The sequence below is a fragment of the Dasypus novemcinctus genome, chromosome 13 (assembly GCF_030445035.2).
Source record: "Dasypus novemcinctus isolate mDasNov1 chromosome 13, mDasNov1.1.hap2, whole genome shotgun sequence".
Lineage (NCBI taxonomy): Eukaryota > Metazoa > Chordata > Mammalia > Cingulata > Dasypodidae > Dasypus > Dasypus novemcinctus.
The window spans coordinates 26434331-26506419 of NC_080685.1; the positions used below are offsets into that span (position 1 = coordinate 26434331).

Sequence of the window (72089 nt, forward strand, 5' to 3'; positions counted from 1 at the left end):
TAGCAATAAAGAGACATCATAAGGAGGCTGTTACAGGGTCTGGCAGGGTGGGAGACGTCTAGAAGCCGATTAGGGGAATATTTTGCGAAGCGTGGGAATTTCGGTTTTGGACTCTGTTATCGGCGTTTCCAGCTGGAGCCCCACCCCGGGGCCTGTCTACTGATCTGCATCATTAAATTGGCTGCAGTGTAGAGGCGCCCCCAGGTGGCTGTTCCGGGGGTTTACAGGGTGGGAGCTGTCCTGAAGCCGAATTGGTGATACATCCACAGAATAGACCCCAGTGAGTGAGTGAATTGCGGAGTTCAGAAACATAAGATAGAGTTTGCGGAAGTGACTTCACCCATAGGGCTGGCACCCAGCTGCGGGGATCCCTGAAGGCTGTGTTGCACTGCGGTGCTCTCAGGCTCCCTGTTAACCAGATTTGAGGTTGCCAGGTCTGAGTCCCCTAAATCCGGGTGGCCCACACCCCAGAGACTCACACCTCTTGAGTCTTCAATATCTCAGACTTTCCTTCGCTGAATCCATCATGCCCTGAGGTCCATCTGAGGTCCTTGAATGTCCTAGCCCTCAACGTTTGCATTTTCTCTTTTTTCTTTTGTTTTGTTTGTATTTTTATTTTATTTTAATTTTTATTTTTTTAAATGTCCTGATTACTAACATTACATTATCTCCTAGTCTTTTCTCTCAGCATATCCCCCAAGTCTTTTTTTTTTTTTTCTTCAGTTATTCAGGGGGATTTTTGTTGTTATTGTTGTTGTGGTCGTTGCAGTTGTGGTTGTTCTATATCTTTTTTTCTTTTCCCTACTAGTTCCCCTCCCTTTACCAAACCCCTTTTTCTTTCTTCCTGTCCTCTCTCTTTTTTTTTCTTTCTTCTCTCTCTTGTCCCTCATTTTCTTCTTATTTTATTTTATCTTAATTATACAATAGGTGCTGCAGGGAACACCTCACATTTGCTGGGTTTCCTGATCCTCCATTTCCTCATTTCAGTGTGAATTGATTTTGGCTACCTACACTATCCCCTTTCCCTACATCTTGATATCCCCCATCATCTACTATCTCTCCTATATCCCACCTCCCTTTCTTTGATCCCCAAAGTGTCTAACTCTTAATTTCTAATACATTTGTTTTGTTTTCTGTCTTTTATCCACTCTTGAAACTATTGCGTTTCTTTTCTCTTTCCCTCTCACACAAAAACAATAGCTTTTTAATTCATACCATATTCCTCCCATATTCAGTTGACTACCTCATTATAAGTACTTTACCTACTGCTATAACTCTACACAACTTACATGAATCTAATATCCGTCCTCCCAGATCTCATATTGTTGCTCTGTTAACATTTATCACCAATACTACTTCACACTTTTTCCTTGCTTACACAATTGCCTTTCCCTGGCCCTAATACTTTCCTTTAAAGTGAACTCAACCAGCAATAAGAAATTAGAATGAGAAGAACAAAGTGACAAAGAGAAGATATAACACTTATGCAAAAACAACAGCTAATTAATCTCCAAGACTAGACAAAGAAGCTAAGGAACTGATTAAGCCCGTCAGGATAAAATGATGACCAGACAGCAACAAAAATCTACAAAGCAAACCAATAATCAGGAAAACATGGCTGAATCCAATGAACAAACTAAAAACCAGGAAGGGGAGCAGAACTTCGCACAAGTAATTAAAGATTTCAGAACATTTATCACAGACAAATTTAATGAAGTAAAGGAAGAGGTTAACAACATGAAGACAACACTTGGAGAGGAAATTGCAGACATACACAAAAAGATAACAGATATGATGGGAATGAATACCACAGTTCAAGAAATCAAAAATACACTTGCAGCAAATATCAGCAGACTAGAAGAGGCAGAGCAGAGAATTAGTGATGTGGAAGACAGTACATCGGAAATCAAACAGATAGTAGAATTGGACGATAAAAAGATAGAAAAAATCCAGCTAGGACTTAGGGACCTGAATGACAATGCAAAACGCTCAAACATATGACAAGGGCGCCTCTAAATACATGAGGCAAACACTGGAAAAACTAAGTGAAAGAATAGATGCATCTACAATTACAGTGGGAGATTTCAATACACCACTATCAACTCTGGACAGAACATCTCAAAAAAGAATCACTAAAGAAACAAAATATTTGAACAGTATATTAGAGGAGCTGGATCTAATAGACATATATAGAACATTGCACCCAAATACAGCAGGATATACATTTTTCTCAAGTGCACAAGGATCATTCTCCAAGAGAGACCATATGCTAGGCCACAAAGAAAGGCTTAATGAATTCAGAAAGATTGAAATCATACAAAATAATATCTCTGACCACAGTGGAGTAAACCTGGAAATCTGCAATGGCCAGAGGGCCAGATTCCACACCAAGATATGGAAATTAAACAGCACACTCTTAGAAATACAGTGGGTCAAAGAGGAAATCTCAAAAGAAATCAATGACTACCTTGAAACAAATAAAAATGATAACACAACATACCAAAATTTATGGGATGCAGCAAAAGCAGTACTGAGAGGGAAATTTATAGCCATAAATTCATATATCAGAAAAGAAGAAAGAGCAAAAATTGAAGAACTAACTGCGCATTTGGAGGAATTAGAAAAAAACAACAAAGTAATCCAACAGGAAGAAGAAGGAAGGAAATAACAAAGATAAGAGCAGAACTAAATGAAATAGAAAATAAGAAAGCACTCGAAAAGATAAACAAGACCAAGAGCTGGTTTTCTGAGAAGATCAACAAAATTGACAAACCTTTAGCGAGACTAACAAAGAAAAAAAGAGAGAAGATGCAAATACACAAAATACGAAATGAGAAAGGAGATATCACCACTGACCCCACAGAAATAAAGACTATCATAAGAGGATACTTTGAAAAACTATATTCCAACAAAAATGACAATTCAGAGGAAATGGACAAATTCCTAGAAACACAGAAGCAGCCCATATTGATGAAAGAAGAAATTGATGATCTCAACAAACCAATCACAATTAAAGAGATAGAATCAGTCATTAAAAACCTCCCAACTAGGCGTCTTCGGGACATGGAGCTGCCCTGGATGGTGCTTCAGAGGTAATCACCGGACATTGTAAATCCTCACAGGGCCCACTTGATGGAATAGAGGAGAGTATGGGCCATGATGTGAACCAATGTATATGAGGTGCAGAGGTGCCCAAAGATGTACTTACCAAATCCAATGGATGTGTCATGATGATGGGAACGAGTGTTGTTGGGGGGGGGGGAGAGGGGGGGTGGGGGGGTGGGGTTGAATGGGACCTCACATATATATTTTTAATGTAATATTATTACAAAGTCAATAAAAAATTAAAAAATTTAAAAAAAAACAAAAACAAAAAACCTCCCAACTAAGAAGAGCCCAGGGCCAGACGGCTTCACAGGTGAATTCTACAAAACATTCTGGAAAGAACTAACACTGATCCTGCTGAAACTACTCCAAAAAATCAAAACAGAAGGAACATTGCCTAACTCCTTCTATGATGCCAACATTACCCTAGTACCAAAGCCATACAAAGACACCACAAGAAAGGAAAATTACAGACCAATTTCTCTAATGAACCTAGATGCAAAAATACTTAACAAAATACTTGCTAATTGTATTCAACAACACATTAAATGAATTATACATCACGACCAAGTGGGATTCATTCCAGGTATGCAAGGATGGTTCAACATAAGAAAATCAATCAATGTAATACACCATATAAACAGATTGAAGGAAAAAAACCACATGATTATATCTATAGATGCAGAAAAAGCATTTGACAAAACACAGCACCCTTTCTTGATAAAAAGACTGCAAAAGATTGGAATACAAGGAAATTTTTTGAACATGATAAAGAGTATATACGAAAAACCTACAGCCAACATTGTTTACAATGGAGAAATCCTAAAATCCTTCCCTCTAAAATCAGGAACAAGACAAGGATGCCCACTGTCTACCCTTCTATTTAACATTGTCTTAGAAGTACTTGTTCGAGCACTGAGGCAAGAACCAGATATAAAAGGCATTCAAATTGGAAAGGAAGAAGTCAAAATTTCATTATTGCAGATGACATGATCCTACACATAGAAAACCCTGAGAGGTCTATAACAAAGCTTCTAGAACTCATAAATGAGTTTAGTAAAGTCGCAGATTATAAGATCAATGCGCAAAAATCAGTAGCATTTTTGTACACCAATAATGAGCAAGCTCAGGAGGAAATCAAGAAACAAATACCATTTACAATAGTCAATAAAAAAATCAAATACCTAGGAAAAAATTTAACTAAAGATGAAAAAAACTTATACACAGAGAACTACACAACACTGTTCAAGGAAATCAAAGAAGACCTAAATAAATGGAAGAATATCCCCTCTTAATGGATAGGAAGAATAAATATTATTAAGATGTCTATCCTACCAAAACTGATCTACACATTCAATGCAATCCCAATAAAAATCAACACAGCATTCTTTAAGGAACTAGAAAAACTAACTATGAAATTTATTTGGAAAGGAAAGAGGGCCCGAATAGCCGAAGACATCTTGAAAAAGAAAAAGGAAATTGGATGAATCATACTACCTGACTTCAAAACATACTACAAAGCTACAGTAGTGAAAACAGCATGGTATTGGCACAAGAGGAAGCACACAGACCAATGAAACTGAATTGAGAGTTCTGATATAGATCCTCATATATATAGTCATATAATATTCGATAAAGCCACCAAACCCTCTCAACTGGGAGAGAATGGCCTATTCAACAATGGTGCCTGGAGAACTGGATATCCATATGTAGAAGAATGAAAGAGGATTACCATCTCACACCTTATACAAAGATCAATTCAAGATGGATCAAAGACCTAAATATAGGAGCCAAGACCATAAAGACCTTGGAAAGCAATGTAGGGAAACATCTACAGGACCTTGTAATAGGAAATGGCTTCATGAATATCACACCAAAAGCATGAGCAGCAAAAGAACAAATAGATAAATGGGACTTCCTCAAAATTAAAGCCTTCTGCACCTCAAAGGAGTTTGTCAAGAAAGTAAAAAGGGAACCCACACAATGGGAGAAAATATTTGGCAACCATATATCTGATAAGAGACTTATAACTTGCATATAGAAAGAACTCCTATATCTTGAAAATAAAAAGATAAACAACCCATTTAAAAAATGGGAAAAAGATTTAAACAGACACTTCTCCAAAGAAGAAATACAAATGGCTAAAAAGCACATGAAAAAATGCTCCAAATCTCTAGCTATCAGGGAAATGCAAATCAAAACTACAATGAGATACCATCTTACTCCCATAAGATTGGCAGCTATGAAAAAAAACAGAAGAATACAAATGCTGGAGAGGATGTGAAGAAAGGGGAACACTCATCCACTGCTGGTGGGAATGCAGAAGGATCCAACCATTCTGGAGGGCAGTTTGGCTGTTTCTCAAAAAACTAACCATAGATTTGCCATATGACCCAACAATACCACTTCTGGGTATATACCCAGGAGAACTGAAAACAAGGACACAAACCGATATATGTACAGCAATGTTCATAGCAGCATTATTCACTATTGCCAAAAGTTGGAATCAACCCAAATGCCCATCAACAGACGAGTGGATCAATAAAATGTGGTATATACATGCAATGGAATACTACTCGGCTGTAAGAACAAATACACTACAAACACATGTGATAACATGGATGAATCTTGAGAACCTTATGTTGAGTGAAGCAACCCAGGCATTGAAGGACAAATACTACATGACCTCAATGATATGAAATAAGCAAGCTGCCTCAGAGAGCTAGAGACTGGAAGATAGGCTTACAGGAAATCAGGGGGTGGAGGAAGGATGTGAGTCGACGTCTGCATGGGTGGAATCTATGATGAGCTGGCGGTAAGTATGAGCACAAAGGAGATAAAATGGGGGCAAGGGGTTGCCTTTGGGTGGGGCTTTGCGGGTTTGAGGGGGGCTCGGGATGGGCAGATGGGTAATATTGCCCAAAAATTGAGGGGAGGGAGGGGCAACATACGAACATAGGAGAGTGTCAGGTGTTGGTTGAGAGCAAAATGCTGAGAAAATCATATCAAAATATAATTAGGAGGGTTACCTGTTTAGGATGCTTGGAGGGGATGGTCTGATGCGGGACGGTCTCCTGGGGAATGTCTGAATGCTCATTTTGCCAGGGTGGGTTGTACCATTGGGTAGAGACCCAAGTAGTGAGAGTGGGGGTGGACCCACATCCTGGGGAGGACTAATGCCATCAAATAGAGGGAACTGTATCTCTTGAGAGAAAGGGTGGCTCCCAGGGCATTAGGGCAGTTGAGCAAGTCAGGCTCTGAACATTGTTGCAAGTATCTCTGGAAGTGGCTCCTCGGGAAATGGAGATTGGCTGTCGCTGTGGGCCCCAAGGGGAGGGGAAAATGAATGTTGAATGGATGGAACCGAGGTAAATGTGGGGGCAAGAGAGGAGTTTCGCGAGAGTACACAAGGATGAATATAAAACATGTAATATTACACCAAAAACATATAGGGGACGACAGATTAATAATGTAAGCCATAATGTAAAACATAGGATAACTAAAAAATTTAGAAAACTGTATATCCTAAAGTATGGACCACAATGTAAGCACAGATGTCACCTTGTTTGAAAGCTATTGTCTCAGAGTCTGTACATCAGTTTCAGTAAATATGATATGAATAAGTTAAACGATTATCACTGTGGAAGGGAAAAGGTTTTATGGTGGATGTGTAGGAGCACTGTATATTGTATATATGAATTACTGTGATCTGGGGCTCCTGTGAAGAGAAGCTCAATAATTAGGAAAAAAGAAAAGAAAAAAATAGGATGTAGAATTTTTCCAAATCAATAAGTATTCTATATCTAACCTTTAAACTCATCGCTATATTCCATTTTACTAGTAAGGGAACTTGACATTATATTGGGCTTCACTTTTCAGGAAGTTTTGAATCATAGAGTGGTTCAACAATGGGAGCAGAGGAATACTGGTATGGGATGTTATTGACAGGGGACATATGGTTGACAGGGAGTTATACAGGGCATGTGTCCAGGGTGCATGGAAATGTTTGGCTATACTCATAGTGGAAACAATTAAAAACAACAGCTGGGTGGGGGTACTGGGTTCCTGGCTGGGGGGGCTCAGTCAAGGTCCCTAGGGGAGCAATGGCACTCCCCCAGGTGCAATGGCAAGGACCAGGAAGGAATGAGGGTCCAACAGTGACCCCCTGATACTAATGACTATGCTTGTGAGCCTATATACCTGAAATAAGAACAAGGCCTAGAGCAGCACTGTGCCTGGGAGTTCCCTCCTGACAGCCTCCATGTTACTCAAATGTGGCCAGTCTCAAAGCCAAACTCAGCATGTAAATACAATGCCTTCCCCCCAGCATGGGACATGACACCCAGGGATGAGCCTCCCTGGCACCAAGGGATCACTACCAAGTACTAGCTGATGGCGTAACTAGAAAATGACCTTGAATTAAAAGTTCAATGCAGATCAGCAGAATATCCCTGTCTACATATAAAAACAGGAGTTAAAATGCTGTTTGACCTAAAGTAAGGGGGAAATGGAAAGGACAAATGAGTTTATATGGCTATGAGTCTCTAAAAAAGAGTCTGGAGGTTGTCAGAAGGATTGCCCTTATGCACACCTGAGCAGAGTCTCAGAGATAGATAAAGTAGATACAACCCCAGATATTGGCCTTTTGAGGGCTAAAGAGACCCACAGGTTCTATGGTCATGGCAGATGGAGTTCACTGCCATGTCAGTTGGCCCTTCTTTGAAGCTGGTGTTTCTGCGTGATGGAGCTGGACACAGATGGGATCTCTTTTCACAAGACTTTCATGCTACTTTACTGGAATTGTAGTTGGTGCTGGGGTTTAAGATATATCTAGGGGATTTGAATCTCTGGACTGACAATATGATAGCCAGGCCCTGAGCCTCAACAGACTTCAGCTCCTACATTCTGATTTATTGGACTTACCCACTCAGCTAACATGGAGTTGAAGAATGTCAACCACCACACCATGGAGCCTAGAGTGCCTACAACTGAAAGCGGGAGGATTGCATCCAGTATCCATGTGGAATCTAAGCCCCCTCTTGACATAGATGTGGAATGGACACATCCAAGCCAAGGTCCACAGGAAGGAGGAATACAGTAAGGATTAGAGTGGACTTAATGATATTCTATTCATGAACTATTGTGGTTGATAATCAAGAAAATGTGGCATTGGTGTGGAAAAAGTGGCCATGGTGGCTGCTGGGTGCGGGGAATGGGAGGAAGAGATGAGATGTGGAGGCATTTTCAGGACTTGGAGTTGTCCTGGGTAGTGCTGCAGGGACAATTGCCGGACATTGTATGTCTTCCCATGGCCCACTGGATGGAACTTGGGAGAGTGTGGGCTATGGTGTGGACCATTGGCCATGGGGTGCAGCGATGCCCAGAGATGTACTCGATGCAATGGATGTGTCATGATGATGGGGGAGAGTGTTACTGTGGGGGGAGTGGTGGGGTGGAGGCGGTGGGGGTGAATGGGGACCTCATATTTTTTGAATGTAATATTTTTTAAAAAATGAATAAATAAAATAAAATTTTAAAAAAATGGTGCTTTGTTTGAGTACAAGACAAGCTTGAATTAACACATATTTCCCACATTCCAGGTAAGCTTGAGTTAATATATTTAGCTTGCATCCTTCCTGAATATTCAAAGTCGATTGAGCCTATATCACTTAATTGGTTTTCTGGGACTGGAGTGGTTGGCATGGTTACAAAAGGCAGGGCTGCAGTTCTTATTGTTTTACACACACAGTCCAGTTTATTCATGAAGAAATATACAGCCCTTACACAGAGCCCATATTAGCACCAAGTCTGAGAAATTGGGGCATTTATCCAGCACTCTGGTCCCTCATTGGTTGCTCCTGGGGGCCTTACTTCCCTGGCACTTCTGGCCTGCCCTGAGCTCCTCAAAGATTGCCATCAGGCCGGGACACACAGGAAGCTGTTGGTGTGTGTGGGCACAGTCTGTAGGTGATCCCCAGCGTGGGCCGAGGGGAAGTGGACAGGGCACTGACAGCATCTGCTAAGGGTCTGACCTTTGTTCTAAGAACAAATGGAATCCACTGTAGGGTTTTCAGGAATGCATTTTAGAAAGGTCACTTTTTAATGGAGCTCATGGATTGGAGTGGGGCAAACTGAAGTTGATTTGGGGCTATTTTAATAAAATTTCCTTTCTGCTTAAACAAGCATGAATGAATTTCATTGTTTGCAGGCAAGAATCCTGAACGGTCGTCTTTTTAATTGGTGGGTAGGGGTAGCGTGGGGAAGGAAAAAGATGAGTGTAGTTTTTGTGTTGAGTTTGCTAGACATGTGCAGCATCCAAGTAGGGCTGTCAATATATTCACGGAAATTAAATGGTGGAAGGGAGTATGATAAATGACATCCCTCAGGGATAGAGTTAATGTGTGAAGAAGAAAAGAGGGCCTGGGCAATATCCTTGAAAAAGACCATCATAAAAGGTATGGAAGAGGGAGATGAGATGCTGAGAAGGAGAATAAGAATAAGCCTGACGGGAAGCGGACTTGGCCCAGTGGTTAGGGCGTCCATCTACCACATGGGAGGTCTGCGGTTCAAACCCTGGGCCTCCTTGACCCGTGTGGAGCTGGCCCATGCGCAGTGCTGATGTGCGCAGGGAGTGCCGTGCCACGCAGGGGTGTCCCTGCGTAGGGGAGCCCCACACGCAAGGAGTGCGCCCCGTAAGGAGAGCCGCCCAGTGGGAAAGAAGTGCGGCCTGCCCAGGAATGGCGCCGCACACATGGACACAACAAGATGACGCAACAAAAAGAAACACAGATTCCTGTGCCACTGACAACAACAGAAGCAGACAAAAACACGCAGCAAATAGACACAGAGAACAAACAACTGTGGCGGGAAGAGGGGAGAGAAATAAATAAATAATCTTAAAAAAAAAAAAGAATAAGCCTGAGAGGCAGGAAGAAAATCAGAAGATGAAACTGATTGAATTGTGTCCCCCAAAAAGAAATGTTCAAGTCCTAAGCCCCGATCCTGTGGATGTGAACTCATTTGGAAATAGGATCTTTGAAAACATTATTAGACATTATTAAGATGAGGGCAAACTAGCTAGGGTGGGCCCTTCATCCAATATGACTGGTGTCCTTATAAGCAGAGAAAATGTGGACATAGTCACTAACAGACAGAGACAAAGAGACAGAGAGAAAGCTGGTCACGTGATGGAGGCAGAGATTGAGTTATGCTGCCACAAGCCAAGGAATGCCATAGATTTCTATCCACCCACCAGGACCCACCTTCTTTAGAAGCCAGGGGAGAGGTATGGAATGGATTCTCCCCTTTGAGAAGAGGCATGACCCTGCTGACACCTTGATTTTGGACTTCAAGCCTCCAGAACCATAGTAAATTTCTGTTGTTCAAACCAACAAGTCTGTGGTCCTTTGTTATAGCCGCTCTGGCAAACTAAGTCAGAGACCTTATATATATATATATAAGGCAAGAGTGTTTTATACAAGGGAACGTCCACCAAGAGTCCTGCTGAAAGGTCAGATGAAGGACTAAAAATTGCCCATTGGAGGAAGGATTTCAGTACTTTCTGTGAAAGCAGTTTTAGTGGACGGTTGCAGGCATGATACAGACAAAAAAAGAACAGGGAGATAATGAGAAAATGGGTGAGGTCATATCTTTTAAAAATTTGAAGATATGGATTTGAAGGAGTTCTTTTTTTCCTAGTGAGAGAAACAAGGCATATATAAATGGTGATGGGAATGAGTGAATGAACTAGTAGTGATAGTGATGGAGAGAAGATACAGAGGAGAGCAGGTGACTGATGAAGGGAAATCTCTTAGAAGGCAGGGAGGGGATGAACCTCAGAGGGGAGAGGGAGGTTCAGTCCATTTTAATAGGGAAAAGGCAGGAAAGGACGAGTGTAGGATATATATTATATCATTGAATCCTCACAAAAATCTTTGGGGTAGATATAGTTTTCCCCAATTTTCAAGTGATGCCTGGAAACCCATAAAAATTAGGTTACTTGCCCCACATTACACAGTAGAACCTAGGTCTTCTGACCTCAAGATCAATGCTTGCTATGAACACAATTGATTTAAGGCTCATTAAGTTAAATTTTAAAAATTTAAAAGTAAAAAATAAAATTAAAAATTCAATTTTAAAAATAAAAAAAAATTAAGTTGTGCTAATAATATAGCCTGTACATGTATATGTGTGTATTCAAACTTACATAATTCTGTATCTAAGTTTGCCTAGTTTCCCAAAAGCCAATTAAGTGATATAAACTCTATCAGCTTTGTGTACTCAGGAAGGATGTAAACTGGATGTGTAGTCGCGCTTACATCCAGATGGAATGTGGGTGGTATGTTAATTCAAGCTTACTTGGTATCCAAACAAACCCTAAGAAACTAACCAAGAAAGTCCTCTTTATGCCGAAAGTGCCGCATGACCCCCCGGTCTAAATCCTCTGCATAAAAAGAGCCTGGAAATCTTACTTAGGGCTTGATTTTTTGGACAGGAGTCTGCCGGGTGTGCCCGGTTGTACTAAGTCTTTCTTCTCAGAAAATTCCTGCATCCCAGCCTTCAATATGTGGTCACCGACTTCACTCTGCGGCCACTACGTTTCAGGGGGCTCTTCCGGCATCGCTGCGAAGGCCAGAGATCTGAGGAAGTCGGGAGGGCCCAGGTGATCCCTAGCCCAGGGCGCCCCTGGACCCCTTTAGTCCAGAAAGAGGTTTTGGGCTCCATCAGAGCCCTCCCAGAAGAAACTGGAGGCGCCAAAAAGTCTAAAGGAAATCCTGAGAACGGAAAGAGGAGAACTCTGCTCGCCAGATGGGTAATTCCCCTGCAGGCATAGTGTAGGAAAAGCCTAACTGTAAACGTTAGAAGGCGGGCCTGATTGACTCCCGAGAGGACCCTAGTACTCCCCAAAAGTTTGGGGGGAAGCCGCCTTCTCTAGGTCTGAAAAGGAAAAAAACAAAACAAAACAAACGGTTGGCTGTGTGCGTGTGACTGCGGAAACCAAGTAGGACGCAGAAACAGACTCCTGCGGGGCAAGAGCAGAGTCCTAACCCACAGTTCTGTGGGGACCTCATCTGGTCAAGAGCAGTGAAGGCACCCCCGGGGCTCTTCATCCGAGTTGGGGGTTTACACCGACCTGCTGTTTGGTTTTGGTAAACTGCAAATTAAAGGTTTGGCGGTAGTGCGAGCTTTTGTAGGTTGAAGTCCCACTCCCTTGTCGCTATCCCAGGGCTTCCAGCTGGGATGCGTCCTGAAGAATTGGTCTTGATTTGGAGGCTCTTGGTTACAAAAAAGGTGGATTGGTTTTTGTAAAAAAGTTTGTTCCGAATATAAATTGAGTGACAGAAAAGTTTGGCCAGAAATAAGCCTTTAAATTTTAATGCTGGGTTGCAATTGAGCTTGTTTTGTAGACAGGAAGGGTAGGCAGAGTCCTGTTAGAGGTTCCCCTCATGAGCCCCCTCCCATAGCTTGTGTGTCTGAAAGCACGACACTTCCCCAGGGGTTGTGAATTAATTCTGTGTGAGTCCCCTCAGCTACAGTTGAAAATCTTAAAAGTTATAAAAATAAAAAATGGGAAATGATGGAAAGCTTGGAAACAACCATACCAAAGAGTAAGAATTAGGGGTCAAATTAATGAACTCTATGTTTCTCCCTGTGTGCATACCTCTTCGGTGCTTGTCTATTTGTTCAGTACCAGTATATCTTTTCTTTTTTTAAAAAGATTAATCTTTTATTTATTTCTCTCCCCTTCCTGACCCCCCAGTTGTCTGCTCTCTGTGTCCATTCTCTGTGTGTTCTTCTGTGTCTCCTTAGATTCTTGTCAGCGGCACTGGGAACCTGTGTCTCTTTTTGTTGCATCATCTTGCTGCGTCAGCTCTCCGTGTGTTCAGCCCACTCCTGGGCAGGCTGCACATTTTTTGCGCTGGGCGGCTCTCCTTATGGGGCGCACTCCTTGTACGTGGGGTCCCCCTATGATGGACACCCCTGTGTGGCGTGGCACTCCTTGTGTGCATCAGCACTGTGCATGGGCCAGCTCACCATGCGGGTTCAGGAGGCCCTGGGTTTGTACCCTGGACCTCCCATGTGGTAGGTCTATCCATTGAGCCAAATCCACTTCCCCCAGTATATATTTTCATACCTCCAGATGGTAATATTAAATTATGTAAAATGGTGAACTTTTGTTAGGCTGGAACTCTGGGATGCCAGGTCAGTTGACTAAAAAGGTGTCTCCATTCTTCCTAAAATAATAAACACGGCTTCTGTCATACCAGCAAATTCCCCATAAGCGTCTCCTGTCAGGAATCAGGAAGTTCTGCCTACTGCTGGTCCACATGGCCACAGAGCAGTGTCTGTATAAAACCCTGAATTCCAGTTAAACCAGCATATAAAAGAGAACAGATAGATCTAAGGCCCAGAAACCTCATATCATGTCTCCTTAACTTCCTCAGTGAATATACATGTAATTGGTCTTGCTCATGGAGAGTCTGCTGAAATCAAGGTAAAATATAAAGTTCTAAAGAGATGGAAAATTGTGCTAAAGCATTGGGAACATTTTGGTTATAAGCCATTAATTAAAAGAAAACACGAAATTCTTGTGCAAAACTGCAAGGTCATAGTGCAACTTAGAAAAAGCCTTCTGGGAGATATTCCAAATGTTGTTTTACAGTTAAACTTGTTTTGTAAAAGAATGAAAGTTTTAAGTAAATAAGTTGTGTTTCCATGTCAAACTATTCATCTGCCTATTTGCTCAGTATATATCTTCATACATCGGGATGATGATATCAAATTAACAAATAATTCTTTAAAAAGCTCCATTCAAATTGTTAAAAAATTAGACACGCAGTTATATATGTGATAAATATCCCTAGAGTCCAAATTAGGCTAAAACAGAAAAGTAATAAAAATGTAAATATAGCAACTATTAAAAAGGGGAAAGGCTTTCCTGAGCTCCTTCACCTACCCAACCCCCAGGGCCTTCTCTGCAAGAGCTCTGAGGAGGGGCTTGGTGTAACAGATCAAAACCCTTCCAAACAGAAGGAATTAAGAATCAGTTTGTATTAACAAGGGGTTTAGCCCCCTGGAAAAATTTTTTAAAAAAATCTTTGTGTAAACTAACAGTTTCAATTTATTTAGCTTGAGTGTTATCTCTTTGGTTTATAAAATACCAAGTTAATAAATTAACATTATATGTATTAAATCTTTAAAATGATTAAAGTTATAAGTTCATGTTTAATGAAATTAAGCTAAAGAAGAAAATGTAGATCTGCCCTCTTTTAAATGAATAAAGTAAATCCCATCATTTGCCAATTATAATCTTAGGTAAATTAACCAGTCTTTGTGGCTGTTATCAATTATAAAGAGTTTATAAAAGCATATTCTAAACGGAAACATTTACATGGCTAGTTCTAAGAAGCCATTATTAACTAGAAACCTAAACTAATATTAATGAGAAAAAGTAACTTTATAGCAGTAAAACCTGTCTGGAAGTCACCTCAATGTGCATATTCAAGTGGTGGTAATAAAAAGTTACCTTAATTCCATTGGGAATCTTCAGTTTTCATTTTAAAAATGGGAAAAATAGGTTTTCCTCTACTGCTAACATAAAATACCTGTGTAATTAATGTCTTTATGATAGAAGTGTGGAAGTAAAAAGCAAAGGTACTAAAAATTTCATTTAATATATAACACATTGCATTAAAAATGTTTAAAAGGCATATAAAAATCAAAAGATAAACTTCAGCATTGCCAAACACACTTGTGCATTCAAACCAGGCTTCAATTCATTGCAGGTTGTCTCTCCATATGAGTTATTGCCTAAGTTGGTCACTGACCCCTAAAACAATAAAGGTATCTACTACATCTCTGGTTGTGCTTCTGAAATCGATGGAAACTATGTTACAGTTTCAAACTCCTGCAACAGCCAATGATGGCTCGATACAGCCAAATGTACAATGGATATCACCTCTGGACTGGCACTGTTTCATAGTGCCAAAGAGTGCTATGCACCAGGCCGGTGAAATACTGAAACCTACTTTCCTAGCTTCTCTCTAGGGTCAACGGTGCTGCAGCAACTGTGAAGAACATACCAAATGGAGCAATGAATACCAGGGTACTGTGAGTACACTTAAGTGTACTGCGAGTACAATTAAAAACAATTGGTACTATAGCTTGCTCCCATGGAGAGATAACATGCATGTATGCTATTGCAAACCTGAAACTTGAAGCTTTTAATTGCAGCTCAAGGAAAACTTATGCATTGAGCAGTATATTAATTAATATTAAATACTGTACCTATATCCTATTCTAAATATGTGTCTGATGATTATGGTAATATTTCTATTAAATCATATGCAGAAGGACACTGAACATGTTAAAAGTCCTGATCAACTTCATTTTCTGAGTAGTTACTGAACATGTCTATAAGATAAAGGAATGGCCACCTTGCTTGAGAGCAGTGGGGCCAGCAGCCCTTTTAATTGAAAAAGCCACCAAATTAGCTTGGGAGCAACCTCTCACAGTCTTTGCCCCACACCAGTGAAGAATGTGCTTGAGGCCAGAGGCCACCAGTGGCTTACAGGTAGCCAGTTAATTAATATCAGGCTCAATTACTAAAAACCCCCAAGTGCAGATAAAGGTATGTCAAACTCTCAACCCAGCCACACTATTACCTGTAGAGGGCCCAAAGTCAGATCCTGAGGGACCCCTTCTGCACCTCTGCCTTGAGACTCTTAACCAAAACTACTCAAGCATACCAGATTTAATGGATGAGCCTCTTGTGAACTGAAACATTGAGTGGTTCACAGATAAAAGCAGTTTTATTAAAGAAGAAATTAAAAAGACAGGCTATGCAGTGGTTTCTCCATTTAAAACCAGAAAGGCCAAAACTCTTCCCCCTAGAACTTCACCCAGAAAGCAGAGCTAATTGACCTTACCTGAAGTTTAAAGTTAGCAGCTGGGAAACGGGCTAATATTTATACAAACTCTAAGTATGCTTTCCTTGTCCTTCATGCTCACTCTGTGTGTAGCAAGAATGAAGCTTGCTTATTAACAGTGAGTCACCCATTAAGCACAGGCAAGAAATTCTAGATTTACTAAAAGCTGTACTGTTACCTCAAGAAATAGAAGTTATGCATTATCCAGGCATCAGAAAACAGACACTGCTATAGCAAAGGGAAATGCTTGAGCTGACGCAGCTGCTAAAGGGGCAGCACGAATCCAGGTTTCCCTCCCACCCCTTATTCCAGCACCTGTACCAGTCCTTGAAGTTCCACAGTATACCCAGGACAAACAAACCAGGGCGGCTAGCCTGGGATTCACCCTGGAAACTGATGGGTAGCTTGATAAGGATATTCGTCTACCTGCCAGGAGCAGTGCAGTGGAAGGTCCTTCATGGACTTCACCAAGCCACTCATCTGGGAAAGGATGCCCTAACCAGCCTAGCCAAATGGGTTTTCAAAAAATAAAGCCTGGCAAAAACAGTCCAAAAAATTACTAGGAATTACTCAATTAAAGCCAAAAATGTAAAACGTAAAACAAAAACAACTTTCCTCTGTAGTTCTAATCACTCTCATAGTTATTAAAGTTAAAGGAGTATCTGGCTTGGTGCACTGATCCTGAGTGAAGCCAGCTGCCCAAGAAAGTGCCCGTTCACCAGAAGCACCTGATGGGATATACGAGTGCCAGTCACTGGACGGCCTAAAATACCTCTTCAAGAAATACAGCTAAGTAGTGTCTATGTCAAAGACAACTATTCCCTCTAACTCTAACCCACGTGCCTATTGCTAGGATGAAGGCAAACCAGACCTTGTCTGTTTTTGTCTCCTTTAACTTAACTAAAAGAGCAGTGCCTCTTCCCATTCTTCTCTCCTACCATAAAAAATTAAAATTGGCAGTTTATATGTAACCCCATTATCTATTGCAATTTCTTTCTAAAGTTAACCAACAGCATAAAATAAGGAAGAATACTGTTTCCCACCAGCTTTGGAAAAATATAGCCTTTGCAGGCACCTGACCTTTTATCCAACATCCTCTTAGTAAAACTACATATTCTCAAAATTCTAATTAAGTTTATTTCTTCCAGAATCCGCATCTTATTAGCCATATGGAAACTTCACCCAGCTTTGCCCAAGATTCGAGATCCATCTTCCTCCAACCTAGAAAGCAGAGAGGATTTTACACCTTATCAGGTAGAAGCTACTGCCCCTAACCAGCAAGAAGTAGCTCCAGAAGCAAGATCATCTCCTTTCAGCACCCCTTTAAGATTAAAGGTGTAAGCTCTCTGAGGGGGGAATAAAGCAGGCTAGTGAGATAGGGAATCAGTAGATGTATTTGGAACCTGGCAAAAAGTCCAAGTGAGCATCAATAACCCTCAAGATGGCTGCTGGAAGACCCTTCCCCCAAGATTCTGCCATTCAGAACAAAGACTTCTTCTGGAAGCCAGGAGAAGCCCGGATATTCCCCAAGGACTTTCTCAATAAACCCTCCTGGAAAATTAATGGGAGAAATAAGCAATCAAAACAGTAAACAGCTAAAACTCCCATGTGCTCATCATACTTCCCCACTTCCTGCCCTTAATAATAGCTAGGGTATGCACTTTAATAAATAATGTGGCAAAAACACAGACAGCCATCAATGTCTTAACACTGAAAATAGTTACGCCAAAGTTTAACAAACTTAAGCAGGCATCAAAGGGGTGAATAATATAGCCTGTACGTATATATGCGTATATTCAAACTTATTTAATTTTGTATCTAAGTTTGCCTAGTTTCGCAAAAGCCAATTAAGTGATATAAACTCTATAGGCTTTGTGTATTTAGGAAGGATGTAAACTGAATGTGTATTTGAGCTTACATCCAGATGGAATGTGGGCGATATGTTAATTCAAGCTTACCTGGTATCCAAACAAACCCCTAAACCCTAAGAAACTAACAAAAAAAGTCCTCTTTGTGCCAAAGCGCCGCATGACCCCTGGTCCTGAATCCTCTGCATAAAAAGGTCCTGGAAATCTTATTCAGGGCTCAGTTTTTGGACAGGAGTCCACCAGGCCCGGCTGGTTGTAATAAATATTCCTTCTCAGAAAATTCCTGCATCCTAGCCTTCAATGCATGATTACTGACCTCTCTGCTGCCACTACAGTAACATGTATACAACATATTTCCCATGTTAACCACTTTCAGATGTACAATTCAGGGGTGATAATGACATTCAGTGCTGTACAACCATAACCACTACCTGCAATATTTTTAAAGCTTAAGTTTCCTGTAGGAAGTGCCCAGAAAATTTTTAGTTGGGTCCTTGTTTCATAACTTGACAAACCAGAATGCAGAGAACTTTTATGGGAATCAACATGAAGTGTCAATTTGATAGAGATTTAGCAAAAGAGACTGTGCTTATTACTGTTTCACTAATTTGGTACCAAAGGTCTGACTTCGCTTCCTGGGCAAGTGTTTGAAGAATAAGCAGCTTCACTTCTGCCTGTGCATGTGGCTGAGATGCAACAAACACGCCTGCCATAGTTATGTAATTACCTTCTTTCTCTGCCCAATAATCCTGCCAGATGCTCACTGTTGTGCTTCTTTTACTAACGAGAAAACTGAGGCTCAAAGAGGTCAAGTAACTTGCCCAAGGACACAATGGTGGAGAAGCAAGAATTTCAACCCAAGTCTTTCTGACTCCAAACCTTTTGTTCTTTCAACAAAATATTGCTTCACACAACTGATTAAAAACAAGGTCCACCTGGGGAGATCTGATGGTTGGGTGATGAATCATGAGGCTTTGTAGTATCTCCTGGCATATAACACCCAGGATTTGTCTTTCTTCTTTCAACTTCCTGAACTTAGAAGAAATTGCAGGACAGTTAACAGTCACTGTTTATATAGTGCTGCCAGTACATTCAGCACTATTCTAGGGCTATAGGTATAACAACCTAATCCTGAGCAACCGTAGACAGTAGATTCTATTACTATTCCCATTTTACAGACGATGAAATTGAGGCACAGAGAGGCTGAAGAACTTGCTCAAGGACACTGAACCAGCAAGAAGCAAAGCCAGAATATGAACCCAGCAATTCTGGCTCCTGAGTCTGACTCTTGAACGATCATCCTCTGCTGCCTCTCAGGAAGGGTCTGTTTTGCTCTGGTGAGGAGTCTTGGTTCTCAGATCTGATTTTCTGACTACTTCTCTGTCTACTCAGTAGCTTTTTGGCTAAGGGAGTTATTTGGAGTTAGACCAAAAGTTGTGTGACCTTGGACAAACTACTTGATCTCGCTACAGCTCAGTTTTTTCATCTGTAATTTTGGGAACACTAAGGACACTTAATTCAAAGAGTTGCCCTGAGGCTTAAATGAAATAAAGCATGTGGAGAGCTCACCAGAATGCCTGACCCATAGAAAATGGGCAATAGATATTCTTATCAATATGTTCTAGAGTTGACAATAAAAGGCAGAATTTGAGCACAGGTCTGTTTGACTCTATGGTCCCAACACTCAACCAGAGTACAAAGTGCCTCCCCAGCCTCCACATCATTCTACCCTACGAGTCCCCCACCAGGCTTTCCTGATGTTGTCAACGGGCATGCCAATCTTCCGTCTACTCAGGGAGAAGTTCTGGGTCTTCCTTGACTCTTTCCTCTTCCTTTTCCACAGTGATGAGTGGTCAGTACTGAAAAGACAGAAGCAGGGTCAGAGTGGGAGTTGGAGGCTAGTGGAGCATGGTCTCTGGTCTGGGTGATGCAGGAAATGTAAATCTTGTGGTCCTCAATAGTTTCCATGTCAACATTCAATACAGTCAGAAAACCCACGGGGATCAGACTGGGACAGGAGCCCACATAGCCCAGCCTCATCTGAACCCCTGTCCTCCCATCCTTCCACCCTTCTAGCCCCCATCCTTTTGTTCGTCGCTCCTTCCCAACCCCAGCAAGGGACCCATAAGTGGCTCAGGGCTTCGGGTCCTGCTCCCAGAGCATATGTCGAAGTCACCTTCTGGCCAGGGAGTTGCCTGGGACTGGGCTGGGTGAGGAGAGTGTCAGGCAGGGTGCTCCTAGCAGGGACGGCCACCTCACCCCTGATGAAAACAGCCATGACTTTGGACAAAACCCTAAGATTCTTACTCACTTTTTGAACCTGATATTGAGGCTGAATGTGAACAGCCCCTCTCCAGCCAGGTAGGCAGTTTTTGCAGAGGTCTCATCCACCATGGCCGCCAGGGACTCTCCAAGGGCAAACCTGGGGGTGGGGGCGGGGAGGAAGGCTAGGGCTGTGGCTTCTGGGCTGACTAGGTCTCCCCCAACCCTGCGGTGGAAGCACCTCCTGTCTCACCCTTTCCCCAGGTCCCTCCCAAACCAGATCTTCAGCGTCAGGGCCTAAATGTGAACTGTAACTTACAACCTACAAAGTGCTGACAAGATGGACACCTGAGCAGTGCCGCCTGTGGAAAGCTGGGAGCCCACTTCAGCAGGATGCTGCAAACATTTGCTTTATTTAAAGGGCAGAATATTCTTCTCCTCACTTTTGTACCCTGACCTTGATGCCAAAGCTACTTCACTGTTGGTTCGTTAGGGAAAACAGAAAGCACACAACTGTAGAATGCAATGAACACAAAACAGACCTGAGTTCCTGATTGTGAAAAGCATGATCTCAATTCTCCGTGGATCAGGTCAGCTGTGCCCTCCTGTACTGCCACCAAAAGGCTTCCTGGACCTTTGCACCCTCCCCCACCTTTGGTGGAAAGAGCAGAGGCCAAAGGAACCATTCCAACCTATTTTTTTTTTAAATAAAAAAAATTTTTTATTTAGTATACACTTATTATTTTATTTTTTTCATGTACAATCACTAACGCAAAATGTTAATAGGAAGAACTGTACGAGGGTATAGGAGAGTTCTATGCTGCTTTTCGCAGGATTTTTCTGCCAACCTACAGGTGCTCAACAATAAAAATATGCCTTCTCTTGCTCATTATCCTCCTAGGTGGTCTCATTCCAGTGTCTCATTACTACTGGAGTGGAATGAAAGATCTAAGCTCGTTCGTCCCATCATTGTAAAACTATCTGTTAACTAAGACTGAAAAACAGATTTAAAAGTCCAATTCAGTGTTCACACAAAGTCCAGGATCATTCCAGGACCAAAGGGAAGAACTGCTTGCTTGCTGTTAACCCAGTTTTTTTTTTAACCTTTCAAAGTTGTTAAAGCTTTACCAGAAGGCATGAGCGTAGGGAACATTGCCATCCAACACGTCTCACGTAAATCCAAACCTCAGACTCCTTTTGTGGAGTAAGAAGGTTACCTGCCCTTTTTTTTTTTTTTTAATTTTTTTATTCATTTTTTTAAAATATTACATTAAAAAAATATGAGGTCCCATTCAACCCCACCGCCCCCACCCCACCACTCCCCCACAGCAACACTCTCTCCCATCATCATGACATATCCATTGCATTTGGTAAGTATATCTCTGGGCATCGCTGCATCCCATGGCTATGGTCCACATCATAGCCCACACTCTCCCACGTTCCATCCAGTGGGCCCTGGGAGGATCTACAATGTCCGGTAATTGTCCTTGAAGCACCACCCAGGACAACTCCAAGTCCGGAAAACGCCTCCGCATCTCATCTCTTCCTCCCATTCCCCGCACCCAGCAGCCACCATGGCCACTTTTCCCACACCAATGCCACATTTTCTCTGTGGACCTTGGATTGGTTGTGTCCATTGCACATCTATGTCAAGAGGAGGCTTAGATTCCACATGGATACTGGATGCAATCCTCCTGCTTTCAGTTGTAGGCACTCAAGGCTCCATGGTGTGGTGGTTGACATTCTTCAACTCCAAGTTAGCTGAGAGGGGTAAGTCCAATAAGTCAGAGTATAGGAGTTGAAGTCTGTTGCTGCCTCCCTTCACCCCTCCTCCTAGCCTTTGTTATCTCCCTTTTCCAGCCGTTGCTATCCTTCCCGCCAGTCCCGTCCACTTAGCCAACTCATAATCTGCCCGCTTTCTTAATCACCGCCTACTTCATAGCTGCCTGCACAGTTCCGCCTATCCACTACCGCCCTGTAGTTTACCCGCCCCAATTCCTACCCCTCCCTTGACCCGACCTTATATAATCAAGTGTATTTCCGCAATAAAATTAGACTAGCTCATTCTCACAGGCTGTCTCCGTGGTTTTTACCGCGCGTCCCCCACGCCTGGAGAACCTAGGCCTACGCATTGGCCTAGGGGCTCACCGCCGAGCCGTGGAAGCCCGCCCGGTCCTCGTAGGTTGCTAACTTAGAGTAGCAGCCCACAGCAGGGGTTGCTAACTTGGAATAGCAACACTCAGCAGGGGGCTCGCCCGGGATCCTTTCCTTCCACCGCCCTCCGGCCCCTCTCTGCTGCTGCTGCTGTCTACTGGCGACCATTTCAGCTCTCCAGGTAGGGACCCCATCGCCGTCTTTTCTTCTCCCACTATGGGCACCTCTCTCTCCTCACACCATACCCCTCAGGTTCGGCTTTTAGCCGCCCTGCTTGATACCAATGGAGTCCGCGTTTCCCTGAAACAGCTCCAAAAATACTGGGACCTGCTCCTCCCTTTTAATCTGTGGCTTGCCACCTGCCAGCTCTGGAGCCCAGACACATACTCTCGACTCATAGATCGAGTCACCTCCGCCATAGAGCATGAAAAGCGGTCTTTTCCGCACGGCCTGCTGCCTGCTCTAGTAGCCATACGCGCCTGTCTCCTTGGTGCACCGTCAGAAGCCATCTGAGACAAATCAGTTAAGCAACCCAATGACTATGAGCCCGATGATCCTGGCGACCCAAATTCTCTGTCTGACCAGCTCGCCGCCGCTCTCGAGCGCGAACCTCCCCGCCCGCGCTCCCCACGGCCCGCAGAAGCCGCTTCAGTAGCTCCTCAAAATAGCGGACTTTCTCCTTTTTCTTCCACCTCTGCCCAAAATGGTGCACTTCCGGCTTCTTCTTCACCTATGTCCGAGCCCGCCTGCAGGAACAAAGGCGCCTCCTCTCACCTTTACCCGCCCCTCCCTGTCTCGTCATCTTCCGGCCCTGCCCCGGACATAATGTCGCCGCCATCTTGGCCGGCCCCTGGAAATGACGTGACTTCACCGCCATCTTGGCCGGCCCCCGGAAATGACGTGACTTCGCCGCCATCTTGGCCGGCCCCCGGAAATGACGTGACTTCGCCGCCATCTTGGCCGGCGCCCAAAAATGACGTAACTACATCGCCATCTTGGCAGGCGCCTAAAAGTGACGTCGCCGCTCCGCCATCTTGTCCAGCGCCCAAAAATATCCCGCCGCCAGTTTGTTGCCGCCTTGACGCTGCTAAGCCATCATTCTCTCATCTGTTTCCCGCTACCGTTCATCCCTCGCCACCACCGTATGGCAGCAGCTCCCCACCTGCTTCTAGCGAAGCACATTCTCCCGCCCCCCAGCTATACCCGCTCAACCCACTGCCCACGCAGCAACGCCCTCAGACTTGGCTTCCCTTCACAGCCGAAGAAGTTAAAACTCTTCGCAAAGCTGTTAAAGAAGACGGCATAGGTAGCCCATATGTCCAACAATTAATAGAAGAGTTAGGGGTTCAACTTGCTCTTCCTTATGACTGGATTTCTCTAGCCCGTTCCATCCTTCCGCCAGGCCAGTTCCTTGAATGGCGTGCTTACTATCAAGTAGCTGTTGATAAGCAAGTGGTAGAAAATGTCCAGGCGGGTATCCAAGATCCAGCTGACGCCTACACAAGAATTAACAACTATGCTGACCCTCGTTCTTATATAAACATAGATCCAGGGTTTTGGCACCGAGTAAAAGCTCTTGTCCAGCGATCGTTCTCTTTAGTTTCTACCAAGCAGTCCACCAAATTTACGCAAATGCTTCAAGACTCGCAAGAAACCTTTCCAGCATTTGTCGCACGCGTTTTAGAAGCATGCCAGCGGAAAATTATTAACGAAGATGCTCAGTTTGTGTTAGCAAAAAAACTCATTCTCGATGGGTGCCTTGCACCTTTCCGGGCCGTTATTCTTCCTATCCGTGATAAGCCAATACATGAATGGGTATTGGCTTGTCGAGATATTGACCCACAGACTAAAGCACTTACTGCTGCCTTCGCTTCCACCATGGCTGTGTCATCTGCCTCCACTTCTGCCTGCTTTCGATGCGGTCAGCCCGGTCATTTTGTCCGCGAGTGCCCTCAACAGGCAGCTCCCCGCCCTGCCGTAGCACTGCACAGACCAAGAGGCCCCCCCACACCATGCCCGCGCTGTGGCAAGGGGTATCACTGGGCCCGCGATTGCCGCTCATCGCAACGTATCTCCCAGCCTTTAAACTTCCAGCGGGGCAGGCCTCAGCCCCTCCCCCAAGAGGCCCTCCAGAGAGCTCCAAAACCTTAATGTGGACAATGCCTATCAAACGTCACCAAAAACCTTCCTTAGAGCTTAAAATAAACAGACAATGGCTTGAAGGGCTCTTAGACTCTGGTGCTGAAATCTCTTGTATTCCCTTTGAAATCGCCGCCTTCAATCATTGGCCCCTCGAAACCGGCCCTCAAGTCATCGGCGCCACGGGAGCTGCTACCTCCTGGAAAACCTCCCAGCCTCTGCATTGGAGCGACCGAGAAGGTCACGAAGGCCAGATTCGTCCACTCGTCCTTTCTTCAGTCCAAACCATCCTGTGGGGAAGAGATGTACTCAGCCAGCTAAAAGCTCGAATCACCACAGAAGCCTTCATAGCTGCGCCGCCCCCCCCCCCTTATAGGGGCCACTGCTCCCATCTCAAGACCTGACCCTATCCCTCTGGAATGGGACACAGAGGAGCCCATCTGGGTCGAGCAGTGGCCCTTGCCAACTCATAAACTGCAAGCTCTCTCTGCCCTCGTCGAAGAACAGCTACAAGCAGGGCATATTGAGCCGTCTACCAGTCCCTACAATTCGCCAGTCTTCGTCATCAATAAAAAGAACACGAGCAAGTTCCGCCTCCTTCATGACCTTCGAGAAATTAACAAACATATTAAGCCAATGGGATCACCTCAGCCTGGTTGCCCGCATCCCACTGCAGTCCCTCAGCATTTTCATGCAGCCACCATCGATATCAAAGACTGCTTTTTCTCTATCCCTCTTCACCCGCAAGACTGTCCACGATTTGCATTTACAGTCCCACGCACCAACAATCAGAGCGCAGCGCTTCGATTCCAATGGCGAGTACTACCACAAGGCATGCGGAACAGTCCAACTATATGTCAGCTCTATGTCAATCATGCCATTGAGCCGCTACGCTCTAAGTTCCATCCAGAGCACACATACATCATCCACTATATGGATGACCTTCTTTTAGCAGCAAGTTCTAAAACACTTCTCAATGATCTACTCTCTGCAGTTACGACAAACCTCTCAAGTCTTGGACTAATAGTGCAACCTGACAAAGTCAACCCCCAGCCACCTTTCCAGTTCTTAGGCTTTCATTTTCATCAATATATTCGGCCCACCAGCCCGCAAATCCATGTTTCTGATCACATGACGCTGACTGAGCTCCAACGGCTTTGCGGACAAATCAATTGGCTTCGATCAGCACTCCCCATCACAACAGCGCAAATGCAACCCCTTTTCGAGCTCCTGCAGACTAAGTGCAGTCCATCCGCTGCAGTCGTTCGCCCCATCACCATCACCCCAGCTGCCAAAGAAGCCATCCAACAAGTAAATGCTGCACTCCAGCAATGCCGCCTAGAGCGATTCTCTCCCGATCTCCCAATCCTTGCCTTAGTTTTGCCGACACCAGTCACCCCAACGGGTCTCCTATGGCAAGATGGTCCTCTTCTTTTTCTACACACGTCAAAAAGTAAACTCCCAAAAATCTGCCCATTTACAAGGGCTTGGATCACATTAGCCACTGACTTAGTACTTCTCTCCATACAAACGTACGGCGTCCCGCCACACACCATCGTTTGGCCCTTTGATGCAAAAGAAGTTACCTCTCTCATCATGAATAATGCCCAAATGCAAGGCCTAATAGAATTCTTTCGTGGCTCTTTTGACAATCACTATCCGCATCATCCACTACTACAAGGGGTATCTCAATTAGCATTTTCCAACCCGTTCCATCCGCTGCCCGCAAGAAAGCCAATTCCTTTTGCCATCACTGCTTTCACCAATGCTTCAAAAAAGGCATTCGCTGCTGTCATATATACGCCAAGAGAACCTAAGCCACGACAATTGGTGTTTGCTAATGACTTTTCTGTCCAAACAGGTGAACTTTTAGCTGTCGCCGCAGTCCTCAATCTCTACCCGGACCAGCCTCTTAACATCTTCACAGACAGCTTATACACTTTACAAGTGTGTCGCAGCCTCCCGTTTGCTACTTTCCTACCCAGTGACTTAACTATTGACCAAGCACTCGCTTTTGTACAGCGACTGCTTGAAGAAAGGCAACAACCCTGGTTCATTGCTCATATCAGAAGTCACTCTGGCCTGCCAGGACCGCTAGCTCAAGGAAATGCCCTCGCTGACGCTTTAGCATCCGGCCGCCATGTATGCCCAGTTGCCATTCAAGAAAACCTCACTGACAAAACAAGACTGGGAGACTTTGTCAACCAAGCTAAGCTCCTACACTCTTAATTCCACTTCTCAGCGCGATCCATTCAAAAGCTCTTCCCAGACCTCCCCATTGAAACATGCAAACATCTTGTGCACTCCTGCCAAACATGTGCACCTTTGCTGCCTCTTGGACCCTTGCAGCCTCGCGGAGCTAATCCCCGCGGCCTACGGCCTAACTCCCGCTGGCAACTTGACGTCACACACGTTAGCGCCTTTGGACGCCTTAAGTATCTTCATGTTGCAGTTGATACTTTCTCGCACCTGTGCTACGCCGTGCCCCTCACAGGAGAGAGCGCTAAACATTGCATCAAAGCACTCCGACAAGCCATTCTATTCATGGGAATTCCCTGGGATCTCAAAACCGACAATGGACCAGCCTATCGCAGTGCCACCTTTGCCAGCTTCGTACAAATGTACCACATCACACACCATTTTGGCATCCCCTACAATCCACAAGGGCAAGGAATTGTTGAGCGCACTCACCAACAGCTCAAGCTACTCATTCAAAAAGAAAGAGCTTCCTCCCCCCATAAAGCCCCTGCTGACGTCATCACTGCCTGCCTTATTCATCACAATCTCCTGACCTTCGATGACAAGGGACTTTCCCCAACCCACAAACATTGGGGACCCATGTGGCAACCCTCGCAAGTCCCTCTTGTTCACTGGAAAGACCCTGCCACAAATCTTTGGCAGGACCCGGCTCCCTTGCTAGCACAGGGGAGAGGTTTTGCTTGTATCTTCCCAGACTCTGAGCCACAACCACTCTGGGTCCCTGGGCGCTATATCAGGCCTGCCACCGACCCCAAGGTTCCCCTTAATGATAAGTACCCTATGCCCTCCGTGAGAGACAACATTGACAGCAGAGGCCCAGATGTTGCCCCATTCGCTCAAATTCAGCACCAACCAGCCCCTCCCTGAAATGCTTATATTTAAATAAGTGCTCTCTCCGAGTTTCTTTCTGCTGATTGCCCCTCCTCTATGAGGGCTCTCTTCTCCTTCTTTTGTCATTACAGATCTCTCAAAGGACCCAACTCTGCATACTCCACAAGAAAAGCCTTTGCTACCTCTGCAACCCGCCATTGAAAAGTGCCTGACCTTCACCAAAACGTGCTTTATAGTTCATCAGAAAAGAACTCTCAGTGCAGATGCTCCTCAAGCTCCCCTCGCACCCACTCTTACTCTGCTTCTTTCTTGTAATTTTCATTTTCTTAACAATCTTCTCAGCTGTTTGCCTCGCAGCTACAGCCCCAACAGATTGGAACCTCCGTCAACGCCTCCTCCTCGCTGTCGCCTTTCTACTTTTAATTGGCACTTTCACCTCTCTCGTCGTCCTTCTCCCATGACCACTATACGCCCCCAGGTAAATTCACCCGAGTCTACCTCTCCGACACCGTCGTCCATGGGAACCACACCAGCTCTTTCTCGCCGCGAACGACGTCGACAACGTTTCTTTGCCCGCCGCCTAAGCCATCTTTCCCTTGAAGATGATGACCCCATAGAACGCCAAGTTCTCCAACTCCTCCGACGAGCCCGCTCTGTTCATACCCCCGCCTCCTGTTCCCCTCCCCTCCCCTACCTCATCCATCTCCTCATTCTCATGTTGTCTCTAGCCTCCTCTGCCCAAAGCTCCTCCTCCCATCAGCCATTCAACTGGACCCTGCAGACATTTCCAGAAAAACGTGTTCTCGCTTATAATGTTACTAGTGTCGCTCTCTCCTTTTTCACGCACATCTGCCCTCTTGCTGGAATTTCCTTCCGTCCTGAATGCCAAGTGAGTAACATCAAAAAAGCAAAAGTAGGCTTCCACCATTCCTCATCCTGTCGAGGCGGGAATACAGCATGCCTGCTTTCTCAAAACAATCGTCTCCTTGGCCCTCAATTTAACCCTGTGTCTGGTTTTTACATCTGTCCTGCTAGTGCTCGAGGTTGTCATGACCCATCACACTTCTACTGTCCCTCTTGGGGATGTGTGACCATGGCCCATGGATGGTCCGGCGCCCCCAACAGAGACCCGTATCTCTCTCTCCAAGTAGCCAACAATTCCCGTTGGGACTTCATTTCGCTGACAGTAAAAAACCCAAACGACGATACATGGCTGGCCGCTCGCCCCTATGGACTCCGGTTGTATATGAGCAACTATGATCGTGGCGCTTTGTTTGAAATCCAAAAGCGTGTTGTCTCCGCCCCACCCTCTGCTATTGGTCCCAACCACATCCTTAACCCTCCTCCCTCACCCACTGTTCACCTTCTTCCGTCCTCATCTACTCCCCTCAAAATCTCTTCCACCTCGGCCGCCGTCGTCCCTTCTACAAGCCCCACTTCCCCCCCCCCCCCCGCTTCAGGTATACAACCACATCCTCTCATCCCCTCTAGTCCCTACTTCAAACTCCTAAACGCCTCCTATTCCTCTCTCAACGCCTCCCACCCCAACCTCACTCGCTCTTGCTGGTTGTGTCTTTCCCCCAGCCTCCCCCTCTATGATCCACTTGCTATCCCTTCACCACTCTTTACTTCCTCCACCGACGATTCCCCCTCTTCCTGCAATTGGAATCAATCTACTCATGTCCCACTCACTTTTACGCACATCTCTTCCAAAGGTTTATGCATTCACCCCCGTTCTTCCCACACTCCTAGCCTTACTGTCTGTACCAACTATACCTCCCCAAACATCTCTGCCAAATACTTAGTTCCCCTAAACACCACCCAATGGCTCTGCTCTTCCACCGGACTTACCCCATGCTTATCTGTTGCCACACTTAACAAGACCAAAGAAACGTGTGCTCTCATCCTCCTCACGCCTCGAGTCATCTATCACACTCCTCTACATTTCTTTGAAGCCTTTGACCACACTCAAGAAGCTATTTACCTCCACAAACGCGAACCTATTACTGCTGTACTCACTGTCACTTCCCTCCTAGCTGCAGCTGGAGCTACCACTGGTGTTGCAGCCCTAGCCACACAAGCCTCTGCCCTCCAAAACCTCAGACAAGCAGTAGACTCTGATATCATCTACCTCCGAGATGCAGTCAAATATCTTAAAGACTCCCTCAATTCCCTTTCAGAAGTTGTCCTGCAAAACCGCCGAGGCCTTGACCTCCTCCTCCTCAAAGAAGGTGGCCTATGTGCAGCTCTGGGAGAAGAATGCTGTGTCTATGCCAACTATACCGGTTTAGTAGACTCCAGCTTAAAAGAACTTGAAAAAGGTCTCAACCAACGCCGACTTGAACGAGCTCAAACTGCTGGTTCCTGGGGCTTTCTGCAGCCCCTCCTCCCCTATCTCCTCCCGTTACTAACCCCAGTTCTGCTCATCATCCTAGGTCTCACCGTTGGTCCTTGGGCCATTCGACGAATCATCTGCCTTGCCAAAGATCATGCTGACAGTGTATTTTCCTCATTTGTTCAAATCCATTACCAACGTCTTGCTACCTCTGATTCCATTCCTCAATCTCGACCACGTCCTCACCCCCCTTCCCACTGTACATCCCGCCTGTGAAGCTGCTTGCTGTGAAGCTCTCTGACTTTAGCCGTCGGTACGGGTTCGCTTCCCTCGGCGTAAAGGGTTTGGGTGCACCCTCCGCCCCCCTTTATTGCTATACGTCTGAGAATTCTTCGCGGTTAAGCCAGCCACAGCGCTATCCACCCCAAAAAAGCGTGCGCAACATCATGTTAGATATTTCGTCTAGCACCGGCACGCTCCAACCCTAAGGGCTCTGCATACATTCTGGCCAAATGATATGTCATTTGCCCATCGCCAGTCAATCCTGCCCTCTTTTTCTCTCACCCTCCACAGCCCATTCCTCTACTCTCTCACACCTTTTTTTTTATAAAACAAAAGGAGCAATTGTTGCTGCCTCCCTTCACCCCTCCTCCTAGCCTTTGTTATCTCCCTTTTCCAGCCGTTGCTATCCTTCCCGCCAGTCCCGTCCACTTAGCCAACTCATAATCTGCCCCCTTTCTTAATCACCGCCTACTTCATAGCTGCCTGCACAGTTCCGCCTATCCACTACCGCCCTGTAGTTTACCCGCCCCAATTCCTACCCCTCCCTTGACCCGACCTTATATAATCAAGTGTATTTCCGCAATAAAATTAGACTAGCTCATTCTCACAGGCTGTCTCCGTGGTTTTTACCGCGCGTCCCCCACGCCTGGAGAACCTAGGCCTACGCGTTGGCCTAGGGGCTCACCGCCGAGCCGTGGAAGCCCGCCCGGTCCTCGTAGGTTGCTAACTTAGAGTAGCAGCCCACAGCAGGGGTTGCTAACTTGGAATAGCAACACTCAGCAGAAGTCTGTTGAGGCTCAGGGCCTGGCTATCATATTGTCAGTCCAGAGATTCAAATCCCCTAGATATATCTTAAACCCCAACACCAACTACAATTTCAGTAAATTAGCATGAAAGTCTTGTGAAAAGAGATCCCATCTGTGTCCAGCTCCATCACGCAGAAACACCAGCTCCAAAGAAGGGCCAACTGACATGGCAGTGAACCCCATCTGCCATGACCATAGAACTTGTGGGTCTCTTTAGCCCTCAAAAGAACCAATACCTGGGGTTCTATCTACTTTATCTGTCTCTGAGACTCTGCTCAGGTATGCATAAGGGCAATCCTTCTGACATCCTCCAGACTCTTTTTTAGAGACTCATAGCCATATAAACTCATTTCTCCTTTCCATTTCCCCCTTACATTAGGTCAAACAGCATTTTAAACTCCTGTTATTATATGTAGACAGGGATATTCTGCTGGTCCACAGTGAACCTTTAATTCAAGGTCATTTTCTATTTGCATCATCAGCTGGTACTTGGTAGTGATCCCTCCATGCCAGGGAGGCTCATCCCCGGGTGTCATGTCCCATGCTGGGGGGAATGCATTGCATTTACATGCTGAGATTGGCTTTGAGACTGGCCACATTTGAGTAACATGAAGGCTGTCAGGAGGAAACTCCTAGGCACAGTGCTGCTCTAGGCCTTGTTCTTATTTCAGGTGTATAGGCTCACAAGCATAGTCATTAGTATCAGGGGCTCACTGTTGGACCCTTATTCCTTCCTGGTCCTTACCGTTGCACCTGGGGGACTGCCGCTGCTCCCCTAGGGACCATGACAGAGCACCCCTGGCCAGGAACCCAGTACCCCCCCCCAGCTGTTGTTTTTAATTGTTGCCACTATGAGTATAGCCAAACATTACCGTGCACCCTGGACATATGCCTTGTATAATTCCCTGTCAACCATATATCACCTGTCAGTAACATCCTATACCAATATTCCTCCGATGCCATTGTTGAACCACTCTGTGATCCAAAACTTCCTGAAAAGTGAAGCCCAATAAAATGTCAGGATCCCTTACTAGTAAAATGGAATATAGCAATGGGTTTAAAGGTTAGATATAGAATACATATTGATTTGGAAAAATTCTACATCCTATCTTTTTCTTTTCTTTTTTCCTAATTATTGAGCTTCTCTTCACAAGAGCCCTAGATCACAGTAATTCATATATACAATATACAATACTCCCACACATCCACCATAAAACCTTTTCCCTTCCACAGTGATATTCTTATAACTTATTCATATCATATTTAATTAAACTGATGTACAGACTCTGAGACAATAGCTTTCAAACAAGGTTACATCTATGCTTACATTGTGGTCCATACTTTAGGATATACAGTTTTCTAAATTTTTAGTTATCCTATGTTTTACATTTTGGTTTACATTATTAGTCTGTTGTCCCCTATATGTTTATGGTGTAATATTACATGTTTTATATCCATCCTTGTGTACTCTCACAAAACTCCTCTCTCACCCCCACATTTACCTTGGTTCCATCCATTCAACATCCATTTTCCCCTCCCCTTGGGGCCCACAGTGACAGCCAATCTCCATTTCCCGAGGAGCCACGTCCAGAGATACTTGCATCAGTGTTCAGGGCCTGACTTGCTCAACTGCCCTAATGCCCTGGGAGCCACCCTTTCTCTCGAGAGATACAGTTCCCTCTATTTGATGGCATTAGTCCTCCTCAGGATGTGGGTCCACCCCCACTCTCACTACTTGGGTCTCTACCCAATGGTACAACCCACCCTGGCAAAATGAGCATCCAGACATTCCCCAGGAGTCCGTCCCGCATCAGACCATCCCCTCCGAGCATCCTAAACAGGTAACCCTCCTAATTATATTTTGATATGATTTTCTCAGCATTTTACTCTCAACCAACACCTGACACTCTCCTATGTTCGTATGTTGCCCCTCCCTAATCCCAATTTTTGGGCAATATTACCCATCTGCCCATCCCCAGACCCCTCAAACCCGCAAAGCCCCACCCAAAGGCAACCCCTTGCCCCCATTTTATCTCCTTTGTGCTCATACTTACTGCCAGCTCATCATAGATTCCACCCATGCAGACGTTGGCTCACATCCTTCCTCCACCCCCCAATTTCCTGTAAGCCTTTCTTCCAGTCTCTAGCTCTCTGAGGCAGCTTGCTTATTTCATATCATTGAGGTCATGTAGTATTTGTCCTTCAATGCCTGGGTTGCTTCACTCAACATAAAGTTCTCAAGATTCATCCATGTTATCACATGTGTTTGTAGTATATTTGTTCTTACAGCCGAGTAGTATTCCATTGTATGTATATACCACATTTTATTGATCCACTCGTCTGTTGATGGGCATTTGGGTTGATTCCAACTTTTGGCGATAATGAACAATGCTGCAATGAACACTGGTGTACATATATCTGTTTGTGTCCTTGTTTTCAGTTCTGCTGGGTATATACCCAGCAGTGGAATTGCTGGGTCATATGGCAAATCTATGGTTAGTTTTTTGAGAAACCGCCAAACTGTCCTCCAGAATGGTTGGATCCTTCTGCATTCCCACCAGCAGTGGATGAGTGTTCCCCTTTCTTCACATCCTCTCCGGCATTTGTATTCTGTTTTTTTCATAGCTGCCAATCTTATGGGAGTAAGATGGTCTCTCATTGTAGTTTTGATTTGCATTTCCCTGATAGCTAGAGATTTGGAGCATTTTTTCATGTGCTTTTTAGCCATTTGTATTTCTTCTTTGGAGAAGTGTCTGTTTAAATCTTTTTCCCATTTTTTAAATGGGTTGTTTATCTTTTTATTTTCAAGATATAGGAGTTCTTTCTATATGCAAGTTATAAGTTTCTTATCAGATATATGGTTGCCAAATATTTTCTCCCACTGTGTGGGCTCCCTTTTTACTTTCTTGACAAACTCGTTTGAGGTGCAGAAGGCTTTAATTTTGAGGAAGTCCCATTTATCTATTAGTTGTTTTGCTGCTTGTGCTTTTGGTGTGATATTCATGAAGCCATTTCCTATTACAAGGTCCTGTAGATGTTTCCCTACACTGCTTTCCAAGGTCTTTATGGTCTTGGCTCTTATATTTAGGTCTTTGATCCATCTTGAGTTGATCTTTGTATAAGGTGTGAGATGGTAATCCTCTTTCATTCTTCTACATATGGATATCCAGTTCTCCAGGCACCATTTGTTGAATAGGCCATTCTCTCCCAGTTGAGAGGGTTTGGTGGCTTTATCGAATATTATATGGCTATATATATGAGGTTCTATATCAGAACTTTCAATTGGATTCCATTGGTCTGTGTGTCTCTCCTTATGCCATTACCATGCTGTTTTCACTACTGTAGTTTGTAGTATGCTTTGAAGTCAGGTAGTGTGATTCCTCCAATTTCATTTTTCTTTTTCAATATGTCTTTGGCTATTTGGGGCCTCTTTCCTTCCCAAATAAATTTCATAGTTAGTTTTTCTAGTTCCTTAAAGAAGACTGTGTTGACTTTTATTGGGATTGCATTGAATGTGTAGATCAGTTTTGGTAGGATAGACATCTTAATAATATTTAGTCTTCCTATCCATGAACAAGGAATATTCTTCCATTTATTTAGGTCTTCTTTGATTTCCTTGAACAGTCTTGTATAGTTCTCAGTGTATAAGTTTTTACATCTTTAGTTAAATTTTTTCCTAAATATTTGATTTTTTAATTTACTATTGTGAATGGTATTTGTTTCTTGATTTCCTCCTGATCTTGCTCATTATTGGTGTACAAAAATGCTACTGATTTTTGCACATTGATCTTATAACCTGTGACTTTACTAAACACATTTATGGGTTCTAGAAGCTTTGTTGTAGATCTCTCAGGGTTTTCTATGTATAGGATCATGTCATCTGCAAATAATGAAATTTTGACTTCTTCCTTTCCAATTTGAATGCCTTTTATATCTGGTTCTTGCCGCAGTGCTCGAGCAAGTACTTCTAAGACAATATTAAATAGAAGGGGAGACAATGGGCATCCTTGTCTCGTTCCTGACTTTAGAGGGAAGGATTTTAGGATTTCTCCATTGTAAACAATGTTGGCTGTAGGTTTTTCATATATACTCTTTATCATGTTCAAAAAATTTCCTTGTATTCCGATCTTTTGTAGTGTTTTTATCAAGAAAGGGTGCTGTATTTTGTCAAATGCTTTTTCTGCATCTATAGATATAATCATGTGGTTTTTTTCCTTCAATCTGTTTATATGGTGTATTACATTGATTGATTTTCTTATGTTGAACCATCCTTGATACCTGGAATGAATCCCACTTGGTCATGGTGTATAATTCGTTTAATGTGTTGTTGAATATAATTAGCAAGTATTTTGTTAAGTATTTTTGTGGCTAGGTTCATTAGAGAAATTGGTCTGTAATTTTCCTTTCTTGTGGTGTCTTTGTTTGGCTTTGGTACTAGGGTAATGTTGGCATCATAGAAGGAGTTAGGCAATGTTCCTTCTGTTTCGATTTTTTGGAAGAGTTTCAGCAGGGTCAGTGTTAGTTCTTTCCAGAATGTTTTGTAGAATTCACCTGTGAAGCCGTCTGGCCCTGGGCTCTTCTTAGTTGGGAGGATTTTAATGACTGATTCTATCTCTTTACTTGTGATTGGTTTGTTGAGATCACCAATTTCTTCTTTCGTCAATATGGGCTGCTTCTGTGTTTCTAGGAATTTGTCCATTTCCTCTGAATTGTCATTTTTGTTGGAATATAGTTTTTCAAAGTATCCTCTTATGATAGTCTTTATTTCTGTGGGGTCAGTGGTGATATCTCCTTTCTCATTTCTTATTTTGTGTATTTGAATCTTCTCTCTTTCTTTCTTTGTTAGTCTCGCTAAAGGTTTGTCAGTTTTGTTTATCTTTTCAAGTGCTTTCTTATTTCCTATTTCATTTAGTTCTGCTCTTATCTTTGTTATTTCCTTCCTTCTTCTTCCTGTTGGATTACTCTTTTTTTTTTCTAATTCCTCCAAATGTGCAGTTAGTTCTTCAATTTTTGCTCTTTCTTCTTTTCTGATATATGAATTTATGGTTATAAATTTCCCTCTTAGTACTGCTTTTGCTGCATCCCATAAATTTTGGTATGTTGTGTTATCATTTTTATTTGTTTCAAGGTAGTCATTGATTTCTTTTGAGATTTCCTCTTTGACCCACTGTTTTTCTAAGAGTGTGCTGTTTAATTTCCAAATCATGGTGTGAAATCTGGGCCTCTGGCCCTTGTGAATTTCCAGCTTCACTCCACTGTGGTCAGAGATATTATTTTGTATGATTTCAATCTTTCTGAATTCATTCAGCCTTTCTCTGTGGCCTAGCATATGGTCTATCTTGGAGAATGATCCATGTGCGCTTGAGAAAAATGTATATCCTGCTGTGTTTGGGTGTAATGATCTATATATGTCTATTAGATCCAGCTCCTCTAATATACTGTTCAAATGTTTTGTTTCTTTAGTGATTCTCTTTTGAGATGTTCTGTCCAGAGTTGATAGTGGTGTATTAAAATGCCCCACTGTAGGGAAACGGACTTTGGCCCAGTGGTTAGGGCATCCGTCTACCATATGGGAGGTCCGCGGTTCAAACCCCGGGCCTCCTTGACCCGTGTGGAGCTGGCCATGCGCAGTGCTGATGCGCGCAAGGAGTGCCGTGCCACGCAAGGGTGTCCCCCGCGTGGGGGAGCCCCCCGCGCAAGGAGTGCGCCCGTGAGGAGAGCCGCCCAGCGTGAAAAGAAAGAGCAGCCTGCCCAGGAATGGCACCGCCCACACTTCCTGTGCCGCTGACGACAACAGAAGCGGACAAAGAAACAAGATGCAGCAAATAGACACCAAGAACAGACAACCGGGGGAGGGGGGGAATTAAATAAATAAATAAATCTTTAAAAAAATAAAAAATAAAATAAAATGCCCCACTGTAATTGTAGATGAATCTATTCTTTCACTTAGTTTTTCCAGCGTTTGCCTCACGTATTTAGAGGCGCCCTTGTTAGGAGCATAAATATTTATGATTGTTCGATCTTCTTGACATATTGTCCCTTTTACTAAAATGTAGTATCCTTCTTTGTCTTTCACAATTGTTTCACATTTAAAGTCTATTTTGTCTGATATTAATATAGCTACTCCTGCCTTTTTTCAGTTATTGTTTGCTTGTATGATTGTTTTCCAGCCATTCACTTTCAACCTCCATGAGTCTCTGGTCTAAGATGTGTCTCTTGTAGACAGCATATAGATGGGTCATATTTCCTTATCCAGTGTCCCAGTCTGAATCTTTTGATAGGTGAGTTTAATCCGTTGACATTCAGTGTTATTACTTTCAAGGAATTATTTGTGTTAGCCATATTTTGACTGGAGTTGTGTTTGTCATATTTTGTTTACTTTTTTTTCCCCCTTCTCTTTTTGTCTTTTTTGTTGCTCTTACACTCTCCTCCAACTCTGCCTGTCCTGCTTTTCCCTTTCTTCCTGCAGAACTCCCTTTAGAATTTCTTTGAAGGGGAGGTTTCTTTTTGGCATACTCTTTCAGTTTCTGTTTATCTGTGAATATTTTGAACTCTCCATCATTTTTGAATGCTAGTTTAGTTGGATAGAGTATTCTTGGTTGGAAATTTTTTTCCTTTAGTACCTTGACTATATCATACCACTGCCTTCTTGCCTCCATGGTTTCAGATGAGAAATCAGCACTTAATCTTATGGAACTTCCCTTGTATGTGATGGTTTTCTTTTCTCTTGCTGCTTTTAGAATGTTCTCTTTGTCTTGAGCATTGGATAATTTGACAAGTATATGTCTTGGGGTGGGCCTATTGGGGTTTATGATGATTGGAGTGAGCTGTGCTTCTTGGATATGTACATCTGTCTCTTTCAGTAGATTTGGGAAGTTTTCAGCTATTATTTCTTGCAACACTCCTTCTGACCCCTTTCCCTTCTCTTCTCCTTCTGGAATGCCTATAATACATATGTTTGAGGGTTTTGCATTATCATTCAGGTCCCTAAGTCCTAGCTGAATTTTTTCTATCTTTTTATCGACCAATTCTATCTGTTTGATTTCCGATGTACTGTCTTCCACATCACTAATTCTCTGCTCTGCCTCTTCTAGTCTGCTGATATTTGCTGCAAGTGTATTTTTGATTTCTTGAACTGTGGTGTTCATTCCCATCATATCTGTTATCTTTTTGTGTATGCCTGCAATTTCCCCTCCAAGTGTTGTCTTCATGTTGTTAACCTGTTCCTTTACTTCATTAAATTTGTTGGTGATAAATGTTCTGAGATCTTTCATTTCTTGTGTGAAGTTCTGCTCCCCTTCCTGATTTTTAGTTTGTTCATTGGATTCAGCCATGTTTTCCTGATTACTGGTTTGGTTTGTAGATTTTTGTTGCTATCTGGTCATCATTTTATCTTGATGGGTTTAATCAGTTCCTTAGCTTCTTTGTCTAGTCTTGGGGATTAATTAGCTGTTGTTTTTGCGTGTTATATCTTCTCTTTGTCACTTTGTTCTTCTTATTCTAATTTCTTATTGCTGGTTGAGTTCACTTTAAAGGAAAGTATTAGGGCCAGGGAAAGGCAATTGTGTAAGCAAGGAAAAAGTATAAAGTAGTATTGGTGATAAATGTTAACAGAGCAACAATATGAGATCTGGGAGGATGGATATTAGATTCATGTAAGTTGTGTAGAGTTATAGCAGTAGGTAGAGTACCTATAATGAGGTAGTCAACTGAATATGGGAGGAATATGGTATGAATTAAAAAGCTAGTATTTTCGTGAGAGAGGGAAAGAGAAAAGAAAGGCAATAGTTTCAAGAGTGGATAACAGACAGAAAACAAAACAAAGGTATTAGAAATTAAGAGTTAGACACTTTGTGGGTCAAAGAAAGGGAGGTGGAATATAGGAGAGACAGTAGATGATGGAGGATATGAAGATGTAGGGGAAAGGGGATAGTGTAGGTAGCCAAAATCAATTCACACAGACATGAGACAGTGGAGGGTGAGAAAACCCAGCAAATGTGAGGTCTTCCCTGCAGCACCTATTGTATAATTAAGGTAAAATAAAATAAGAAAATGAGGGACAAGAGAGAGAAAAAACAGAAAAAAAAAAAGAGAGAAGAAAGGAAGAAAAGAAAAAGGGGGTGGGTAAAGGGCGGGGAACAGGTAGGGGAAAGAAAAAAAAGATATACACCAATCACAACAGCAACACCACCAACAAAAAAAAAACCCTAAATAACTGAAAAAAAAAGACTTTGGGGAATACGCTGGGAGAAAAGACTAGGGGATAATGAAATGTTAGCAATCAGGACATTAGAAAAAAATAAAAAATAAGATAAAATGAAAATAAAAACAAACCAAACAAAAAAGAAAAAACGCAAATGTTGAGGGCTAGGGCATTCAAGGACCTCAGATGGACCTCAGGGCATGATGGATTCAGGGATGGAAAGCCTGAGATATTGAGGACTCAAGAGGTGTGAGTCTCTGGGGTGTGGGCCACCAGGGCTTAGGGGACTCAGACCTGGCAACCTCAAATCTGGTCAACAGAGAGCCTGGGAGCACTGCAGTGTAACACAACCTTCAGGGATCCCCACAGCTGGGTGCCAGCCCTATGGGGGAAGTCAGATCCGCAAACTCTATCTTACGTCTGAACCCCGCAATTCATTCACTCACTGGGGTCTATTCTGTGGATGTATCATCAATTCGGCTTCAGGACAGCTCCCACCTGTAAGCCCCCGGAACGGCCACCTGAGGACGCCTCTACACTGCAGCCAATTTAATGACGCAGATCAGAAGCCAGGCCTGGGGGTGAGGCTCCAGCCAGAAACGCCGACAGCAGAGTCCAAAACCTGAATTCCCAAGCTTCACAAAATATTCCCCAATCGGCTTCCAGATGTGTCCCGCCCCTCCCCGCCACACCCTGTAACAGCCTCCCGATTACATCCCTTTATTGCCAGCAATCTAAGTCCGCTGCAGATCGGCAGCTGGGCTTGTGGGGGCAGGGCTCCAGGCAGAAGTGCTATTACTTGTGTCCGCAATCAAAAATTCCCTGCTTCGCAACAAAACCCCCGTCTGTCTCCCCAAATCGGTCTGCAAAGGCGTCCCATCCTGTCAACCCCCTAACAGCTTGCCCAGGGCTTGCAAATTCCCCAGTACCGCAGAGCCTCCAAAAAGCACGACCGCAGTGCCTGTTCTGTGGCTCCACCCCCCCAGGAGGGAGCGTCCTGCGTGGAGCTCTCGCCTCTGTGCAATAAAATTTTAATTATATCTTATAGACTAATCCTCTCTGTTACCTTCCTACCAAATCGATGTCCAGACACTTCCTGCCCTGCAAAAATCCCAAAACAGCCTGGTCCCGGAGAACTTACCACGCTGCCCAGTCGCTTTTTTGCAGGAGAGACCCTCAGGTAAGCTCACTCAGCAACCATCTTGCCCTACCACCCCACAGATTTTTTTCACCTACCCTTTTTAAGTTCATTTGAGTTGCAAAGATTATTTCCCCTTCCCCGTTTTTAGGATTTCCTGTATTTCTCCCATTCAATCTTGGCTGCCACACCAGACAGACAGAAAGCTCCACAACTTCTTTGTCTGGCATATGTAGTGAAACCTTAGCAGCAGACAGGAACTGCTCCAGTGCTGTCAGACCAACCTGGTTTAACTGCTCGTTCTCTGGCTCACGACCTGGGTGATCTTGAGCAAGTGACTAAAACCTTTCTGAACCTTAGTTTTTTTCACTAGGAACTGTAAATAAAATACTTCCTATGCCATCGGATTAAATGAGCTACTTTGCAAAGCCTCATGCATGTATCCTTCCCCACGGGCCCACCCCAGACTGCCTGAAAGAGGGAAAAGGAGTTAGTGGCAAAGAATCCCAGGCCTGCTCCCCGCTCCTTGTTCTCACTGGGCAGGCAGGGGACCCACTGGCAAATTTATGGAATCTGCAGGGTGGCTCCTGCCAGCCAGTACCCCCTCCCCATTGCCTAGGGGCTGGGGGAACCCACGGGATCCGCTGCTAGCATCTGCCTCACCTCCCTGTGCCCCACCCCTGTCTCCTTGGGGTTTTCCTCTTGAGAAGAGAGGGTTCTGGGGCCCCGGTACGAGTTCTGTCTTATTCTGCCAGAGTCTACACATACTCATTTGGAGAACAGTGTCCCCAGGGAGGTCACCTTGGGGATGGCCAAGGCAACCACGGTCTGAGTCCATGGCCTGTGGAGGCGCTGACATCTATTTAGCACCCTGAATCTGTGAGCCCTTCTCAGGCCTTGGGACCCGAAAGCTGCCCCACACCCTCCCCTTTCTCCTGGCAGGAACTCCAGCACCAGCCACAACCCTCAGCGACTATCTGGAGCGGGAACAAGGAAGCAGGAGGAAGCAGACAACCGTGGACTCGGTGGCCCAGTGGCCTCAAGCAGTAAGTCTAGAGCCATTCTGATTTCCTGTGTGGTCTGACTTCCTTCCTAGGTCTGTGCCATATTTAGAGGCTCAGAATACAGTAGAGAGAACAATGATTTGGTGTCCCAACGCCCAGATCAGAGTCCTGGATCTGACCTTGACCGTCTGTGTTACCTTGGGTGCTTCAGTTTCCCCACAAATAAATTGTGGGGTTCGGATTGATGGTATCTGTGGTGGTTTGATATTATTGATATTAAAAGAGATATGGATTATGTTTGTAAATTGGTCTGTTCCTCTGGGTGTGATACCCTTTGATTGATTTAAATTCAAAGGCTTCATTTTATTTGATGAAATCAAGATTAGGGTTTCATTTGACCACCTCATCTGGCCTGCACGGTTGAGTCTCAGCCCCCTTGGTGGGCTATATAAACAGATGCTTAATGAAGAACACGGATGTAGATATACACAGAGTAGATACACAGTGGAAGAGAGACAGCTCCCCAGACACGGAAGAGGCCCTGGGAAGAGAGGTGAGATGGTTTACAGCTGACCTTGTGAAGAGAACAGAGCAGCTGAGCCTGGAAAGGAACAAACCCTGGGAAGAGAGATGAGCCCTGTGCCAGCCTACAGCAGAGATTGGAAGAAGCTGAACCCACGGAGACTTAAGAGGGAAGAAGGCTGAACCCTCACAGACTTCTCCTGCCAGCTTGCTTCACCCCATGGCAACAGTTTGGTAAGGAAGTAACCTTGAGTTGGACTCTTTAGAGCCTTGTTACTGTAAGCTTTTACCCCAAAACCCTTTATAAAAGTCAAGAGATTTCTGGTACTTAGTGTCAGCACCCTCTGGCTGACTAATACAGTATCTGATATCTCTGTTGTGCTTTACCTTCATGAGCTATATATTAGTCAATCTTCTCTAGGGAAACAGAATCAACAAGAGATATCTGAGAATAGTATGTGATTTTATGAGTCTCTCATGTAGCCGTGGCAATGCCCAAGTCTGGGTTTCACAGGTAGGCTGCAACCAGGGACTCCAATGAAAGTCCAATGAAGGTTTTGGTTTTTTTTTTAAAGATTTTTATATTTATTTATTTCTCTCCCCTTGCCCCCCCCGCCCAGTTGTCTGCTCTCTGTATCCATTTGCTGTGTGTTCTTCTGTGACCGCTTCTATCCTTATCAGCAGCATCGGCAATCTGTATTTCTTTTTGTTGCATCATCTTGTTGTGTCAGCTCTCCGTGTGTCCAGCGCCAATTCTTGGGCAGGCTGCACTTTCTTTTGCGCTGGGCAGCTCTCCTTATGGGGCACACTCCTTGCACGTGGGGCTCCCCTATGCGGGGGACACCCCTGCATGGCACGGCACTCCTTGCGTGCATCAGCACTGTGCATGGGCCAGCTCCACACTGGTCAAGCAGGCCCAGAGTTTGAACCGTGGACCTCTCGTGTGGTAGGTGGACGCCCTATCCATTGGGCCAAGTCTACTTCCCTCAATGAAGGTTTTTGACGAGTTCCCAGAGATGTTGGCTATCCAAAGACGAGTTGGGAAATTCTCTCTCATGCTAGAATCACTTCCCCTTTTAAGGTATTAAACTGATTGGGTTAAGAGTCACTCATTGCTGGTGGCAATCTCCTTGACTGATGTAGTTGTAATCAGCTATCTATGACTTACCACTGCAGTAAAGTCAATGGTGACTAAAGTCCATAAATGCACTTGTATTACAAGGCTTGCTTGACCAAACAATTGGGCACAATTACCTGGCTGGGTTGACACAACAGTCAACAATCATAGTATACCTCAACTCGGCAACTGTACACATTATCTTAAATCATACTTAGTCTCTAAGTAAAACCAATAACAGACATGCATATATATAAATTTCCACCTCACAATGTTCAACTCTCCTGCATATAACCAGAAACACATTAATTCCATACAGAATAGGGTGCAAGTTCTTGGGTAATATTCACTCTCAAATTTGACATCCTCAGATATTATGACATGAAACTGATACACAACTTGTTATATGATAAGGGAAAAGTCTGGGGAAGAAGACAAGGAAATTTGTTTTGTGTACATATGTAATCCTCATCATCATGAAACAAGGAAGAAAGATTCATGACCATTATAGTCCTCATTTCTGTAACTGGTCACGTGGTTGAAGTTCATATTTATCACTACCTTCTTCCACTACCCATTCCATGTTCCCATTACCCTCAGCAAGCACCTCAGCTGTCCATGGTTCTTTGCCTTTCATTCCTGAAGATTTGGGCCATTGTTAGTCCTGCTTGGATTGGGTTGTTTTAATTTTCCATTGACTACAATCATAGGACATGGCAGTACTAGGAGATGCCCCAGAGGATCTCCTATATTCCAGGCAAACTCTTCTTTATTCCCATTATGTAGATGCAGTCCTATTTCCCCTTGATAGTCAGGATCAAGCACCCCAGCCAGTACAGTAATTCCCTTCTTTGACTGTTGATTCACAGGTAAGAGGAGCCCAAAATGGCCAGGTGGCAGTTTTAACTTCCAGTTCAATGGAATCATTGTTGTATTCCCTGGGGTCCACACTCCTTCTTTTGGGATTAAAATCTGTACACCAGCAGAGTATGAGGTTGCAGGGACAGGAAGCAAAAATTGTCCTAGTGGGTCACTAGGGGTAATAGTGAGTGGTGCCACTCCCATTTCCATCCCTTGGTTCCTGGACCCATGGATCCTGGTTATGGGAGAAATAGCACCAGAGTGTGGATGCTGATTTAGAGTATACAGGGCTGGAGAACAATGCCCCAGCCCTGCAAGGTATTGCCACCTAGGTGGGGTTGTAATTGAGTCTTCAAAAGGTCATTCCACTGTTCTATCAATCAGCTGCTTCAGGGTGGTGGGGTACATGGTAAGATCAGTGAATTCCATGGGCATGTGCTCATTTCTGCACATCATTTGCTGTGAAATGGGTTCCTTGATCAGAAGCAATGCCATGTGGAATGCCATGGTGGTAGATAAGACATTCGGTAGATAAGACAAATGGATGGTAGTTTTAGAAGAAGCATTGCATGCAGGAAATGCAAACCCATATCCAGAGTATTTGTCTATTCCAGTTAAAACAAATCACTGCTCCTTCCATGGTGGAAGTGATCCAATGTAGTCAAGCTGTCACCAGGTAGCAGGCTGGTCACCTCAAGGAATGGTGCTTTATCAGGGGCTGAGTTTGGGTCTTTGCTTCTGGCAGATTGGGCACTCGGCAGTGGCTGTAGCCAAGTCAGCCTTGGTAAGAGGAAGTCTGCGCTGCTGAGCCAATGCATAACCTCCATCCCTACCTCCATGGCCACTTTGTTCACGAGCCCATTGGGCAAAGACAGGAGTGGCTACAGAAAGAGGCTGAGCATTAACCACAGAGCGGGTCATCCTATCCAGTTGATTATTAAAATCTTCCTCTGCTAAAGTCCCCCTCTGGTGAGCATTCACATGGGATACAAATATTTTCATGTTTTTCACCCACTCAAAAAGGTCTATCCACATACCTCTTCCCCAGATCTCTTCGTCACCAATTTTCCAATCATGTTCCTTCCAAGTCCCTGACCATCTAGCCAAACCATTGGCAACAGCCCATGAATCAGTGAACAAATGCACCTCTGGCCTTTTCTTCTTCCAAGCAAAATGAACAACCAGGTGTACTGCTTGAAGTTCTGCCCACTGGGAGGATTTGCCCTCACCACTCTCTTTCAGGGATATGCCAGACAGGGGCTGCAGTGCTGCAGCTGTCCACTTTCAGGTGGTACCTGCATATTGTGCAGAATCAACTGTAAACCAGGCACGAGTTTTCTCTTCCTCAGTCAACTGATTGTAAGGGACTCATCAAAGGTCGAAAGCTGTGGGCTGGGAAAGAGAAGGTAACATGGCAGGGGTGGTGACCATGGGCATTTGGGCTATTTCCTCATGTAACTTACTTGTGCCTTCAGGACCCGCTCAAGCCCGTTCTCATATATACCACTTCCACTTTATTATGGAGTGCTGCTGTGCATGCCCAACTTTATGGTTTGGTGGGTCAGACAATACCCAGCTCATGATAGGCAACTCAGGTCTCATGGTAACTTGATGGCCCATGGTTAAGCGTTCAGTCTCCACTAAGGCTCAGTAGCAGGCCAAAAGCTGTTTCTCAAAAGGAGAGTAGTTATCTGCAGAGGGTGGCGGGGCTTTGCTGCAAAATCCTAAGGGTCTGCATTATGATCCTCCTATAATGGCCTGCCAAAGGCTCCAGACATCATCTCTATTTGCCACTGAAACTTCCAGCACCATTGGATCTGCTGGATCACATGGCCCAAGAGGTAGTGAAGCTTTAACAGCAGTCTGACACAGAGCCTCTTCTTGTTCCAGTCCCCAATCAAAACTAGCAGCTTTTCTGGTCACCCAGTAAATGGGCCAGAGTAGCATAACCAAATGAGGAATGTGCTGTCTCCAAAATCCAAAGAGACCACTAAGCATCGTTCCTCCTTTTTTGGCCATAGGAGGAGTCAGATGCCACAGCTTATCCTTCACTTTTGAGGGATATCTCAACATGCCCCACACCACTGGACCCCTAGAAATTTCACTGAGGTGGAAGAACTTTGTATTTTAGTTGGATTTATCTTCCATCCCCTCTCACTCAAATGCCTTACTAATAAGTCTAGAGTCTTTGCTACTGCTTGCTCACTAGGTCCTATCATCATGATATCATCAATATAATGGACCAGTGTGATGTCTTGTGGGAGGGAGAGACGATCAGGATCCCTACAGACAATATTATGACGTAGGGCTGGAGAGTTGATATACCCCTGAGGCAGGGCAGTGAAGGTATACTGCTCACCTTGCCAGCTAAAAGCATACTGTTTCTGGTAGTCCCTAATAATAGCAATTGAGAAAAAAGCATTCGCCAAATCAACAGCAACATACCAAGTACCAGGGGACATGTTGATTTGCTCAAGCAATGATACCACATCTGAGATAGCAGCTGCAATTGGAGTCAGCACCTGGTTAAGTTTAGGATAATTTACTGTCATCTTCCAAGATCTGTCTGTTTTCTGTACAGGCCAAATAGGAGATTAAATGGGAATGTGGTGGTAATCACCACCCCTTCAAATCCTTGATGGTGGCACTAATTTCTGCAATCCCTCCAGGAATCTGGTACTGTTTTTGGTTTACTATTTTGCTATATAGGAGCAGTTCTAGTGGATTTCACTTGCCTTTTCCAACCATAATAGCCCTTGCTCCACAAGTCAGGGATCCAATTTGGGGATTCTGCCACTTACTGAGTATGTCTATTCCAATTATGCATTCTGATACTGGGGAAATAACCACAGAATGGGTCTGGGAACTCACTGGACCAACCGTGAAATGGATTTGAGCTAAAACTCTATTAATCACCTGACCTCCTTAAGCCCCTACTCTAACTGGTGGACCACAGTGATGTTTTGAGTCTCCTGAAATTAATGTCACTTCTGAGCTAGTGTATAATAATCCCCAAAATGTCTAATCATTTCCTTTTCCCCAATCCACAGTTACTCTGGTAAAAGGCCGTAGATCTCCTTGGGGAAAGGTAGGAGGAAGATTAACAATATAAGTTTTGGGCAGTTTAACAGGATCCTTCCCCAAGGAGACCTGGCCTCCTCCTCATTCAAGGGGCTTTGGGTCTGTAAAATGTCTCAAGTCTGGGAATTGATTAAGGGGCCGTGATTCTCTGCATCTGTAATTTGAGTTCAGGTTTTGTTCACCTGACCTAGAATTCTTCTATTTATACAGATCCAGAAGAAATTCAGTAGACTGCCTGTCTATTTCACTGCTAGTACCCCATATGTATTAGCCAATGCCATAACTGTTCAGAACTCAGACTATTTTGAGTGGTTTTTTGAATCTGCCTTTCATTGTGGTAGCCATGCCCAGCTTGACTTGAGTGATTAACTGTGGATACTTGGCTTTTACCAGACCGACATCCAATCATCCCCATAATGTTTAAGAATTCTAATTCCATCACAGCCCTCCCTAGAGTAATATCTGGACTACAGAGAAGAGCAACCACAGAGCTCTTCAGGAAAGATGGAGTTAGTCTTACAAATTTATTCCTCACAGTCCTGGTTAAAGGTGTGTCCTCTGGACATTCCTGGGGTGGGTGGGCAGCTCTCAAATGGTAAATCCATTCTAGCATTCCAATCTCCCTAAACCTTTGAATTCCTTCTTCTACTGCATACCAGGGTAAATTGGGCCTCTCAACCTCAGACATGCTAGGCCGTCTTCTGGTCCATGTTTCAGTCAGCCACCCAAACAAACTGTTAGAGCCCTTTCTATCCCCTCAAATACAGTGTTGAATCCAGAATTTCTACTCAGTGGGCCCATATCAGTAAATTCAGCCTGATCCAACTTTATATTCCTTCCACCATTATCCCATACCCTTAGTATCCATTCCCACACATATTTCCCTGATTTCTGTCTATATAAGTTGGAAAACTCATACAGTTCTTTCTGGGAATACCTTACTTCCTCATGGGTCATACTTTGCATTTCACCTTTGGGGGCTTGTTGTGATTTTAGTCTAGTAATAGTGATGTAGGCTATGGGTGTGAGGGAGGGTGTTCATCTCTTCATAGATAACCTGAGCTGTACATGTTCTGAGCTGTGCGTTTGGGACAGTAAGAATGCAGCCCTGCCCTTGGTAACCATGACAACAACTCCAGTCTGGGAAAAACAGTTTAGCAATGCAAAGTCTATAAACATTAGATATTCAGGGGAAATGCAAACCAAAAGTCCTAAAAACTTATCTAGGAGGTATGAAGTCCATGCTAAAAGCTTACCTAGAATGTGGAAGATATATGTTAATTCAAACCTATTGAGCACTGAAACAAAGAACCATTTGGCCCTTCCTCTGTATAAAAAGAACTCAAAAATCTTGTTCAGGGCTTGGATTTTGGAATGAAAAGCTCCAAGCCCAGTCAGTTGTAAATAAATCCTTTTCCTTCCCAAAATTATTCCTGAGTCCTGGACTTTCTATACACAAATAATTGAACCTCTCTGGACTTCTACAACAATAGGTATTGAAGACAAGAGAGGTGGTGGGGGTGGTAAGGAGAAGGATTAGAAATGCCTTGCAAGCTACTGACCTTAAGGCATTCCTTTGCATTTTCTTCTGGTGAGACAGGATTAAACTCTTCATGCAGGGGTTGGAAGGAAGTTTCCTCGGGGCAGACTGGAGGCTTGGCATTACATCCTGGAGTTTGGCTGGTATGTGCCTCAGGGCTGAGAGGAGGTCCAGACTCCCTGGTGCAGGCCGGAGGCTGGACAGGGCAGGCTTCAGTTTGGCTGGTACCCACCTCAGGACTGGAAGTTGTTTCAGGCTCCCTGGGGCAAGCTGGAGGCTGGAGGCTGGATGATACAAGGTTTTTTTTTTTTTAAATTTTTTTTTTTTATTTTTAATTTTTTTATTTTTTATTGACTTTGTAATAATATTACATTAAAAATATATATGTGAGGTCCCATTCAACCCCACCCCCCCACCCCCCCTCTCCCCCCCCCCAACAACGCTCGTTCCCATCATCATGACACATCCATTGGATTTGGTAAGTACATCTTTGGGCACCTCTGCACCTCATATACATTGGTTCACATCATGGCCCATACTCTCCTCTATTCCATCAAGTGGGCCCTGTGAGGATTTACAATGTCCGGTGATTACCTCTGAAGCACCATCCAGGGCAGCTCCATGTCCCGAAGACGCCTCCACCTCTCATCTCTTCCTGCCTTTCCCCATACCCTTTGTCCATTATGTCCACTTTTCCCAATCCAATGCCACCTCTTCTATGTGGACATTGGATTGGTTGTGTCCATTGCACCTCTATGTCAAGAGGAGGGTCAGATTCCACCTGGATGCTGGATGCAATCCTCCCATTTTCAGTTGTAATCACTCTAGGCTCCATGGTGTGGTGGTTGTCCTTCTTCAACTCCATCTTAGCTGAGTGTGGTAAGTCTAATAAATCAGATTGTAGGTGCTGGAGTCTGTTGAGGCTCAGGATCTGGCTATCACATTGTCAGTCCAGAGATTCAAATCCCCTAAATATATCTTAAACCCCAACATTAACTGCACCTCCAGCACATTAGCATGAAAGTCTTATGAAGGGAGATCCCATCTGAGTCCAGATTCATCACACATAAACACCATTTCCAAAGAGGAGCCATCTGCCCTGGTAGTTAACCCCATCGGCCATGACCATAACTCCCATGGGTCTCTTTAGCCCTCAAAGGAACCAATATCTGGGGGTTGTATCTGCTTTATCTGTCTCTCTGACTCTGCTCAGTTGTGCATGAGGGCAAACCTTCTGCCAGCCTCCAGACTCTTTTTTAGAAACTCGTAGCCATATAAACTCATTTCTCCTTTCCATTTCCCCCTTACTTTAGGTCAAACAGCATTTTAAAGTCATGGTATTTTATGTAGACATGGATATTCTGCTGATCCGCTTTGAACCTTCCGTATAAGGTCAAATACAAGGTTGACAAGGTGTGGTCTCCACAGGGCAGGCCAAGGCAGGCTTATCTGGTAAAGTCTCAGCAGAATTCAGGGTTCCAACGTCTCCATCAATATTATCATCATCCCATACGTGTCCATCCCAGTTCTCTGGATTCCACTCTTTTCCAACCAATGCCTTCACTTTAACTCCAGAAATCCTGCAGGGTTGAGATTTACATTTCCTTTGTAACTCCACTAATCATACAATGAGAGACTGAGTTGGTTCTCAGGTATTTTGAGCTTGTGGCTACAGGAGAGAAGATTTTCTTTCAGAGCACACATAGAAACTTTCACATCATTCATGCAGTGTTTAAGTTTCAAATTTGAAGCCTTTAACTCATGTCTTTCTTTTGTAACACTATCCAGAGTATCTAGGAGAAGTGAGCCAATATCATTCTACAGTTTAACTCCACAAAACTGTTAAGGTGTTGAAATGACTCTCACCCAGACCCTTGCTTCTTATAAGCATGGAAGTAGGGGACTCCAGGGATGCTATTTTGCATATTTCGATTGCCAACGCATGCCACGGACTGTTAGCAGCCTTTTCGTTATTGGAAAGGGAGTCGTCAATACTCTTGAGTCCAATTAGAATAGAAAGCCAACCCAATGTTGAAGACTCTGTTCCTCAAGAACCACTCCTGGTTCTAAGCTGTATTAGTCAAGGTTCTCTAGGGAAACAGAATCAACAAGAGACAAATGTACATCATGTAATTTACATACAATTCAAAATAAAAGCAACACTAAACAGTAAAGCAAGGACTGAAAAGTCCATGGAAGTCTGATTTTCCCCCCAAGACAACTACAATTGTCAGTCCTTTTTTTGAAATATCATTTTCTTTGAAAACATTATCTTGGTGCTACTGCTTCGATTGTGCGGTAAACCCAAGGGTAGCCCGCCTACTGTATCCCCCGTTACCGAGTAGAAAGACCCAATACACGAGTGAGAGAGATGAGAAAACGCAGGCACGCGCGCATGCGCCTGCGCACCTACGCACTTGTGTGCTAAGAAAGATGAAGGCGGGCAGCGCTATCCCTGAGCCAGTGGGTGTTTCTGGGGGGCCCCTCAGAGCCAGGGAGGCGCACCGAGGCCTGCTGAGGCCTGCAGTGGGCCAGGGGTGGGAAGGAGTGATGTGGGCTATGGGTGGCAGGCTCTTTGTCTCTTCAGAATTAGCCTAAACAGGGGAGAGGGGGCAAGATGGCAGCTGAGTGAACATCCCTGTTAGAGTCTTCTGCAGGGAATCGGCTGGGCGGCGTTGGAGACTCTTTGGGACCGGATTGTTTCAGGATTTTTGCTGGTCCGGAGGTGTCTGGACATCGATTTGGAGGGAAGGTAACAGAGAGGATTCGTCTGTGAAATATACACGGAGATCCCAGCTACCTGTGGAGGATTCCCTTCTTGGGTAGGCGGAGACGAGGCATCTAGCCCGCTCGGTGGGGCTGAGCCAGGCCGGGCCGGGCCGCGGTAGCGTTTGGAGCCGGGCGGGGCCGGTGCAGGCCCCGGCTGCGGGCCGCGGTAGCGCTTGGAGCCGGGCGGGGCCGGTGCAGGCCCCGGCTGCGGGCCGCGGTAGCGCTTGGAGCCGGGCGGGGCCGGTGCAGGCCCCGGCTGCGGGCCGCGGTAGCGCTTGGAGCCGGGCGGGGCCGGTGCAGGCCCCGGCTGCGGGCCGCGGTAGCGCTTGGAGCCGGGCGGGGCCGGTGCAGGCCCCGGCTGCGGGCCGCGGTAGCGTTTGGAGACGGGCGGGCCCGGGTCAGGCCGCGGCGGGTACGGAGCCGGGCAGGGCCGGTCCAGGCCGCGGTGGCGGGAGGTGGATGCCGGAGCCGGCTGGGCCGCTGTAGCGAGCGGAGCTGGGCGGAGCCAGGCCAGGCCAAGGCGGCGTGAGGAGCCGGGCAGAGCCGGTCCAAGCCTCCGCGGCGGGCGGAGCCGGGCCTGCGGAGGGGTTTCTGTTTTTTTTTTTTGAGCATCTGCAGTACTGGGGAGTTCGTGGGCCCTGGGCGGCCTATTGGGGGTTTGTGGGAAGGGAGGTGCTTGCAGACTCATTTGGGCAGACAGACGGGGGGGTTTTAGGGCAAAGCGGGGGGAAGTTGTTGTTTTAGATAGTGTTGCAATTGTGACACGTGTGTACCTGTATCTCTCTTCTCCCTATCCGTTCCCCACCGTTTGCCCATCCTCTTTTTCTTTCTTCCTTTCTTCTTGCCTTTCTTTTTTCTTTATTATAATTAGTTTTTTTTTTTTTTTTCGGTTTTCTCTTTCCCTCTTGTCCCTCATCTTCCACTTATTTTTACTTTAATTCAAGTATACAATAGGTGCTACAGGGAACACCTCACATTTGCTGGGTTTTCCCATCCTCCACTGCCTCATTTCTGTGTGAACTGATTTAGGCTACCTACACTATCCCCCTTCCCCTGCATCTTGATATCCACTATCATCTACTGTCTCTCCTATATTCCACCCCCCACCTCCCGTTCTTTGATCCACAAAGTGTCTAACTCTTAATTTCTAATACCTTTGTTCTGTTTTCTGTCTATTATCCACTCTTGAAACTATTACCTTTCTTTTCTTTTTCCCTCTCTCATGAAAACAATAGCTGTGTAGTTCATACCATATTCCTCCCAAATTCAGTCATCAACTTCATAAAAGGTACTCTACCTACAGCTATAACTCTATACAATCTACATGAATCTAACCTCCATCCTTCCAGATCTCATATTCCTGCTTTATTAACATACATCACCAATACAACTTTACACTTTTCCCTTGCTTACACAATTGCCTTTCCCCAACACTAATACTTTCCTCTAAAGTGAACTTAACCAACAACAAGTAACTAGAATAAGAAGAAAAAAGTGACAAAGAGAAGATATAACACCTGTGCAAAAATAGCAACTAATTAACCTCCAAGAGCAGACAAAGAAGCTAAGGAACTGATTAAATTCGTCAAAATAAAGAGATGACCAGGAAGCAACAAAAATCTACGAACCAAACCAATAATCAGGAAAACATGGCTGAATCCAATCAACAAACCAATAATCACGAAGGGGAGCAAAACTTGGCACAAGCAATGAAAGATCTCAGAACATTTATCACCGACAAATTTGATGCAGTAATGAAAGAGGTTAACAACATGAAGACATCACTTGGAGGGGAAATTGCAGACATACGCAAAAACATAACAGATATGATGGGAATGAACACCACAGTTCAAGAAATCAAAAATACACTTGCAGCAAATATCAGCAGACTAGAAGAGACAGAGCAGAGAATTAGTGATGTGGAAGACAGTACATCAGAAATCAAACAGATAGTAGAAGGGGTCAATAAGAAGATAGAAAAAATCCAATTAGGATTTAGGGACCTGAATGACAATGCAAAACGCTCAAACATACGTATTATAGGCATTCCAGAAGGTGAAGAGAAGGGAAAGGGGTCAGAAAGAGTGTTGCAGGAAATAATGGCTGAAAACTTCCCAAATCTACTGAAAGAGACAGATGTACATATCCAAGAAGCACAGCGCACTCCACAAGTCATAAACCCCAACAGGCCCACCCCAAGACATATACTTGTCAAATTATCCAATGCTCAAGACAAAGAGAAAATCCTAAAAGCAGCAAGAGAAAAGAAAACCATCACATACAAGGGAAGCTCAATTAGATTAAGTGCTGATTTCTCTTCTGAAACCATGGAGGCAAGAAGACAGTGGTATGATATAGTCAAGGTACTAAAGGAAAAAAATTTCCAACCAAGAATACTCTATCCAGCTAAACTAGCATTCAAACATGATGGAGAGTTCAAAATATTCGCAGACAAACAGAAACTGAAAGAGTATACCAACAAGAAACCTCCCCTTCAAGAAATTCTAAAGGGAGTTCTGCAGGAAGAAAGGAAAAAACAGGAAAGGCAAAGTTGGAGGAGAGTATAAGACCAACAACAACAACAAAAAAGACAAAAAAAAATATACAAACAAAATATGACAAACACAAATCCAATCAAAATATGGCTAACACAAATAATTCCTTGATAGTAATAACACTGAATGTCAATGGATTAAACTCACCTATCAAAAGATTCAGACTGGGACACTGGATAAGGAAATATGACCCATCCATATGCTGTCTACAAGAGACACATCTTAGACCCAGAGACGCATGGAGATTGAAAGTGAAAGGCTGGAAAACAATCATACAAGCTAACAATAACCAAAAAAAGGCAGGAGTAGCTATATTAATATCAGACAAAATAGACTTTAAATGTGAAACAATTGTGAGAGACAAAGAAGGATACTACATTTTAGTCCAAGGGAAAATCTGTCAAGAAGATCGAACAATCATAAATATCTATGCCCCTAACAAGGGTGCCTCTAAATACGTCAGGCAAACGCTGGAAAAACTAAGTGAAAGAATAGATATATCTACAATTATAGTGGGGGATTTTAATACACCACTATCAACTCTGGACAGAACATCTCAAAAGAGAATCACCAAAGAAACAAAACATCTGAATAGTATATTAGAGGAGCTCGATCTAATAGACATATATAGATCGCTACACCCAAACACAGCAGGATATACATTTTTCTCAAGCGCACACGGATCATTCTCCAAGATAGATCATATGCTAGGCCACAAAGAAAGGCTGAACGAATTCAGAAAGATTGAAATCATACAAAACATTATCTCTGACCACAGTGGAGTCAAGCTGGAGATTTGCAAGGGAAAGAAGCCCAGATTTCACACCACGATTTGGAAATTAAACAACACACTCTTAGAAAAACAGTGGGTCAAAGAGGAAATCTCAAAAGAAATCAATGACTACCTTGAAACAAATGATAATGATAACACAACATACCAAAATTTATGGGATGCAGCAAAAGCAGTACTGAGAGGGAAGTTTATAGCCATAAATTCATATATCAAAAAAGAAGAAAGAGCAAAAATTGAAGAACTAACTGCACATTTGAAGGAATTAGAAAAACAACAACAAAGTAACCCAACAGGAAGAAGAAGGAAGGAAATAACAAAGATAAGAGCAGAACTAAATGAAATAGAAAATAAGAAAGCACTTGAACAGATAAACAAGACCAAGAGCTGGTTTTTTGAGAAGATTAACAAAATTGACAAACCTTTAGCAACACTAACAAAGAAAAAAAGAGAGAAGATGCAAATACACAAAATAAGAAATGAGAAAGGCGATATCACCACTGACCCCACAGAAATAAAGACTATCATAAGAGGATATTTTGAAAAACTATATTCCAACAAAAACGACAATCTAGAGGAAATGGACAAATTCCTAGAAACACATAAACAGCCCATATTGACAAAAGAAGAAATTGATGATCTTAACAAACCAATCACAAGCAGAGAGATAGAATCAGTTATTAAAAATCTCCCAACTAAGAAGAGCCCAGGGCCAGATGGCTTCACAGGTGAATTCTATAAAACATTCCGGAAAGAACTGACACCAATCCTGCTGAAACTATTCCAAACCATCGAAACAGAAAGATCATTACCCAACTCCTTCTATGATGCCAACATTACCCTAGTACCAAAGCCAAACAAAGACATCACAAGAAAGGAAAATTACAGACCAATTTCTCTAATGAACCTAGACGCAAAAATACTTAACAAAATACTTGCTAATCGTATTCAACAACACATTAAACGAATTATACACCACGACCAAGTGGGATTCATCCCAGGTATGCAAGGATGGTTCAACATAAGAAAATCAATCAACGTAATACACCATATAAACAGATTGAAGGAAAAAAATCACATGATTATATCTATTGATGCAGAAAAAGCATTTGACAAAATACAGCACCCTTTCTTGATAAAAACACTCCAAATGATTGGAATACAAGGAAATTTTTTGAACATGATAAAGAGTATATATGAAAAACCTAAAGCCAATATTGTTTACAATGGAGAAATCCTAGACTCCTTCCCTCTAAACTCAGGAACAAGACAAGGATGCCCACTGTCGCCGCTCCTATTTAACATTGTCTTAGAAGTACTTGCTCGAGCACTGAGGCAAGAACCAGAAATAAAAGGCATTCAAATTGGAAAGGAAGAAGTCAAAATTTCATTATTTGCAGATGACATGATCCTATACATAGAAAACCCTGAGAGATCTACAACGAAGATTCTAGAACTCATAAATGAGTTTAGTAAAGTCGTAGGTTATAAGATCAATGCGCAAAAATCAGTAGCATTTCTGTACACCAATAATGAGCAAGATCAGGAGGAAATCAAGAAACAAATACCATTCACAATAGTAAATAAAAAAATCAAATACTTAGGAATAAATTTAACTAAAGAGGTAAAGAACTTATACACTGAGAACTATACAAGATTGTTCAAGGAAATCAAAGAAGACCTAAATAAATGGAAGACTATTCCTTGTTCATGGATAGGAAGACTGAACATTATTAAGATGTCTATCCTACCAAAATTGATCTACACATTCAATGCAATCCCAATAAAAATCAATGCAGCCTTCTTTAAGGAACTAGAAAAACTAACTATGAAATTTATTTGGAAAGGAAAGAGACCCCGAATAGCCAAAGACATACTGAAAAAGAAAAACGAAATTGGAGGAATCACACTACCTGACTTCAAAACATACTATAAAGCTACGGTGGTGAAAACAGCATGGTATTGGCATAAGGAGAGACATATAGACCAATGGAATCGAATTGAAAGCTCTGATATAGAACCTCACATATACAACCACATAATATTCGATAAAGCCACCAAACCCTCTCAACTGGGAGAGAGTGGCCTATTCAACAAATGGTGTCTGGAGAACTGGATAGCCATATGTAGAAGAATGAAAGAGGATTACCATCTCACACCTTATACAAAGATCAACTCAAGATGGATCAAAGACCTAAATATAAGAGCCAAGACCATAAAAACCTTAGAAAGCAGTGTAGGGAAACATCTACAGGACCTTGTAATAGGTAATGGATTTATGAATATCTCACCAAAAGCACGAGCAGCAAAAGAACTAATAGATAAATGGGACTTCCTCAAAATTAAAGCCTTCTGCACCTCAAAGGAGTTTGTCAAGAAAGTAAAAAGGGAGCCCACACAGTGGGAGAAAATATTTGGCAATCATATATCTGATAAGAAACTTATAACTTGCATATATAAAGAACTCCTACATCTTGAAAATAAAAAGATAAACAATCCATTTAAAAAATGGGAAAAAGACTTAAACAGACACTTCTCCGAAGAAGAAATACAAATGGCAAGAAAGCACATGAAAAAATGTTCCAAATCTCTAGCTCTCAGGGAAATGCAAATCAAAACCACAATGAGATACCATCTTACACCCATAAGATTGGCAGCTATGAAAAAAACAGAAGAATACAAGTGCTGGAGAGGATGTGAAGGAAGGGGAACACTCATCCACTGCTGGTGGGAATGCAGAAGGATCCAACCATTCTGGAGAACAGTATGGCGGTTTCTCAAAAAACTAGCCATAGATTTGCCATATGACCCAGCAATACCACTGCTGGGAATATACCCAGCAGAACTGAAAACAAGAACACAAACCAATATATGTACACCAATGTTCATAGCAGCATTGTTCACTATTGCCAAAAGTTGGAATCAACCCAAATGCCCATCAACAGACGAGTGGATCAATAAAATGTGGTATATACACACAATGGAATACTACTCGGCTGTAAGAACAAGCACACTACAAACACATGTGATAACATGGATGAATCTTGAGAACCTTATGTTGAGTGAAGCAACCCAGACATTGAAGGACAAATACTACATGACCTCAATGATATGAAATAAACAAGCTGCCCTAGATAGCAAGAGACTGAACGATAGGCTTGCAGGAAATCGGAGGGTGGAGGAAGGATATGAGCCGATGTCTGCAGGGGTGGAATTTAAGACGAGATGGTGGTAAGTATGAACACAAAGAAGAGATAAAAGGGGGGCAAGGGGTTGCCTTTGCTTGGGGCTTTGCGGGTTTGAGGGTGGCTGGGGAGGGACGGGTGGGTAACGTTGCCCAAAAGTGGGGGGAGGGAGGGGTAGCATACGAACCAGGAGAGGGTCAGGTGTTGGTGGAGAGTAAAATGCCGAGAAAATCATATCAAAATATAATAAAGAGGGTTACCTGTTTAGAATGCTCGGAGGGGAGGGTCTGATGCAGGACGGGCTCCTGGGGAATGTCTAAATGCTCATTCTGCCAGAGTGGGTGACACCATGGGGTAGAAACCCAAGTAGTGAGAGTGGGGGTGGACCCACATCCTGGGGAGGACTAATGCCATCCAATAGAGGGAACTGTATCCCTCGAGAGAAAGGGTGGCTCCCAGGGCATTGGGGCAGTTGAGCAAGTTAGGCCCTGAACACTATTCCATCTATCTCTGGAAGTGGCTCCTCAGGAAACGGAGGTTGGCTATCACTGAGGGCACCAAGGTGGAAGGGAAAATGGACGTTAAATGTGTGGAACCAAAGTAAATGGGGGGTAAGAGAGGAGTTTCTTGAGAGTACACAAGGATGGATATAAAACATGTAATATTACACCATAACATATAGGAGATGACAGACTGATAATGTAAACCATAATGTAAAACATAGGATAACTAAAAATGTAAAGAACTGTGTATCCTAAAGTATGCACCATAATGTAAACACAGATGTCACCTTGTTAGAAAGCTAATGTCTCAGACTCTGTACATCACTTTAAGTAAATATGATATGAATAGGGCGTAAGAGTATCACTGTGGAAGGGAAAAGGTTTTCTGGTGGATGTGTGGGAGTGCTGTATATTATATATATACATTGCTGTGGTCTAGGACTCCTGTGAAGAAAAGCTGAATAATTAGGGGGGGGGGGAAAAAAAAAAAAAAGAAAAAAATAGGATGTGGAATTTTTTCAAGTCAACATTCTCTATCTAAGTTCTTTATCTAACTTTATCCAAGTTCTTTATCTATCCTTTAAACTCATCGCTATATGCCATTCCCTAGTAAGGGACCATGACATTATATTGGGCTTCAAATTTCGGGGAGTTCTGGATCACAGAGTGTTTCAACAATGGCAATGGAGGGATACTGGTATGGGATACCAATGACAGATGATATATGACTGACAGGGAGCTGTACAGAACATATGTCCAGGGTGCATGGTAATGTTTGGATATACTCATAGTGGCAACAATTAAAAACCACAGTAGGGGGGGTACTGGGTTCCTGGCCAGTGGTGCTCTGTCGTGGTCCCTAGGGGAGCAGCGACAGTCTCCCAGGTACAGTGGTGGGGACCGGGAGGGAGTGAGGGTTCAACAGTGAGCCCCTGATACTAATGACTATGCTTGTGAGCTGATAAACCCAAAATAATAACAAGGCCTAGAGCAACTTTGTGCCTGGGAATTTCCTTCTGTCAGCCTTCATGTTACTCAAATGTGGCCAGTCTCGAAGCCAAACTCAGCATGTAAATGCAATGCCTTCCCCCCAGCGTGGGACATGACACCCGGGGATGAGCCTCCCTGGCAACGAGGGACCACTATCAACTACCAACTGATGATGCAACTGGAAAATGACCTTATACGGAAGGTTCAATGCGGATCAGCAGAATATCCATGTCTACATAAAATACCATGACTTTAAAATGCTGTTTGACCTAAAGTAAGGGGGAAATGGAAAGGAGAAATGAGTTTATATGGCTACGAGTTTCTAAAAAAGAGTCTGGAGGCTGGCAGAAGGTTTGCCCTCATGCACAACTGAGCAGAGTCAGAGAGACAGATAAAGCAGATACAACCCCCAGATATTGGTTCCTTTGAGGGCTAAAGAGACCCATGGGAGTTATGGTCATGGCCGATGGGGTTAACTACCAGGGCAGATGGCCCCTCTTTGGAAATGGTGTTTATGTGTGATGAATCTGGACTCAGATGGGATCTCCCTTCATAAGACTTTCATGCTAATGTGCTGGAGGTGCAGTTAATGTTGGGGTTTAAGATATATTTAGGGGATTTGAATCTCTGGACTGACAATGTGATAGCCAGATCCTGAGCCTCAACAGACTCCAGCACCTACAATCTGATTTATTGGACTTACCACACTCAGCTAAGATGGAGGTGAAGAAGGACAACCACCACACCATGGAGCCTAGAGTGATTACAACTGAAAATGGGAGGATTGCATCCAGCATCCAGGTGGAATCTGAGCCTCCTCTTGACATAAAGGTGCAATGGACACAACCAATCCAGTGTCCACATAGAAGAGGTGGCATTGGATTGGGAAAAGTGGACATAATGGACAAAGGGTATGGGGAAAGGCAGGAAGAGATGAGAGGTGGAGGCGTCTTCGGGACATGGAGCTGCCCTGGATGGTGCTTCAGAGGTAATCACCGGACATTGTAAATCCTCACAGGGCCTACATGATGGAATAGAGGAGAGTATGGGCCATGATGTGAACCAATGTATATGAGGTGCAGAGGTGCCCAAAGATGTACTTACCAAATCCAATGGATGTGTCATGATGATGGGAACGAGTGTTGTTGGGGGGGGGGGAGAGGGGGGGGTGGGGGGGGTGGGGTTGAATGGGACCTCACATATATATTTTTAATGTAATATTATTACAAAGTCAATAAAAAATAAAAAAATTTAAAAAAAAATAAAAAAAGAAAAAAAAAAAAAAAAAGAAGGAAGAGGAAAAAAAAAAAAAAAAAAAAAAAGAATTAGCCTAAACTATCTGTGACTTGTGGGTGTGGGATGATGAAAGGTTGCAGTCCTGCCCTTGGTGAGCAGGAGACAGTTTAACAATGCAAGGTCTATAAACTTTAAGTATTCAGGGGAAATGCAAAGCAAATATGCTAAAAGCTTATCGAATGCCTGAGGTCCATGCTAAAAGCTTACTAAGATGTGGAAATATATGCTAATTCAAGCCTATTGAGAACTGAAACAAAAGGACCATTTGGCCTTTCCTCTCTGTATAAAAGGGACTAAAAAATCTTGTTCGGGGCTTGGGAGGGATTCAAACAGGAAGTTCCCAAGTCCGGCCGGCCGTCAATAAACCATTTTTCCTTCTCAAAATCATTCCTGAGTCCTGGCCTCTCTATACTCAAGTAATTGGACTTCTCTCAAATTCTACAACAGGAGGACTTGGGCTGGGCTTGAAGCACAGGGAAGAACACCCAGTAAGGAGTTGGGAAGTTATCCTGTGGGGACACACGTGCCTGGGAGCAAAGCCAGGCCCTCCCTCTGGGTGCATGCTCTTCAGCTGGGAGGAGGGGAACCCAAGACCTGGGAGAGGACCCACCTGTCCACCTGCCTGGGGCTGCGGCGGGAGGGTGGCCGTAGAAGGGGGCTGGGAGGCAGCTGGCAAATGGCCCTTCAGAGGGTCTTGGCCCGCAGGGTGGCTGTGCTGCAGGAGGAGGCCTGCCGCCCGGCACGGCAGGTCCTGGGGAGGCCCCGGCCACCGCGGGCAAGGTGCACTGGGGGCCGCCCGGCCGGGCCTTACCTGAGGGGACTGCTAGGCTGGAGGGGAGCTTGAGGCCATGGATGTGTTCCCTGTTGGATTTGAAGGAGGGCAGTTACACCCAGCCGCTGGCCTTGGTCTTCTCCATGAAGTCCTGGTACAGGCTCAGCATGTCTGGACTCCAGCTGGCGTTAGGGAGGGTGTAATCCTGGAAGTCTGTCATCTCTGGGCAGAATCTTGAGACCTGGGCTAGAAAAGTCAAGGGGGTGAGACAGCTTCCTGGACACCTCTGGGTGCCTCAGGGTGCCTCTGGGGAGAGTCCGTTTCTGGGTTCCTGGGATCCCTTAGAGTGTTAACTTGAGGGAAGAGGCCCATCTTCCTTGCAGAAGGTTTGGGGATCCCTGTGTGTGACTGTGCAAGGGAACCCTAAAGAACAAAGGAAGGGAAAGAAGGGATTTGCTGCTTTGTGGTGGTGCATTACAAGGGTCCCATTTAAAACCTGGGAGCAGCTCTTGAGGTTGGGAACTGCTATTAGTAGCCCCATTGTACAGATGAGGAAACTGAGGAAATAACGCCAAGCTTTTGAGTATAAACTGACAGTCAGACGAGAGCCCATCCTGAGACACTGTCTACCCTGGGGGTGAGGCTTTTCATGAACCCCTCAGCTCAGGGGCTCCTCCAGCTCTGTTCACAGCCATGCGCCTGCCTGGGCAGGGCGACCTCTTTGAAACGTGGTTTAGGCCCTCTCAGAGGTGCGGCGGGGGCAGGGACTGTGTTATTCTGTGGGACACGAGTGAAACTACTCACACACCAATCCCAGCTGCGACCCGTGAGTGGGCTGCTTGCCAACTCTAGATGAAAGACAGTGGAGTCTGTCCTGGGCAGGCGCCCATCTAGGGACACAGCAGCCCAGCGGCAGGGGGCGGTCCCAGAGGTCGAAAGTGACTAATTGGTGGCCAAGACTCAGACCAGAAGTAAAGTGTCCTGGTGATTTCAGTCCTGGATCTGGGCTACTTGGTATCCCTAGAGCAACTTCCTTTTGCTAAATCACATGGCTCCCCAACTCGCTGCCTGCAGTCTCTGGCCAGGAGCTGGGAAGAGGCGATTTGGGGTGCTCCGTAAGCCCTGTGCTCCCTGGAGAGGGGCTGCCAGTCTGGCTGAGCTGGGCACTCACCAGGGAGTCTGCGGAGGATCCAGAAGCTGAGGTGAGGTTGAGCCTGGGCAGGACGCAGGGGGCACCAGGGAGGGCTCTGTGGAGGCCAAGCCTTGCCACCTGGAAGCATCTCCTTATCATGGCTGAGAGGCCGGGGTCCCGGTGGGTTGCTGGCTGACTCCTGAGGAGGGGAAGGTGGGGAGAGCTTTTCAGCTGTGCTGTGGGAGCTGCCGCCTCCAGACAAGCCTCTCTCCTTTCAGCAGCAAGTTTCCACTGCAGAGAGGACATATTTATAACCAGGGCAAGACTGGGCTGATTGGAACCAGCACCCAGGGATGGGGAAATAGGTTGGGAATCCTTGCCTGGGGACTTTAACTGGTCCCAGAGCCCCACTCAGGGCTTGAGGGCTTGGAGGCGAGTGGGGAGCAGTGCAAGCCTGAGTTCACAAATAAACGCTTATTAAAGGAAATATTTATTTAGAAAGCACGGAACAAAATTGTGAGGGGTCTTGGAGACATGGTTACTTGGAGAGGTGCCCTGGATTTTCTGTGGAGAAATCCCCAAATTCCCAGGAGTATGATGCAGGTCTCTTCCTTGTTGGAAAATGTCTATGATACCTGTCTTGCAACAAGACTGATCTGAAAAGTTCTGGAAATGACTCAGCTCTCAACCCACCCCCACCAGCAAGGGTTAGCATACATAGCCTCCTGTGTGAGTTGGGATGGGGGGTGAGGGTGGGGATTAGGAGGTGCAGTGGTGAGGGATAGACAATCATTTGGGAAACCCAGGGAGAGCTGATAGCAGCATAAGATGCTGGGAATGAGGTGGGAGACTGGGGCAGTAGATGCTTTGTCACTAGCAAACTGGCAAGCCTGGAAAGAGATAGCTTTGCATGGGTAGAGAGGGGTGCTTAGTAAGCCTTGGCAAGACCATGGACTTTTTTGGTACTGGTTGTTCTTTCTTCTATTGAATTAAAACTGCCAGTTCAATTCACTAGAATAAAGCACTTTCTAAGAGTCAAATTGTGCAAAGGTAGAATAATAAAAATGATAATGATGGTGATGATGTTTTGGCAGGTTCTGAAAGATAATACCGGTTGAACATGGAAATTCAAAGTTTTGTTCACTTCCTGTATTTGGCTGCCCTGAAAGACTGTTGTAGAATTTGAGAGAAGTTCAATTACTTGAGTATAGAGAGGCCAGGACTCAGGAATGATTTTGAGAAGGAAAAATGGTTTATTGACAGCCAGCCGGACTCGGGAACTTTCTGTTTGAATCCTGAGCCCTGAACAAGATTTTCAAACGTCTTTTATACGGAGAGGAAAGGCCAAATGGTCCCTTTGCTTCAGTTCTCAATAGGCTTCAATTAGCATATATATCTTCCACATCTTAGGTAAGGTTTTAGCATTGACTCCAGATATTCTAGCTAAGCTTTTAGCATATTTGCTTTTTGCATTTCCCCTAAATACTTAAAGTTTATAGCCCTTGCATTGTTAAACTGTTTCCTGGGACTGGAGCCGTTGCCATTGTCCCTAAGGGCAGGACTGTAGCCTCTTACCGTTCCACACCCACAAGTCAAACAGCTTGGGTTATCTCTGAAGAGACAAAGAGCCTTCCACCCATAGCCCACATCAAGACTAGAATATAAATGTTTTCCCTCACCTCCTGTGAAGGTTTGAATTAAATTTCCTCAAGGTCTGGGGACCAGGTGTTTGATTGATTAAGAGTCTGGGTCTAACCAAAAATATTTGAATTAGTGGCTTTAGCAGTTTGATATAGTCATGAATTCCAGACATAGATATTGGATTATGTTTGTAATCTGGTCTGTACCTGGGCATGATTAAATTATGATTAGGGCTTTGATTGGGCCATGTCAGTAGGGCTGAGTCCAAAGACATGGCAAAGGACAGAGTTGGAATTTTGATGCTGAAGCTTTAATGCTGGAGTCTTGATGCTCCAGTTCAAGACTCAAGCACACAGAGGAGCTTGAGGAAAGAGAAGCAAGCCCCAGGAAGAAAGAAGCCCATCTGAGCCCAGAGAGAAGGAAGCCCTGAGAAGAGAGGAACACAGGAAGCCTGAACCCTGGCAGATGTCAACAGCCATTTTGCTCCAACACGTAGCAAAATAATTTGGTAAGGGAAGTTACTTATGCTTCATGGCCTGGTAACTGTAAGCTTCTATTCCAAATAAATACCCTTTATAAAAACTGACCAATTTCTGGTATTTTGCATCAGCACTGCTTTGGCTGACTAATACAGTTGCCAACATTTAAAGGGTATTTCAGGTTAAGCTGAAGGTAAAGGATCTCTGGATAAATGGAATGATGTGGTAACAAAGTATCTTCATTTTTGTTAGGCAATAGTTGACTGGAGCTCATGTCTTGTGTTTTCTTCCTAACAATCTCCCTGGGATTAGGTGTTCCTTCATTCCATTTGCCAGTGTCTATGTATGGCCCTTGATTCAGAAGCCAGGGCTTAAGGAGGGGGCATCATGGAAAGGAGGAATCTTTGAAAGCATAGAAGGACTGAAGAGGAGCCAGAGGAAAGGGGCATAGGGAGAAGTTCAAGTTCAAGGAATCTTGAAGGCAGGGAGCCCATGTCAGCAAGGATGCCATAGGAGGAGGAAAGGGCCGTCCTTGCAGGAAGAATTAATAGGTGAACCTGGAAAAGGACATGGTCATTTCATGGCCCAAGAACCACTTGGGAGCTGAGTTATACCCATGCACAGCCAGGCCTTCCCTGCAGGTAGTGCAACCCAGGTCCTTCTTTTGTTTTTAGCCTAGAGGAGGGACACCCTCTTAATTTAGTTATTTCACAGTTTTTGGTTAAATCAATTTTCAATTATTTCTATTATTATGATTCTGTAAACTTTGTTCTCAGCCTTACATTATAGTTACATTTCTTTTCTTGTACAACTTTTATTTTCTTTGGGTTGATAATTACCAAATTTCAACTGGGCAATGTGGTCCAGGGAAGAGGGGAATTGAAGGAGGTGATGAGTGATTGAGATGACCAAACCTAATTTCCCAGCTGGGAGGGAAGGGAGTCCAGGAGGGAGAAAATAAGTGATATGAGGACCTGGTGCTGTCTTCGATATTGAAGAGCAGATAGAGTGGAATCAAGGGCAAGGCAGATGGAAGGTAATTAGGAAGAAAGTCATATGAAGAGAACATCTGTAGGTCATGGCAAAACCCTGAATCAGGGTGGCTGGAGTATAACAGAGGAGGTTGTCTAAGGCTATTGAGGAAGAGAGAGATTGGGATTGTGGAGAGGGTGCTCCTTTCCCTCTTTCCCACCATTCCACACATTTTGGGGGTTCTTTCAAACACTGAGCCGTGGTTCTGAACAACTAGCCTGTCAAAGAAAGGGAAAGATGCTTGGCATACCTTGAATGTGTTTTGCTGTTAGCATGACCTTTGGCCCTTAACCATCTCCTTCTGCGTGAACTCAGCTCGGAGGAAACAAAGAATTCTCAGCTCAGAGTAAATAATGCTTCTTCCCAGACTTGGACTCTCTAGAGATACAACTAGAAAAAGAAAGAGGGAAGTCAGCAAAGGTTCAGCATACTTTGGAACTCCTGTTGGATGTGGATTTCTCTTGCTGTTGTCTGCTCATTTCCAGTTTGGAATCCACGGGGGGAATAAGTCTGGGGAATTCACTTAATGAAAAGAAGCACAGCTGGGGCCTGACATGACTGTTGATCAAAGAGAACCAGCAGGGTTGTGTCCATGAATGTTGAACCACCAGGTCTCCAGGTGTGGGTGGGTGACAGATGGGAAAATTCTGATTTGTGGCAGTTGCCATTTTTTTGTGGTGTAGGCTGATTTCAACCTACCGAAAATGTCACTGATCCTGACCCTGAAGTTGGAAGGAGGGGTGCACAGCCCAAGCCAACCACTCAGCATTTCAAGATAGGAACTGACTTTCTATTTGTGAACGGCTGAGAGAGATGGGGCCTCTAAGCTCAGAAGTTTTGCGGTGTGTGTATGTGTGCACATGTGTGCATGAGTGTGCAGCTCTGAGGGCGGGGCCGACAGGCCCATCCTTCAACCCCCCTCCTTCTCCAATCCAGATAATAACTCGAGAGGCAGTACCTTCATGCCAGTGGGACAGCCAGGTAGTGCCATTGGCACATCTTGCTCCACCAGGTTGGGGTGTAAAGTTAGCACATTCTTTTAACAAGCATATCGTTGACACCCATTTCTCACCATGAAACACAGAAATGGGGTGTCACAAACTGTTGAACCTGCTCAGTGGCCAAGCTCGTGACTCCTCTGAGTAGAGGTAATGATGTCTTCACCAGTTTCTGCTGGGGGCCCAGGGCCTCAGACCCCTTTCCTTGGGGCCATGGTGTCCTGGGGTCCACACAGGAGAATCAGAGAGAGGTGGAGCCAAGAACCACGGAGGAGCAGCTGCCAGGCTGTGGGTGGAGGAGGAGCTGGGCGTTTGCTGGGGGTTTCAGCTACCAAGTGGCTCCCCAAGGAGCTCTTGAGTAATGCCCCTCACAGGAGAGCCTTCCCAGGTCTTCCCACCTCTACCCTCTGCTCCTGGGCTTCTCAGGTAAGAAGCCCTCTCCGTTTTGCGGCGATTTCCTGCTAACTTCCCTCTAACTACTCTTCTCGTCCTCAGGTCTTTTAGTGGGGTGGGGGAGACACCCCCTTTCTTCTCAGAATTCTCCCAATCTCTCATGAGAGCCCATAAAACTTAAGCTTAAATGCTTAGCATGTGAAAAATGGGTTCCTCTTTCCCTGAGGGCTGGCAGGGCTCATTCTTTGCGCCCCTGGAGGATGAGCTGGAACACTGGCCTTGCATTCTGAGAGTGCGCCCTGGAAAGACCCTGAACTGGTCAGGCCATGGGCTTCCCTGCGTGGGGCCAGGTCATCCAGGAGCACCTAGTCCTGGGGCCCTGTCCCTGCTTCTGTCTGTGAAGACAGAGAAAGAGCTCAAAGGGACCCCCTCCTTTCTGCGGCTGTGGCTCCTGGCCTTCCGGAGGGCAGGGAAGGGTGGGAGATGGGGCCTGTTTGGAAGGGCAGGTCTCCTGTCCACAGGCGGACGTGCATCGCCCCTGAGCTGTTGTGGTCCTGTGAGCAAAGAGCAATGCTGTCATCGCTACAAGGCCACCAGAGAAGGCCTTGCTCCCACCCCTGTGCCCTGTTAGGCTGAGGTGGCCTGGCTCCTGGGCACCGTGGGCTCTACTTCCTGCCCCCACCTCCAGCAACTGCAGCCCCAGAGTTGCCTGGCTTTTCTAATGCACACACACACACACACACAGGCACACACAGACATACCTGCCCACCCCGGCACACGTATATTCACACATGTATTCACACACACACTCATGCATATTCACACTCACACACGTATACATGTGCACACACCCACGAATGCACACACATGGGGGTTAGTGCACTCACTCACACATATGCAGATGTGGACATACTCAGATGAGGCAGGCTAGTAAATTAGGGAATCGATAGACAGATCTGGTACCTGGCAGGAAACCCACGTGGCCATGAATACCCCACAAGATGGCTGCTGGAAGAACCTATGAGAATCCCTACTTGGAAGCAGATTTCCTCTGGAATCAAGGAGAAGCCCCCGATAGTCTCCAGGGGCCTTATCATTGATTGGGCCCTCCTGGGCGATTGAGGGGTGGAGTAATCAATCAAAACAGCAAACAGCTGGGATTCTTCCCTGTACATTAGCAAAGGGGCAGAATAATTAATGGCTTAAAAAGTAAGCGCAAAAGCCACACCAGCCCTGTTCTGCCATTTTCTCCCCTGCCTGGATCAGCACGCAAGTAAAGCTGAGCATTGGAGTCTGTAATGGGGAATCGTAGTCTGTAAATCAGCCCTCTTTATCTCTTTTCCGCCCCTTTCCTCTCTACCTGGGATCCATAATCTGTTATTTTCTCCCATTTCTCTTCCATCGGTTCCTTAATAAATTGCTGCCTAACTAAACTGGCTTGCTCTTAAAATTCATTTTTTGTAGCTTAGCCAAGATCCTAGAGAAAATTCGGCAGCACATACATACAGCACACACAGGAGTTTATGTGCACACATAAACACACACACATGCAGCGCACTCTTACACAACTACATAGACAATGAACATGGTGGTGCATGCACACAAATCATAGGCACACTAACACACACATGCATAGGCACATACAAATACATGGCATGAGCACTCATATACACCTGCTCATTCACACAGATAACACATGCAAGCATACAAAGAGGCACGAGTATACACACTCACACTTACAATGTGCATGTGCATACACGTGGCCATACTTTCCAAAAGGTGGGAGAAGGGGAGGAGAAATGTGTGCGTGTATATATATGTTGTGGGAAATTTGGAGTGAGTTTAGGGAATTGTGATACTGACATATATTGGATCATGAATTGTTCGTCATATTTAAAAGTTTTGATTCTCTTTTAAAATGTAACTATTGCTATGAAGGGTCACAATGTGAGTAGTTAGGTATTTTACTTTTTAGTTTAAATGTCTTAGTTTTTATCTCTCTCTCTCTCTATCTATCTACCTACCTATCACTCCTTTCTTATTTTTAAAGAAGCTTTAGATTACATAAATGTTACATATAAAATATAGGGGATTCCTAAATACGCCCCCTACCCTCCCAACACTTTCTCACATTAACATCTTTCTTTAGTGTGGTGCATTTGTTACAACTGATTAATACATATTAAAGAATTGCTACTAACCATGGACTGTAGTTTACATTCTAGTTAATACTTTGCCCCACACAATTTTATAGGTTATGACAAAATGTATAAAGGCTTGGATCTGTCATTGCAATGTCATTCAGGACAATTCCAATGTCCTGAAAATGATAAAGAGAAAGGAGAAATGGTGGCTAAGGGAACAACCTTGAGGCTGAAGTTATGGAACAGAAATTTCTCTGGGTGCACAATTTTGCCAAATAATCCCTCCCTGAAAGGGCTTGGTTGGACCAGAGAGGCTGACTTCTTCAGAGGTGAAACCCCACAGACCCTCAGACTGAGTCTGGAGGTGCCTCCAAGAGCCACTGGCTGAAGTCTCATAGAGGAGGAAACTCAGGTTCACTGAGGTTAAATTGCTTATTTATCCACAAATCTAGCCTCATTGATTATATCTCCAAAATATTTTTTAATCTGTCTACTTCCTTCACCTATCATCCATATTTAATCTCCAACGAAAAGATTCTAATCACTTAGGTTAGATGCCTCCTTGGACCAATGTCTGTAATGGAGGGGATGAGGAGTTACAATTGATAAGACTGGTCATAGGGAAGCAGATATGGCTCAAGCGATTGGGCTCCTGTCTACCATAAGGGAGGCACTGGGTTCGATTGCCGGGGCCTCCTGGTGAAGGTAAGCTGGCCCGTGCTGTGGAAAGCTGCATTTTTGAGATGTGGGCAAGGTGGATATCATTTTAAAGTTCTATTTCTAATACTCTTCCTTACTTGCAGTGGTGTATTCACATTTTGTTAAGAACAGTAAAGTACTTCAGAGGGACGTAACAGCCCAGGTGATGTCCCCTTTAAGTAGGAATTTATTCTACTTGTGTTCTTGACTCAGCTAATGTATAATTAGACCATTAGCTATAACTCTATAACATCCATCCCAATCCCTTTACACTTATTACTATAATACTTGAGTTTTTTTTTTTCTGATCCTAAAATGGACATTAATGATATACTGCTATCATGGTTTGCCTTATTATTAAAACTTTATCAATTTCTTGATCGGGTATAACTCTTTGTATTAGTCAGTCAAGGGGTAGTGATTCAAAATACCAGAAACTGGTTGGTTTTTATAAAGGGTATTTATTTGGGGTAGGAGATTACAGATACCAGGCCATAAAGCATAAGTTACTTCCCTTACCAAAGTCTATTTTCACATATTCGAGCAAGATTGCTGCTGATGTCTGTGAGGGTTCAGGCTTCCTGGGTTCCTCCCTTCCAGGGTCTTACTTCTCTCTGGGTTCAAGTTTCCTTTCTTCCTGGGGCTTGCTTCTCTTTTCTCTGCATGCTTACTTCCCAGGGTGCCAGCTTAAGTCTTCAGCATCAAATTCCAACATCAAAACTCCAACATTAAGAACCCTCCAACTCTGTCTTTTGCCATGCCTTTTATCTGCGAGTCCCCACCCACCAAGGGGTGGGGACTTAATACCCTAATGTCGTGGCCCAAGCAAAGCCCCAATCATAATTCAATCATGCCCAGGTACAGATCAGATTATAAACATAATCCATTATCTGTTTTTGGAATTCGTAACCATATCAAACTGCTACACTCTTCATAAAATAAAACGAAGTTTGCAGGATTCAAGTTGGAAAATTCTGGTCTTAAGTCCAGTGATAAAAGAAATGTCCTTTCTACCTCTGTCTTCTCCAGGAGCTCTCTACATGGCCTAGTGCTTACTCCGTCACACTTGTATACAACTCTAGGCCCAAGTTTGTAAGCACAAAGAGACAGTTAATCCCACGGTTGGAAGTTTGGGATCTGGAATTAAGAAAACTCAGATGCAAATCCCCAGTCTGCCTCAGTTTCCTCATCTGTAGGATGGGAATATTAGGGTTGTTGCATGACTTCAGAAAATTTACTTCACCTCACACAGTTTCCTCACCTGTAAAGTGAGGCCATCTAATAAGTAATGGAGCTGCTGAAAGTAAAGTGCTTGCAAAAATAACTGGTAAATTGCAATTTTAAGTAATAATATCACTTTACTTGTGCTGCAACAAATTTGAGTCACTCAAGGGAGAGATAAGGACCAATTTGTCTTTGAATACATCATCTTCATAAATAGCCTCTTTAACACTGCTTCTCCCCTGGGATAACTCAACACAAAAGCTGACTAGGGCAAAGGCCTCACTTTAAGACCTATTGTGCACATGCTCACAAAGAGGGTTCTTCAAGTCCATAGTCATCACTGTCACCTGAATGTTGAATCTTAGTTTTTGGCCCTCTTTTTCTGCCCCCACCATTCTCACTTGGCCAGGTCGCTGTGCTCACAGCTCTTAGGAGATGAGTGAACTGATACTGCTCAAGGCCAGCCACACATTTCCAGGGGGAACCAGCTTGTTCCCCTCATTTTCATGAATGTCATTTGTAACTGTGCATTATCTGGAGTGTCCCTCTCTACCCTTTAGGATGTGAATATGGGTCTAATAGCAGGTACTCTAAATTCAATGCCTGAGCTGTAAAGTCACCCCCAAGCATGTGGACAGGCGGGGAGTCATATTTTACCCACCTCAGGTTGCCTCTCCTTCCTCCTGCAATAAATCCAAGGAGCCAGCTGTCACCTAGCACCAAGGAGGATGTTCTAGTTCCTAACATAGAAAACAGTGGGCTTCTCGGTCTGTGGAGGGACCCAGTGCTGCTGTCACTGCAGCTATGTCTCTAATGGGCTCTTTGTTCACTGTGGCTGCTGAGGCATGCTCCCCACTGAGCATGTCCCCACAGTTGTATGGTAACCCCAGCACACCTTTGCTTCCATGATGAGAGCCACCCTTGCTTTCTTGGGGTTGGGGTAGGAAATGGGCCTGGGTTCCCACTCTGCGGCACTCTACAGCAGACACTGTTCTTAGGGTGTGGTCATAGACGTGGCCACTTCCCTGGCATGCAGTTTCCCAGACATCTA

General features: G+C 44.4%; 1 protein-coding gene across 1 annotated transcript; it reads right to left on the reverse strand.

Moving 5' to 3' along the window:
• Positions 1-16169: 16169 nt before the first annotated feature.
• LOC139436271 (uncharacterized) lies at positions 16170-50526 on the reverse strand. The gene is made up of 4 exons (XM_071207444.1): positions 49031-50526; positions 48459-48720; positions 20214-20324; positions 16170-19761 (listed from the first exon to the last, which is right to left on the reverse strand). The coding sequence occupies exons 1-4, from the start codon at positions 49299-49301 to the stop codon at positions 19623-19625; spliced, it is 783 nt and encodes a 260-aa protein (XP_071063545.1). The 5' UTR covers positions 49302-50526; the 3' UTR covers positions 16170-19622.
• Positions 50527-72089: the final 21563 nt, after the last annotated feature.

Coding starts and splice junctions, on each gene's coding strand:
- LOC139436271 (XM_071207444.1), bottom strand. CDS start 49,301: ATGGAGTTGAAGAAGGACAACCACCACACCATGGAGCCTAGAGTGATT. Junction 48,721..49,030: donor CCCTGGATGGTGCTTCAGAG/GTAATCACCGGA, acceptor TGTATCATCCAG/CCTCCAGCCTCCAGCTTGCC. Junction 19,762..20,213: donor CTCAATATCAGGTTCAAAAA/GTGAGTAAGAAT, acceptor CTGTCTTTTCAG/TACTGACCACTCATCACTGT.